At 32.2% G+C, this 72,089-nt stretch overlaps 2 protein-coding genes across 6 annotated transcripts in view; both read right to left on the bottom strand.

Annotated features, from left to right (window-relative positions):
- The window catches only part of LOC127700372 (repressor of RNA polymerase III transcription MAF1 homolog), a 16,289-nt gene extending 8,692 nt beyond the window's left edge, over positions 1–7,597 (bottom strand). For both annotated transcript variants that reach the window (XM_052203818.1, XM_052203819.1), the window contains exons 1-5: positions 6,982–7,597; positions 4,758–4,895; positions 3,620–3,785; positions 3,140–3,264; positions 92–211 (exon numbers count right to left, since the gene is read on the bottom strand). In XM_052203818.1, the coding sequence (XP_052059778.1) occupies positions 92–211; positions 3,140–3,264; positions 3,620–3,785; positions 4,758–4,895; positions 6,982–7,064 (632 nt within the window). In that variant the 5' untranslated portion in view covers positions 7,065–7,597. The remainder of the gene's footprint in view (positions 1–91; positions 212–3,139; positions 3,265–3,619; positions 3,786–4,757; positions 4,896–6,981) is intronic.
- A 10,812-nt stretch (positions 7,598–18,409) lies between these two features.
- Positions 18,410–64,803, bottom strand: LOC127700363 (small conductance calcium-activated potassium channel protein 2-like). 4 transcript variants are annotated; one of them, XM_052203803.1, is made up of 3 exons: positions 64,701–64,803; positions 42,680–42,757; positions 18,410–21,152 (listed from the first exon to the last, which is right to left on the bottom strand). In XM_052203803.1, the coding sequence occupies exons 2-3, from the start codon at positions 42,698–42,700 to the stop codon at positions 19,734–19,736; spliced, it is 1,440 nt and encodes a 479-aa protein (XP_052059763.1). In that variant the 5' UTR covers positions 42,701–42,757; positions 64,701–64,803; the 3' UTR covers positions 18,410–19,733. The 4 variants fall into 4 exon arrangements, with proteins under 4 accessions (XP_052059763.1, XP_052059759.1, XP_052059762.1 ...); XM_052203799.1 differs by lacking the exon at positions 64,701–64,803 and adding an exon at positions 64,470–64,643; XM_052203802.1 differs by lacking the exon at positions 64,701–64,803 and adding an exon at positions 61,429–61,465.
- Between the last annotated feature and the right edge of the window lie 7,286 nt (positions 64,804–72,089).

Raw genomic sequence — 72,089 nt, 5'->3', positions numbered from 1 at the left:
GAAATGCTGTGATGAAGCATTAACCAGTTAAGATCAGATCTACAAGTATTTATGAATGTATACCTACATTTACAACCAATGGATAACTTACCTTGATGAACGACAGGTAAAGAACACAAGACGTTTCAACTTCTTGTTGTAGAAGAAATAATTGAAGGACCAAATACACCCTGCTTCTCCATATGGATCTGATGCTAAATCTGGATTGTAACTTTGTAAAAGCAAGAAAGAAAAAGAATATGTAATACATAAATGCATAGTGCCTACAATGCAAAGGAAAGAAAATCAGATCAGGGAATGGTGGATTACTCCTATTTAAAGACAAAGTATGGCAACATGCCACAATCACTAAATGTTGTCAAACTTCCAGTTCTGTCTTCTTTAACACTTGAAATCTTTGGATACATTATTCTGGTACCAGAAAGAAATGTTTGAAAAATTGATGTGAAGAGAAGGGTGCAAACATAATTTGAATAAAATGCTCCGCAGGGCGCAGCTTGATACGACCGCAGAGGTCGAACCCTGAACAGTTGGGGCAAGTATGGACACAACATTCAAGCTTGATACAGCTCTTAATTTGGATTGTGATTAAATAGTTGACACAGCATAGGTTTCTGACACAGAATGAATGTGGTCTAAGAACTTAAAAAATTTTAACATTCAAGCTTGATACAGCTCTTAATTTGGATTGTGATTAAATAGTTGACACAGCATAGGTTTCTGACACAGAATGAATGTGGTCTAAGAACTTAAAAAATTTTAAATTGGACATTCACCTATTATGGTCCAATATCCAAAATCTAAATACATGGTTAGATTCAGCATATCAAAGAACCCCAAGAATTCAATTTTTGATGAAATCAAACAAAGTTTAATTTTGGACCCTTTTGATCTCAATGTGGACAAAGTTGATAACGGGGCCCAAAAATCAAAAATCTAAATACATGGTTAGATTCAGCATATCAAAGAACCCAATATATTCAATTTTTGTTGAAATCAAGCAAAGTTTAATTTTGGACCCCGATTTGGACCAACTTGAAAACTGGGCCCATAATCAAAAATCTAAATACATGTTTAGATTCAGCATATCAAAGAACCCTAAAAATTCAATTTTTGTTAAAATCAAACTAAGTTTAATTTTGGACCCTTTGGACCTTTATGTAGACCAATTTGAAAACGGAACCAACAATTAAGAATCTAAATACACGGTTAGATTCGGCATATCAAAGATCCCCAATAATTCAATTATTGATGTAATCAAACAAAGTTAAATTTTGGACCCTTTGGACCTCAATGTGGACCAATTTAAAAACGGGGCCCAAAATCCAAAAACTTAATACACAGTTAGATTCAGCATATTAAAGAACCCCAAGAATTCAAGAATAAAACCCCATTGAAATTGATCAAGAAATAAGCAATTTATACGAAGTATCTTCTTTTGCACAATACTGTGCAATTGAATATTTCTTGCTATTGCGCAATACTGTACAATTGACAATTTCTTGCTATTGCCCAATATTGTGCTATTGGATATTTCTTGCTATTGCGCAATACTGTGCAATTGAAGATTTCTTGCTATTGCGCAATACTGTGCAATTGAAGATTTCTTGCTATTGTGCAATACTGTGCAATTGAAAATTTCTTGCTATTGCACAATACTTATTATATAATAATTTACACATCCTGTTTGGTGTGTATCTCCTACCATATCATTATTATTTGCTTTTAAATATAAATCAGAAATAACCAACTTAAAATGGAAAATTTTAAAAGGAAAAAAAAAGGAAAAAAAGAAAAAAAAAGAAAAAAAAATTCCCTCCCCCCCCAAATTTTTTGAACCCCCTTATGATTCATCACCCCCAAACTCAATCCCAGCCTTCCCTTTGTGGTATGGTACCTTGCAGTACAATTTCAGAGAGATCCATACACTTGAACACAAGTTATTGTCTGGAAACTAGAAAAATGCTTATTTTTGGCCCCTTTTTGGCCCCCAATTCCTAAACGTTTCGGGCAATTACCCCCAAACTCAATTCCAGCTTTCCCTTTGTGATATGGAACCTTGTAGTACAATTTTAGAAATATCCAAACACTTACACACAAGTTATTGTCATGAAACTAGAAAAATGCTTGTTTTTTGCCCCTTTTTTTGGCCCCTAATTCCTAAAATTTTGAGGCAATTACCCCCAAAATCAATTACAGCCTTCCCTTTGTGATATGGAACCTTGTGGTACAATGTCAGAGAGATCCATACACCTACACACAAGTTATTGTCTGGAAGTTACAAAAATGCTTATTTTTGGCCCCTTTTTGGCCCCTAATTCCTTAACTGTTGGTACCATAACCCCCAAAATCAATCCCAACCTTCCTTTTGTGGTATTGAACCTTATGGTAAAATTTCATGGAGATCTATTCACTTAAACTTAAGTTAGAGTGCGAAAACCAATGTGTCTTCGGACGACGCCGGACGACGCCAGACGACGACGCCAACGTCATACCAATATACGACCAAAAAATTTTTAATTTTTGGGGTCGTATAAAAATGGTCCACCAAAGGATTGATTCCCTCAAATAAGCTACATGTATGTAGCTAACTGCAGATAAAATTACCATAACTGGTGTTTATATCACTATCATAATATGGTGATTTTGTTTTGATAACAGTATGACCAGGTAAAATTTTAAAACTTTAAATCATATAAAAATATTGAGGGAACCTATTATTTGTTAGGTTTTATAAATTAGAATGAAAATTTGTACAAGACCATTAACAGGCTTTCTTGTATATTGCTAAAGACCATATTTTACCTTTATTTGTTGTTTGTGCATTGTGTGATGTTGTGTTGCTACATGTATCTCATTGACAAATACATGACATCTCCTTTTATTCATATTCAAGAATATGTTTAAACCTGTAGTGTAACTTTATGATTTTATTGTGATGTGTTTAAAGTTATATATATTAAAGGAGGTTTGTAAGATTTTAGCTAAAATATATAAATTTCAGGAACATTTTTTAAAGTCTAAATAGCCATAAAATATGTAGCCTTTCATTTGGCATATTGGAAGTAACAAAAATGATTTTAGGGGCGCTTTTGGCCCAAATTGGACCTTCTTTTATTTCTTTTATTTCAATGCATACCTGTAAATTTCACAGTCCTGAAGAGAACATTCTTCATCAAATGCTGTCCACAGATTTTGTTTCAAGGCTCCATAAGCTTCACCAAGAGTCGCATACAACTGTGTATCAATGTTGTGAGCTACCCACTGTAATACAATCAACAAAAGATGAGAAATTTTTGTTTTGTAAACTTTTATTTTATCAATTTTGTATTGCATGTACATGTATAGATTGAAAACTTCAAATTCTTTCCAAGCCAGTTCTATATTTTTTTGGCTTGACACTGTTCTACCATAAAAAAAAAAATGAAGCAAATATAGGTCACCATATGACCTTGGCAATGAGCAAAACCCATACAGCATAGCAAGCTATAAAGGGCCCAGGATGATAACTTTATCTGAAATTGTTTTAATATGCTTCTAAAAGTATAATTTCCCTCCAGCCACCTAGTTGCTAAAGTGGTACATGTATATTTTCCTCTAGTGAGTCAAGTGTATTTACCTCAAGGCTTGGCTCTTTACTGAACTCTTCACTCTTGGCATTACTGAAGTCGTAATCAGGATTAAATGAAGCATTCAGAGTTGAGATCAGATAGAATAAAGTCTTTGTTGATATCGTATCACATAAGTAACTCTCACCGTCACTTCCAGTACTCTTACTGTATTGCCTGTAAATATACATGGATATTTAGTGTCAGTTTAAAATAACTTAATGAACAATACAAATATGAGCTGGGTCGGATAGAAATTGACCTTATGCAAGCGCACATATACATGTGCATGTGATTGATTGTGGAACATTCAAATACAAAATATAAGATGCATTTTGGTCTGTTATGTAGGGTTCTTATATCAACTCATTTTTAAAACAGTTACAGACTTTACATAAAGATTTTTTCAACCCGAAATAAGTTAACACATGTATTGACATTCATTTGTATAAGGTCGATTTTTATTCGACGCAGCTCATATAATGATATTTTTACAAGTGAAGCATCACTACATATATTTTGCCATTTGATTGAAATACATATATCGCAAACACAGTACAGAAGAAATTTAAAATGCTGTTAGATATTTTATTTTTGTCTTCATTTGTGAATTAGAATAATTGAGTATGTATCGTGGTATATTTTTTTCAGACTTTCAATAGTACATGGATATGTGTCATTCATAAATCAACAACAAAAAAATCTCAACTTAATGCTCTTTCGAGCACAATTTATTTTGATTAACATGCCTTCTATTCAGTATTCTGTTCCATCTTAACACGCATAGAGCCAGATTTGATGTTTAAAATCATCTGATCTGATGTAATGAAGCAGAAAATTTCTGTCCTGAAGAAGTCCATGTTTTGTGTCCCTACATGTAAATACAGAAGTGACCCAAGTACAACAACCAGTAACATGGTTTGAAATAATTCTATCAATATTCATTCCATTCCTAAGAAAATTGTAGGAGAATTTACACAAACTACCCTATGCATTTTTAAACATGTTTGTAGAAATGGTATAGTCTGTATCTTTTCTATACAAAACCACAAAAATCAATCTAATCAAAAGGTGCACAATTACACATAGTTTGAAGTATTTATGTAATGTTCTGATCCATTCATTAAAATCATATGTAATAATACTCACTTTGAAGGTGATACTGACAGCACAGTTTGAGGTGGTGACAAAGCCTGAAGATCCTCTGGACCAACCCCACCTTCTGCACTGATCAATTTAAACAATCGTTTGTCATTTCCAGCCATCTTACATGAATAGCTCTCAATTCTTAAAAAGAAATATATATATAAATATATACAAAATGAATAACAAAATCACATAATGACATAATGACACAAACATGCATCAGTGAATGCTATCACATTTTGTCAATATGTGGTTTATAAACTACAAGTCTAGCAACATATCTTTTTTTTAAATTAATGATGAATTGATTGTTTTCTGTATGTGTAAGACTAAGCCATTACAAAGTAATTTATTATGTTAAAAGTACTGTATTATTCTATGCATGTACATTGTACCTGTTATCATAAATAGTCTCCCAGCTTATACATGTAAACAGGCTTAATTTTGAAAAAAAAATTTAAACATACTTATATGTGCATGCACATTTATTTATGCACAATATAATGATCATGATAATAACTGCAGTCATAGCAGTAGGGCATAATTCAAAAGAATTTCTAAATTTATTAAAGATAACTGATGAAAACTTAAAAGTCCAACATTTCACCCAATAAAGTTCTTTTTCAAGGGATATATATACAAACATGTACATTTGTAGTGCATGTCATGTAGTGAACAGATAATAGAATAAAAGCATCTGGACTAAATAATTCTTAACTTTTTAGACCCTGAACAATTTAGAGCACGACATACATGTATCATGTGTATTGCAGACACCTGTTGATAACTGCATGTTAATTCTTTTAGACCTTTTAGCCGTTTTAGGCATCTTATAGTTATAAGTGTCATATTGGTTGATGTCTCATTGAGTTATACCTTACATCTTTTTTTCATTCATAAATGATAACTGAATAACTAGGTCTTCAATTAGTCCAGATGCTTTTATTTTATTCCCTGTTCTCTGTATCCCTTTTTTAAACCTTTACGTCTGAACTATTAAGTTGTCGTTTTTCTGTTGTTCTTTTATCATGTTTATCTAAGAATTGAATGTTTAATTTATTTATGTAATTCTACTGGGGTGTAAAAGCATTGACCAAAGAACATTTTGTAAGATCAACGCTTTAACAATCCTATTAAATTACAACAAAGGAGCATTCAATTATTTTAATTACATTTTTATGCTTTAAACTTGATATTACAAGTTAAATCAAGCTTTTCATTTGTTTTCCAATACATTGTTTCCATGGATAGCACCTCCAGTCATATACATTTGTATATAATTATTAATATACATGTACATGTATGTTTAATTTTATTGGGAAATATGTCATGATTTTGGAATGTTTCATAATTGATGTGTGCCAATAAAACTTATACAATTTTATGAAACATATGTTTAATGTAATTATTGTTATGTGTCTTTTATGTTTCAAACAAGATGGTTGTACAATGTACCACTAAGTTCTTTATTTTTGTATTTCTGCCATTACTACATGAGAACATGTACTGTGTACTGTATATCACTTCACAAGAATTAATTATTAAATTACTAAATGTTCATAAATATTACTTCAAATACCCAAGCTACCACAGTAGTTTAATAAAATTTAATAAAATGGCTCTGCCAAAAAAAAAAATTTGTGACACATTGTTTATTTTCAAATGTCTATCACATGTAATGCACATATTGGCTGATATATGTGCATGTATGCTGAATGTTAAACACCCCCTCTAGATAGATATGCTGGTTTGTGCATTTAAATTCATCAGGTCACATTGTTTGAAACAGGTGTTTTCAATCAGATTGAGAACGGAAAAGTTGTCGCACAGATCAAAAGATAAGCGAAAAAAGGTTCAGACAATTTTCAACATCTCTGAAAAATAAATGTTGTATTTACAAAAATATATCATTTTAGGAGTAATGTAATTGCAGACTTAATGACAGTTTGCAGAATTGCAAAATGTTTAATATTTTGGGTAAAACACCCTCACTAACTTGTCGGTCTTGACTAGCAATTATAGAGGTCCTTCATCCTTCACTGTCCTGCTCCAAAAAATATGCTGGTCTTAGGAATGGTAAAACGATAATTCTGACTGATTAAAATTTTCTGACTCTTTTTTCACTTTTCTGCTCAGTGCAACAACTTTTCAATTATCAATCTGTTCGTAACCATAAGATTTTTTGCCTTGGAATTTAGAAGTTTTTGTTTATCTTATTTTAACTCACCTGCCCTCCAATTTATAGCTTCCAAGCTCTTGTGATAGAGCTGAATTTATTTGTTCAAATCTTGAATTCTCTAGCAGCTTCATGTTGGGCTGCTTCTTTCTTAGCTAATGCAATAGCCTCTTAAAAATATCTCAATCTCTTCTTCTCTCAATCAAATGAGCTGTGTTCAATTAAGGGTGACTGTTGATTGACAAATGTCACCTGTCCACTAAATGCAATTAACTTTAATTAGATAATTAGTTCTGTATACTAAGCGATCCACAAGGACGATTTAAGGATTGTTGACAATTACTAGGAGAAATGTTACTACTTTTTCTTCTCGTTGTTTCTACAGTCTGATTATAATAATAAAAATTGTCACTCATATCAACAACAAAACGATAATCAAACATTTTCATCTGAAATTTGATAAGAAATAACAATGAAAATAGAGTCACAATTGGTCTCAGTCCAGAATTATAGAAAGATTTTATACTACACTCGGTAGATAAAAAAGTATAAATGTTGGTTGTCGACTTAAATTTCAATAAATTATGAAATTTCCCTCTATTATTATTATTTCCTTATTTATTTTCATCTGTCCTCTTCTTAAAATAACCTTGACCTCATATAAACATATCCCAGAAGCCTTTTCGTCTATAGTCCGTTTCATACAAAATTGGACATTTCGTACCATTTCCATATGCAATTTCGTACCATTCCATTTTCGAACCAAAATTACCATTTCGTTCCATTGTAATTGTAATGTCATACAAATAACAAAAAATGTTATAATATCCGAGATAAAAGTTAAGATGTCTTATATTTTATACACACAGAAGAAGAAGTATACTTAACAACAAAATTATTTTCATTTACCTGTGTATAATATGACGCAGGTTTCTTCAAAAGTGATGATTTTCTATAAATTGTTTGAAATTTCACAGTGATATCATACTTTAACTTTGTTTAAACCTGTTTATTTACTTTTGACTTTAATTATTTATCCCTTGTAATTTTTTATTAACTGTGTATTTGCATTCAGGTGTCACAGGTCAAATTTATTCGTTCATTGTGTGTTAATTTACGTTTTTTGATTGAGTTAAGCCTTCCAATTGATATTTTATAGTGTGTTTTTCTATGTTGTGATGTTATACTATTGTTTCAGAAAAGGGAGAAGGTTTGGTACCATTAAAACGATTAATCCCGCTGCAAATGTTTGCACCTGTCCTAAGTCAGAAATCTGATTACAGTAGTTGTCGTCTGTTTATGTAGTTCATACGTGTTTCTCGTTTCTCGTTTTTATATAGATTAAACCGTTGGTTTTTCCATTTGAATGGTTTTACACTAGTAATTTTTTGGGGCCCTTTATAGCTTGCTGTTCGGTGTGAGCCAATGCTCCGTGTTGGAGGCCGTACCTTGACCTATAATGGTTTACTTTTATAAATTGTAACTTGGATGGAGAGTTGTCTCATTGGCACTCATACCACATCTTCCTATATCTTTATACTTTAATCATGGAAACGCACCCATTTAACAAGGTTTAGGATTTTTAATAACCGTTATTTTAAGACAAGTTTAACTCTTTTGTTTTATAACATAAGATGAACAAAGCAGATCGGTTTAATCTGGGAATCGTATACATGTACTAACAATATATTATGTCACAGGTTTAATCAAGCAAACTTCAATAGGTTTAATTTAGGCTGTATTTGTGGACAGAGTTTATCCTAGTTTATTTTTCAGCTCTAATAGAATGAGGTTAATTAACTAACAAGTGTCTAATTTGCGATAATCTGCCATTATAATCATTTTCAGTTGGGGTTATTTCAGGGTATACAGTGAAAAATAGGGACACAATCATGAATCTGAATATCAATCAAAACAAAAGACACGAAATTGCATGTTTGCAAACAAATATACACCTTACAACAACAATTTTAACATAATTCTTTTTTTTTTTTTACCAATTATGGACCCATAAGGGGCATAAGACCATACATATACAGGAAAAAACGAATATCGATTAGAAAACATACATACAATATAAATAGACAATTATAAAACCTACTTCACAGAAGTTTAGACTGTAACAGTGTCAGAAGCTTCCAATATACAATGCAATTAAAAGAAATCAAATTATCTTTAGCAAATTTTCCAACTTGTTCTAAATCTGATTTTCTTCACTGCTTAATAAATAAATATATTTTTGTTGATTGTCAAGTATTGAATAATTAGGAACTTTTTTGCTACGTGACAAAATCAAAATCAAAAAGAACGGATTTAAATTTATCACATGAAATTATGAAATGTTTTTTATCCTACCAGAGAAGCATTTTCACAAATTCGTTCGTTTCTTGGTATATTTGAATTTAAAACGGCTAAATTCAATTTGAAGGTTATGTGAAGATATACGTAATTTACATAGTGATCTTCTAACAATGTCTAAAATAAAAGAATTTTACCTATGAAAGACAATTTTGATAACCAAAATGTATTTTTTTTAATTCTAAATGATTGAATAGTTTCCCATCAGAAGCATTGATTTTGATTACATACCAGTAATTAGTGTATTTCTCATGTTTCAATTTGCTAGATATATTAGAAAATTGACACTGTCCAAATGTTAAAATTCTTGTTTGATTTAAAAAATAACTTTCAATAACTTTGAAATAAATGAGTACAAAAATGTCATGTATGATTATGTTATATGACTAATAAAAGAACTTGCAAAATGTTAAAATGTGAAATAAAATAGAATTGTATTTAGCATAGTAATATGCTCTTATAAATATAGTTGCTTTAACAAAACTGTATTTGCATTAACTATAGCTTGAAGTCACTGTCGATTTTCCAGATAACATATGCTTATTTTAACAAATTAGTTTCTGACTGTGAATTTATATATTAGATTTGCATTGAGTATATTTCCAAAGTTATATCATAATATTAACCAATAGTATGATGCAATGTATATATTGTCAAAATTTGGACATTATAAACCAAACGGTTACTATGAATACACACGTCGCTATTCCAAAGTGCACGTTTTATTCAGTAAAATTGTTTGCTAAATTATAACGTGATCAGTTTATTTCTGAATACATGCCGTTGCTATAGAATAAATGTTATATATATATATATCATCACGTCAAACAATAATAAAATTATGTTAACATGATAAACGCTCTTTTGCAAACTCATCTGTTGATACATATGGCCACATTACTTGAACAATTTACGCAAGTGTTCAAGGCGCATGTCTTCATTTACATGTATCTGCTTTTAAAATTTGAATAAATTGGTGCTGCTGTGAAGATCATTTTTGTCTATATGGCACGAAATGGTATGCTTTCAGAAAAGGGGTATATTGTGACTTGGATGGAGAGTTGTCTCATTGGCATTCATACCACATCTTCTTATATCTATATATGTAGAAATTACACTTCCAGGGATAAACACAATAATAAGAATTGTGAAAAAGATTAATAAATGTATAGAATGTACGCCAAAAGTGGCGAAAAATGCTGTTTTTTTTTCGTTTTAAAATGCGATTTCTTGAAATTTCGCCGGTCCACAGATTTATGTTTTTGTTGTGAACATTTCCGTTTATAATATGGAAATATAAGGGTAGAAATCTTTTTTTTATTCACCATACGATTCACACTACAACAACAAAAACAAAACAAAAAAATACAATTGGAGATGAAATTTCCTTCGCATATATGAAGCGGCTCAAGAAGTTTAATTTGTTCTCAACTTGAATTAGAATCTAAACAAGGTATATATTTGTTCTATAAAAACATGCAAATGCATATTGTCTCTTTAATTATCTATCGAGAAAATGCATAAGAACATTGTAACTCTGATATTTTTAAAAGATGTAAATCTTTGCTGATAATGAAACGTTTTTAACAAAAAGATACAGAATCTAAATCTCATTCTATACACTAATTGTAAGGATGTTCTTCATAATCCTTAGCATGATACAAAGTTCCCGAAATCTAGGAATAGTATATTAATTATGTTCTAGCCGAAATCTCAAGTTTCAAATACTAAATTTTTAATACGTCAGTCTACACTCATTGTCATTGGAAATTTCAATATAAAAATATAGTGTATGACTATAACGATTTAAGAGTTATATCTGTTCAGATAAAAAGTTAAATGTAAAAATAGATTTCCACAATTTATCATCTATTGAACAATTATTATATAAGGTCGATTTTGCATGCATATGTGCGATCTTTTCGATTAAACCGCATAAGATGTTTATGTCCAAAAATATGGTCCGTTTGAATTTTGCTAGCGACTTAAATTCAAATATGCTTATCTTTGCTGCATATTGAAATATTTTTTCTGGACCTTATCTGATCTATTTTCATACTTAAACGGATAATTGGTATGACTGAGTTAAGAATATAGGAATAGAAAATCGCACAGCAACTATTTTATACACAATGACGCTTTCATCGTGTGCTGTATTTAGATGTAAGTGACAACACTATGACAATTCTGTTTTATCGTTTTTTGTTATCATTATTACTATTTACTAGAGTTTACTTGCGACATTCAGTAGTGTCTATGCGGAGAACGTGCCAAACAAATTTTAAACCATTGAACTACTCGAGATCCAGCAACAAAAGTAACAAAAAAACCAAAATACAAACAAGCATAGTCGTAAAACAAAACAAATCACCACCGAACTACTTATTCTCAATTTTAGATCACCCCCTCAGCTGGATTCCACTGACTCACGACATCAACGCCCCCTGCACTGCGCATAAGATCACTCGACCAATTAGAAATGTCCATACTTTGACTTGCAGCTGATTTTTACATTTAAAAATCCAGAAAACCTGATAATCGGTTCATGTAAATATGCAGAAAACCAGATTATCGGTAATATAATTCGACAATCGACAGCGGTCACCTTAATTCAGGAGAGGGGATTCCAGTTTAAATATAGTTTAAATATTCTCAAACGGGCAATACACTAATTACTGCCTGTGTACGGTATGTCTCGACGAGGTTTGCTGCGTTGACTACTTTAGGAGTACTTCAAATTGTCTATCTTTGTACAGTTGTTTCATTTTCTAGCTGTCTAGTTATAAAAGATAATTGCTACTCGAATTTGACTGTAAAAAGTGATCACCTCAGTACAAGACAATTTGGAGAAGTGGCAATAATGCTCATACTTAGCCTAAACGTAAATGCAAATTTGATTTTAATCTTAATTTAAAAGTAACCCTACATGAGCCGATTTTGATCATGCAAAGAAAATAAAGCTTTTAAGAACTCCTTCAAAATTGATCATAATAAAGGGAAATGCATAAAATCAGGAAATATAAACGAATTAGACAAGAATAAAAATGTTATGAAGTCCAAATTACGTCATAATGTTCATGTATTTCATGAAAATAGGCTAAAAATATCATTTTTGCAACCATATATCTGTGTTATAATCACCCGAAACGACACAAATAATTTACATGCGTACTATCGAGTCTTCTTCGGTTGCTCTTTCGTTACTAATTTTCGCACCCCTTTCATCTGCTGATGTACACAGGGCGCAAATGCGCCATTTTTTTTTTTACAAAATCCAATTTTTTATTTGCGCCACAAGGTTAAATTTTATTTGCGTCAAAAAATAAAAACTACATTTGCGCCATTTTACAGGTAACATATACCGGAAAAGTTTACATATTCATTGCTATATCGTGAATCAAAACAACTCAGAATGGGAGATCGAAAAGTATCTGGTGACTTTACTGAAACATCATCAAAGATTATACGCACAGAACTACAAGGTAAATTATCTTTGCGTTCCCAAATACGATTCAACATTGCTTATACAATATGCAAGCACCGACACACATTATACATAACACCCAATAACATTTGAGTATCAATAATGTATACAAGCTGAAGCCCGCCTATCTATTGATTGCAGATGTCAATCATAATTACAATGCTTGAGCAAACATTTATACAAATAAAGCAAGCAAGCCAACCAGACCTTTAAATTGCTAGCATTAGGATAACAGCTTTAACACTATTCTCGTACTTCCTGATCTTTATGTATTTCATATTGTATACTAAGTTTTATTGCTTGTCATTTAAAAAAGGGAAAGTGATTAATTTTCATTTATTTATAAAACTCCAAAACCAGAATTAAGACGTTCGTTACCTTCTAAATCCGGTAGTTAGATGTTCATTACCGATTAAATTGTGTATATTTGTAGCTGTTCAAATCCAGGAATAAGACGTTCATTAAACTGGATTCCGCTTGTATTACGCTACACTCAAATCTTAAATAGTTGATTTGCGATAGCATTTCTTAAATTGTTCAAGAATTAGACGTTTATTATATGTCCAAATAAACTCATCATAGATACTAGCAGGATTAAAATTTTGAACGCCAGACGCGCTTTTCGTCTACACAAGACGTTTTAGTTACGGTCAAATCTAACAGTTTAGGAGGCCCAAAAAAGTACGAAGTTGAAGAGCAAAATTCCGAAAGCTTTTGCCAAATACAGTAAGAAAATCTATTTATTGGGTAGACTATTCTTAGTATTTCGAAAAATTCAAAGTTTAGTAAACATTTAATTCATAATTATGACCATACCAATGATAATTCATGTCAACACAAAAATTCTGACTACTGGGCTGGTGATACCCTCGGGGAGGAAACCTCCACCAGCAGTGGCATTGACCCATTGGTTGTAAATAAACTCATTATAAATACCAGGATTAAAATTTTGTTCGCCAGCAAATCTAGAAATAAGACGTTCATTACCTATTTAATTCCAGGAATAAAACCTTCATTACCTGTCCAAATCAGGAATTAGACGTTCATTGCCTTTCAAATCCAGAAATTAAACGTTCAATACCTGTTAAAATCCAGGAAACAGAAGTTCATTACCTGTTCAAAACCGGAAACCAGAGTCCATTACCCGTCAAAATTCAGGAAACAGATGTTAATTGCTCGTCAAAATCCATGAATCAGATGTTCATTACCCGTCAAAATCCATGAATCAGATGTTCATTACCAGTCAAAATCCATGAATCAGATATTCATTACTAGTCAAAATCCATGAATCAGATGTTCATTACCCGTCAAAATCCATGAATCAGATGTTCATTACCCGTCAAAATTCAGGAAACAGATGTTCCATTCCCTTCAAAAAATTAGGAATCGGATGCACATTACCCTTCAAAAGCCAGGTCTTAGTAATCAAAAGTCAGGTATCAGACGTGCATTATCTGTGCATTATCCGTCAAAAGTCAGCAATAAGATGTTCATTACCGACTCAAATATATGACCTTCCAACTGTTTTGATATGAGTGCCACTGATTAGCCTTGTGTAGACGATAAGCGTAATTGGCGTACCAAATTGTAGGTCTGGTATCACTTTGATGAGTTTTTTTAAGTTAACCACTGGGTCGACGCCACTACTGATGCTCCAAAGGTATCACCAGTCCAGTTGTCAGCCCTTTGTGTTGATATTACATATCGTTGATATGTTCATTCGTAAATTAACTGTTTATAAAATGTTGCATTTTTTTTCTACCCTCAGGCATTAATTGACTTGAGTGTGTTTTTTAGCACAACTTTTCGGAATTTTCAGTTTTTAATGCTCTTCAATTTTGTATTAGATTTGGCCTTCCAACTTTTGAATCGAGCTCAAAATGATCAATCTTATGTAGACGAAACGCGCATGTACTCTTAGTATGCCAAATTATATGCCTAGTATCTTCGATAAGTTATTTTTAAAGCAAGGATTCGAATATACATTTACGACCAAAAGACAGAAACCAGACGTACATAAATCAGGCCGTTGATTTTCTCGTTTGAATTGTTTTATATTTGTCATTTCGGGGCCTTTTATAGCTGACTATGCGGTATGAGTTTTACTCACTATTGAAGGCCGTACGGTGACCTATAGTTGTTAATGTCTGTGTCATTTGGTCTCTGGTGGAGAGTTGTCTCGTTGGCAATCATACAACATCTTCTTATTTTTATGTATACTAGTATTACTCGTCCAAAAGCCAGGAATCAGACGTTCATTAACCGTACAAATTCATGAATCAGACTTTCATCACCTGCTCAAAGTAAGAATATACATTCTTTAATCGTCCAATGCCAGTAATTAGACTTACATTGCCCGTCTTAAGTAAGAAATGAGGCGTACATTACCAGCTTAAAGTCAGGTATCAGACATACATTACCCGTTTAAGTCAGGAATCAGACGTCCATTTGCTGCCAAAAGTAAGGAATCAGACGTGAAATTCCTGCCTAAAGTAAAGAGTCAGACGTACATTACCCGTTAAAGTCAGGAAATCAGACGTACATACCCGTCTAAAGTCAGGAATCAAAACTTCATTTCTGACAAAATTTAGGAATCAGACGTAACTTTACCGTCCGAAGTCAGGACAAAGACTACATTCCCGTCTAAAGTCAGGAATCATACGTTCACTTCTCATGAATCAGATATAAATGTACCGTCTGAATTCAGTAATCAGACGTACATTTTTCGTCTCAAGTCAGTAATCAGAAGTAAATTTTCCGTTTAAGGTCAGAAATCAAACGCAAACTTCCCGTCTTTAGTCCATTATCAGTGTACTAGTATATTACCTGTCTAAGGTCATAAATCTGACGTTAATTTTCTTCTAAGGTTATGCATCAGTCTACATTCAGGAATTTGTCGATTTTATGCATGCATTCTTGATTTATAGGTGTACAAATGTAAAATTTTTTTTTCAACATTTCTTATGTAAATATATTCCTCGAAACCCTGAAGATGAAATTTCTTCTAATTGTACGTCCTAAAAAAATAACAGATTTGAACTCAACCCTAATAGAAATTTTAGGATGTCCTTCTTTTCTAAATTTTACTAGCATTTTATAGTATTTGGCGAATATAAATGTTATGTCGAGTTCAAAGTCAAAATGAGTAAATGTTAGTCGTGTTATTTGCGTTGGTAGATCCTTCTTCGTATAAATGTAAATGTTAGGCATTTTGGAGGCGTCTCTGTCACTTGTAAATGTTAATGTAGTTGCTTAGTGGCATACTCCGCATTAGATAAATGTTATTTCTCCATACCTCATAATTCTTTTGTTTTGTGTTTACAGTTTTATTCTCATGTTATTGAACTTGAAATAAGGATCGTAACTATGTTGGTAGCTTTACAAATTAAGAACACGAAACACTTATTTTGCAAGACCTTTAAATTTTTCACACACATGGAATCTTTATTTAAAGTAACAATTAAATCACTGTAGGGTTGGACGCCCGCAAACATGTTTAATCCCGCAACATTCTGTATGTGCCTATCCCAAATATCCCAAATGAGGAGTCTGTAATTTAGTGGTTGTCGTTTGTTGCTGTATATCATTTTTTTTTTCGTTTGTTTATTTATGAGGATTATTGTAGCACATATCAACAACTTTTAACTAAATTAAAATTACCAAGTTGAAAAATCAGAAGAATTAGAATGTTAGAAATAGAGGTTTATAAAAATGTTAATAAAATGTCCACTGTATTTACATGATCTTATTGATATGAAAAGCTGTGCTTACTCTTTCAGAAATGACAATATACTAGTAGCTGATCTTCCCGGGCTAAGGAAAACTACCCATGGGCTGCACATTCAGATATGCAGGAGTCAAACTCTGGAACGAGCTGCCGAAAAAGACGAGGGAAGAAATGCCTTTGGGTCAGTTTAAAAGTTTGGTTGGTAATTGGGAGGCCAGTTCGTGTTCCTCGTGCAGACCTTAGTGAGGTGTAGAACTATTCTTTATCTCATATACTCTGGCTTTTATATTCTTGTTTGCATACCTTTTAATTCTGTTGTAAATGCTTAAAATTCTTTAAGTGCATAATAGCTACTGCATGAATGTCAGTTTGTCTGCATTTTATGTTTGCTTTTATATGCTTTCATTTGCATATTATTTGCTACAATTTGCTGTGATTTGATACCATTTTCATGCTATGTATGATGTGCTTTATGTTTTATGTGTTTTATGTCACGTGTTTATGATATGTATGTCGGTTAAAAGCTCTATAGAGCTTATGTTGTATAGTTATATGAACAATCGACTTTAAATTAATCTTGTATGCTTTATGCTTATGCTATGCTTATGTTTTTTGTATCTAAATCATGCCGTTGGTTTTCTCGTTTGAATTATTTCACATTTTGTAACATCTGGGCCTTTTATACCTTGCTATGTATGCGGTATGAGTATATAAGTTGACCTTCTGTAGATTTGGATATTCTGTATAATCACAAGTATTTATACACCCTTGACTTTCATTTTGTTTCGGGTTTTGGGCGTTCCTGGTGAAGGTAAATCCAGAAAAAGCGTTCGGACGGATAAAATTGATAATGTGTTGTTTTCATTTACTGTTAAGATGCATATGTCTCAAGGAAAGGTAACTTCGAAGTTAGAAAAATCTTCTTTATGAAAAGGCAACATTTATCATTTTAAGATTAAATTCAAAAGATTTTGAATAAATATGTGTCATTAAAAACGGACATAATCTTGGGGGAAAATTAATATATAAATTGATTTTTTGGGGTAATTGTCTCGTCGAAGAAATTTCTATTTCATGACCCGAATGACTTATGTATGAAATATTTTTTCAGTTGACACCAATGAGACAAAGACTCAATGCCACAAGTTTATAGAAATATAGACATTAATCTATGTAAAAGCTACGCATACTCTGCTTCTATACGTCCCTTTTCAATGTTATTCACGTTTACCCTGTCGACGCAACCAGGTCTTTTGGATTTGATGCCATTCCATCAATTGTGATCACTTGGTTTGTGTAATAAAATGGATTTACGAGGTACAAAAATCGCTAAACTACTGTTGTCTTTCTTTTTGCACACATTGTGGGATTTTCTATTTTGTTTTATGTGCTGTGTGCAAACCGGTTTCATTTTGATTTTGCTGGTATCATAAGAAAAAATATTGTCATCGTGATATGTGAATGTTTGTTATTTCGTCCTATGTTTATTTACCCTATTTTCATCACGAGTTGGTTGACCATTATGGAATAACCGTTTCACAGATGATATCGGATATGTTCCTTATGTCGTAACTTCAATACCCTTCCTTTTCACGAATGTGACTTACCAAATTAGACTATTTACCGGATTTGTAATAACATAAGCAACACGACGGGTGCCACATGTGGAGCAGGATCTGCTTACCCTTCTGGAGCACCTGAGATCACCCCCAGTTTTTGGTGGGGTTCGTGTTCCTTAGTCTTTGCTTTTCTATGTTGTGTCATCTGTACTATTATTTGTCTGTTTGTCTTTTTATTTTTGGCCATGGCGTTGTCAGTTTGTTTTCGATCTATGAGTTTGACTGTCCCTCTGGTATCATTCGTCCCTCTTTTCTGGTGCACTTGACAACACTTTACAAATAACAAACAAAAAAGGAATATTATATTTAATTTCAACAGTAACAATAACGTATCCATTGTAATATTACCGTGAAAGTGATTTGTTCTGTATTTACAACAATTTTCTAAACTTCTAATTTATATACAAATGATCTGAATTTTTTTCTTTATAATCAAATAAATCTGTAACGCTATCGAGCCTGATCTTTATGCCATTTTTCACTTTTACTGGAAATGTAAATTACCGTATGCGGGTTTAATTTGAACTTTACAACTCTGGATTGCTAACACTGAAATTGAAAACATCAGAGTAAAAGCCTGAATAGAAAAGAAACTAAAAATGTCGAAACCATGTCCACAGCGTACTAATAAGACAACAAGCGCCAGTTTCTAAGTTTTTCTACCATAATTAATTTCATTTGTGCTTGCAGTTACAAAAATAGTGGAATGGTAGAGGTTACTCAAAATTTGCATAAAATAATAACTAATTTTGTCATAAAAGGTATGCATAATTTAATTGAGAAGAAACTTTTTTGTTCACTACTTTATGAACATTAACAGACCTAATATAGGCTGAAGTCCCACTGAGATTGTGTGCGTAAGTCGATAAGCCACCAACTATTTATCTGGATACTTCCATTATAGAACTAAAATTGGTACGACGAACTGGAAATGTACAAAGTGAACATATATTCAAATCGTGTTCATATATATTACTACTGTTAGTATTCTACGGAATGAATAAGGGATTTACATAGAACGTTTACTTATTTGAACTTTCCATTAAACAAACTAAGGTGAGGTTGGAATATTTGGTTAATAATATGTAACCGTTTAAGTAACATGAAAAACTTGGATTTCGTTTATGAGATATGCGATCACAAGAATATCCAAACACAATTCATGAGATGATTTCATGATATGCGACTATAATTGATGACACACATGACAGGAAGTGACAATCACAGTTATGCCCGTCAGCAAACTAACATCTTGTTCATTACCGCCAATAATCCTGAAACCACTGCTTGATCCGGTTTTTCCTGGGAATAATATATTGGTAGTCAGTATACTGTTCCTAGGGTTATTCTCTCTGCGTACAAGGTTAACCCTTGTCCTACATGTTATACAAAACTGACAAGATTAACATTCTTATTATTGGGAATAATTTGATGTGCGTTTCATTTTCATTAGAAAATCTTTCTGTAAATCATATGGAGACAAACCATTGATTGCAGTGCACGCATAATACATGTATTATAATCACATTAACGACACTTTTCAGACGAACAGATGTCAATGTTGTATTATTGAAGTTTGCCAAATAATGTTCAAGGGTCTAATAGATTGGACTTATCATCTTAAATTTGTTCGGAGTAAATTGCGAATTTCATAAAGTTGTTTTTGTATATTGGCGGATGAAGCTTCTAAATTTTCAAGCCTTTTATTGACGCAGTCCTGATTGTCTTTAATTACTTCAACCATATCACATACTTCTGTCACTCCTTTGGCAATTTCTACAGTACCAACGACATTATCGCGCAATCTGTACTTTTCGTCACTGGACTTATTCATTGTGCGAATAGCGGAAATCAATTTCCTGCGATGACGAATTACATCGGTGCTGGTATGCCTATAGCCCAGTTTGCGAAGCCGCCATATCAACATTGACTGCTTAACGACATCAGCTGCAGCATTACGACGAATTTTGTCCATGTGGATCTGCTGGACAAATGTATGTACGTATTTCTCGGAACGTGTTTGTTCAAGTTTCTTCGCCAATACGGCAACGCACAGAGCCATTATACCGACGCCCATCATTCCGGTTGTAATTGCAAATACACGACCACAAACGCTATAAGGAACAATATCACCATAACCTAATGTAAGAAAGGTAACTGCTATTAACCATACAGCGCTAAGATAGCTACCTGCAGGAGATTTTACAGTAGAATTTTCGAAGGAATAATATTCACATATCCTTACGCCCCAGCTATTAACGATTAGCGTTGTTACTAATATACCGGTCAGAATGGTCCCGGGCATGGTTGACATCAAAGCTTTAAATACAAATTTTGCATTTATATTGACCTTACTTAGTGTCCCTAAACTTTGCACAGTAGTATCCCTGAATAGATCACTGTGTACAACCAGAAATCTACCTAAAATGTAAATACGTAGAAACATAAGTACCGATAACATTGCATTAATTGGTACTTGATGTGTTTCATAAAGAAATGTATCTGGATTTAATACTAGCATTGGCGTAGTGAAATTTCCATATGGAATCGGATGTATAGAACAGATAATGATTTCTAGCAATGTTTTGACAACAATTTTGGAATTAATGACTAACTTCCAGTTGTCAAGACCTGTTGTCACCAGCTGTAGTCTTATGCCAATCAAATTGTACATAATGATTGAAATAACCAGAAAACATGTTGTTATAGTCGTAACTATCCGTAAAACGGTAGATGCTGCAGTATCGTATATTATAACATCTCCTAAAACTAGCTCGTAATGGAACACGTTACATATTATTCCTACAAGACTAAGAACAAACGATACATCGACTACTTTTGATCTGTGGCTTATCAATTCTTTTCTGTGACGAAGTCTAAATCCTAAATTATTCTTTTCATCCATGATATTGAGACTATTCATAGATTGGACATCAACTAGTTCATCTGTACTGACGTAACGTGTGTACTGAAAATCTGACTTAACCAGTGGTATTCCAGCATTTTCCATTATGGTGCAAACTTTGGACAATTTCTGAAATTAAAACGAAATTCATTAAAAATCCTTTTAAAATTATTCATTCTGAAGTCTTCTGTTTCATATGTTCTCGCTACTATTACATATTTCTTGCCACCCGGAAAGGGAAGTTTATATGTGTACGTGCGCCTTATTTTCTTTAAAAGTTGACAGCTATTTTTTTTTATTTCACTTGGGTTCAATGCCATACATTGTCACTAACTTGCATTCATTTATGGTCATGTAAAATCTCATGTCAGAGTTGTCGACATTTCGGCTTATAGCGGAAGACCTTAAGGGCATACGAAACAGTTTTGATCCCACGGTGATTTTGTTTACGAAAATTTGCATACAAGATTTTTTTCACCTAGTCAATTCAAATATGTTATGAAAATATATCTTCATGCGCTACTTTTAGAGATAAATGGGGACGGAATTTTAGACATTTACTCAAAACGTCGGTTTCTTGGACATTTCTGTCCTTTGAATAGACATACCTAACTTTTCTTGTTTTAAAAGATTTACATAAGCGGATCTTTGTAAAAATATATGGAAAATCTTCTTTACATAAGTATGCTTTAAATTTGAGTAACAATTTTTTTTGAAATAATTCATTTTCATGAAAGTTACATGATTTCAGAAAAACAACCGGCATTTTTTGCTGTATATTTATCTAACTTTAAAAAATTTCATCGGTGATTTTTTTCATAAAAATTGGTACAATTAATCTTCATGCATAATCAAATCAAATGTCATTATAAAAATGAGGGGTCTATGTTTTCAATCTAATCATTAAAATCAGTCGAAAAATGCATTTCCCCCCGAAATGTCACAGTTTGACGTCGCGAAAATAGCAATTTACGTTAGCAACGGCATTACCTCCACTGTAACTGTATCGTATAAGCAACTGTCACATCGAGAAATGAAAGAAAGGCATGTTCTGATTTTATTTTAAGTTTATGTGATGCTTATACGCACACAGGTTTGAAAGTAAATCTTTAAAAAAAATATATTACATGTAATATTTTGCAAATTATTAATAAGATGTGGAATATATGAATGTATTCTATTTGAAATCCCATGTTTTGACTGTTACTTTCCATTAGATATAATGATTTAACTGTACCGAAACTAAGAATATGACTCCTTCAATCAAAGTTGACATAAGGTGTTGTTTATGTCCGTTTGGTTTCAACCTCCAATTATATGTTTGGGTATTTGCTTTCCAATTGTTGGTCTACTGAAAACCTGGAGAAAGATATTTGAGATCACATATGTCGTACATTAGAATCGGTGTCACGCGTTTAAATTTTGCAAGATTCGATAGTTGTGGAAATATAAAAAAATTCTAGAAGACATCAATTTGGCAAGTAAATATGAAAATGACAGAAAAACAACATGGCAATATGAAACAAAACGAAGGAATGAACAACAGCAAAAGAGAGGCAATAGATACCAAAAGGGACATTCAAACTCAACTGTTTTATACGTTAAAGGTTGAACAAAGTAAGGTTCGTTTTTATTCAATACTTTACATGTATATGAAAGTACCTTCGTAAAGGTAATTATATGACGAGCTATATAAAAAAAAAGATACATACCAATTGTACGTTTACACAACTAGTGATTCTGTATTAAGAGAGAATGTACGGTTAGGTTAGCTTGTGGTGTCCTTGAATTTGAAAATCTCAAATTATCATTAATGTATCAACCACCCTTCAGATGATAACAACAAATTTGTTTGCCATTGCCAGGTTTTGACAATGATGAACACGTTTTCACCTTTTCTAACTCATTTTCATTAGGAATCCGATCTAAAAGATTTTTGATTGTTTCGACATTTTGGCCATAGCAAATCAATTCAAAAGATCGGTCCATATTTTTACTGAAATTGCCAAACTTTGATGCAGAAATGTATTGTATATATGGGACATTTCATTATAATGATTAAAATGGTAAGGTTTCATAAAATGGTATAAACCATTTTTATTGGTTAAAGAATCATAAAAACCAAAAGAATCTATAAGGGGAGAGCACTCAGGTTATACAGTCTTATAAAACAATGAACAGTTAAGTTGTCTATTCTGTTATGGAACACGAAAGCAAATTTTGTTACCTTATTTTCTATTTTCTAAAAGCATTTTATATGAACTATCTATTCATATCTTTATTCAATATTTTATCACTTAGATTTCTTTTTTGTTATGTTGTTACATGATAATAGTTATGTTTTATCAAAGTTGTTGTCAATATTGAATTTTTTCAACCACGATGCACAGCATTTTGGTGAACCTTTATCACTTGGATTTCTTTTTTGTTATTTTGATACATGATAATAGTTATGTTTTATCAAAGTTGTTGTCAATATTGAATTTTTTCAACCACGATGTACAGAATGTTGGTGAACCTTTATCACTTAGATTTCTTTTTTGTTATTTTGTTACATGACAATAGTTATGTTTTATCAAAGTTGTTGTCAATATTGAGTTTTTTCAACAACGATGCACAACATTTTGGTGAACGTACTTTATATACATTCAGAGTATAACAAATGTTTGATGCTTTTGAGATAAATTTGATATTAACACATCATTGATTGATTCAGATCATATACATTGGAGAAAGATTTATATAGTTTAAAAATATTAAAGAATTTATTATTTCGTAAATCAAGGGGCTAAACAAAAACACTTATTATACATCATCCTGTAATTATTCACCTGCCAATAACACTTACAATTAAGAAATTCCATCAATTATAGAAAACCCCATTAAATCCCATGAAGATTGATTTGCCGGTTACCATAATAACATTAAAAAAAAACCCTTTATACTATGGTCAGCCATACAAGCGTAGATTGCCATGAAGTTTTAAAGATTTGATTCTAACTTCATTTTGTATTAAAAATATTGATTTTACTAGGTGGAAATTTTAACATTATGACACCAATCTGAAACAGATTCACAGATTCTTCAATATTAAAGTAGAAAGTAAAGAATTAAATTTATTTTGCAATCCATATGGATGATGAGGAATGCATGCGCACAATAGTTCGACAGTAAGCAGAGACACAAAAACGTTCACACCTCAGTTAATCATCGTAGAGATGATGCTAACTGAAAACATAGTGCAAACGATTATACTTATGTCTTGGCGATCTTTACTGACCTAACCACTCAAGAAAAAGTAAAATAACAAAAATACCGAACTCCAAGAAAATTCATACGGAAAGTCCTTTATCAAATGGCAAAATCAAAAGCTGAAACACATCAAACGATTGGAAAATAACTGTCACATTCCCGACTCGGCACTTGCATCTCACCATCTCACCATGTAAAAAATGGTGGATTAAACATGGATTTATAGCTAGCTAAACCTCTCGTGGTTAATGCTCGAATATTTAACGAAGATCGGTTTCATTTGAATACGCCACTATACCGAGTTAGAGCAAATGAGATGAAAGATAGTCAAGAAAAGAGACGCTAATCAAAAATGCACAAGAACACAATCTTACGATTGACGGAACAGGCAGGGAAAACGATCTGTATGTTATGATGTAATAATATTTGATACATGAAATTAACATTCGCTGGGATATCAATCATGACATTTAAAATTCAACTTATCTGAAACTTATGTAATTTCAGTATAAGTAGATAAAAAAATGCAAAAAGACAAATAACATTCAACACAACAATACACAGAAAACGTAAGAATGGGCAACCCGAACTCAACCTAAAGCCAGAGATGTTTCGAGAGTAAGTAGTTGCTGCGCCACTTCTAGCACCCGTCAATAAAAACTGACACGTCCTGTTACTTAATGCAACTAATACTTCAGTGAAAAATCGCATTCGGTGACGCCACAATCAAGAACAAGATGACGGGATTCCTGTGACCAGTGGATCAGCCTGTAGTCATATGTGACACAGAGATCCCATAAAGGTTTACCAAATGATAGATGACGTCCGTAAAACTTTCGAGTGAATGACCCCAACTTTACCAGTTGGAGCCATTGATTCAATAACATCCTTCTATCAAGGAAATCATAAGTTCAGAATAGACAAATTAAAATCTTTAAGTTTAGTTGACCCACGTAGTCAATTTCTAGATGGCTTATCATTTCAATATATAGAAGCAAAATTTTACATGAATATGCTCCTATGAAAAATTTGGTTTCTTTTTGTAAGTTACACTAAAACAAATGTTTTTTTTTTAACTGAAATGTTCTATAAAGGGCATATGATAAAGTTTTGACCCCCCAGTGATTTTTCTACGAAAATTTGCATATAAGCTATTTATCACCTAGTCAATTCTAATTTATAATAAAAAATGCACCCACATGTGCTACTTTCAGAGATAAATGGGTTCGAAATTTTAGACATTAACTCAAAATTTCGGTTTCTCGGATATTTCTATTCATTGGATAGGCATACCTACCGTTTTTGTTTCAAAAGATAAAAGCAAAAAGATTTGAAAAAAAACAACATTTGGAATATCTTATTCACATAAATATATTATAAATTTGTGTAACAATTCTTTGGGAATAGTTCATTTTTATTAACTTTTCACAATTTTAGATAAAAAACGGCATATTTTGTGGTAAATTTCCATCGGTGATTTATTCACAAAAATTGGTACACATAATCTTCATACATAATCAGGCCAAATGTCATTTAAAAATCCATGTACTCCTCTAAGCAAATGATTAAAATGGGTCGAAAAATACATGCTTTCCCAATGTATCACAGTTTGACGTCGAGAAAAAATAACATTTTTACGATAGCGACGTCATTATCTCCCCTGTACCTGTATCGTATGCCCTTGGATATAAACAGATTTGTTACAGCCTTGTCTTCACAGAAAAAAAGTATTTTGTTACTACGTCAATATCATGTCCTTATAATTAACTAAGCAAATAATCTTAAGTTTGTTAGCTTTTATTCAATTTGATTTTATTTAGCGATTGGAAAGTTTTACATTGCAAAAAACATGGAGTTCGATAGAAAACAATATGATCTAAATGGTTTAATATATATCTTGTGTATACAGCTGATTGAATAGTTTTAATTATGAATCCCTAAAAACAACAGTGTTTGTCACCACTACTAATTATTCTAATTTAATACGAATAATCCATTTCCACATCCCTTGTGGTATACATCAGAGTATTTGTTTTTATTCACATGTGGGTGTGTTAGTATTACATAAATGTAATTAGCATGAGATTTATCGAAATATTGGATTTGTTTGTGGAGAAAAATAATTTGGTGCATTGGTAGATTTAGTGTATAAATTTGTTAAATTTTACCATGGACAACGTGCAGATTTTTGTATTATGCCAGTCTCCAACATGATTAAAAAAACTCAAGATCTCTAGCACACATACCAGAACTCAGCCTCCGTTCCATGAACACATTACAAATGTTTTGCTTCACAAATATTCAGATTTATTTACAAGCTTTACATAGAACGACAAGAATGATTTACCTTTTACGCTCTATTTACCAATGATGCATGTCAGTTCAAAATTAATTCTTCTAGTTATTCTTACTGTTTTCTCGGCACAATTGATTAAATGTAACATCTTTGTTGTATGTAATACTTTCCAATATTTTTAGCAATTACACATCAAATACCAGCTTGAATATGACAAGTTTAGAAACCAAATAGATGCATACGTAAAATTAGGAGGTAATGAAGATATTCCGACAAATTTAATGTTGTACATGAGCCATTGATATCTTGCATAAAACTATAGTATTCACAATCATTTGCCATATACACGAGAAAATCTAGTACTGTATTACCTATTATGTCTGTTTGTTTTATTCACGCATCGTTGTCAATATAATGGAATTTGATGCGACTGTCATACAAGTGAGAGGTTTAGCGCTATAAAACCAGGTTCAATCCACCATTTTCTACATAAGAAAATGCCTGTACCAAGTCAGGAATATGACAGTTGTTGTCCATTCGTTTGATGTGTTTGTGCTCTTGATTTTGCCATTTGATTAGGGACTTTCCGTTTCGAATTTTCCTCGGAGTTCAGTATTTTTGTGATTTAACTTTTTACACCGAAGCAAAGCAACTACTTATTATATATATAATAAATAACTATTGATGGGCGATGTCAACGTAATATAAAGCTGCATAAACCTATTATCAGAAAAATTATGCGTCAAACAAAATCTATTTTTTGCTTTATTTACCATAAATAGTAAACATTTCATCTTTTACCACAAGATTTGCTACTAACGCAAAACTCCTAATATGAGATCAAAATCACATGAATGTAATCTTCAACATATTACTTTTGTTTGGTGATATCGAATTTAAAAATTTATATTTCTTTAAAGGCATAGTTTGGAATCAATATTTCGTTCTTTTTATATAAGATACCGTTTCCGAATACCTTAGTGTACCATATAGGTAAATTACTTAGTATTTGTCAAATGTAAATGCATAGAAACTCATAAAAACTACTTGCTCTACGTGTATTTTGTTATAGATGTAAAAAGCTTTTATAAATATTGTATTTTCAATGTTGTAAATACGTTTAATTTTTTAACAAATTTTCTTTCAGCACATATAACAAAATATACTAGGTGCAACAATCATATCCCGTACAAAAAAAAGGTATCTTAGTATATAGATGCTTACTTAGTTAATATAAGTCTAGTTCTGGAATAAAAAAATAACGAATTTTCCTAGGAGTTCAGTATTTTTGTGATTTAACTTTTTACACCGAAGCAAAGCAACTACTTATTATATATATAATAAATAACTATTGATGGGCGATGTCAACGTAATATAAAGCTGCATAAACCTATTATCAGAAAAATTATGCGTCAAACAAAATCTATTTTTTGCTTTATTTACCATAAATAGTAAACATTTCATCTTTTACCACAAGATTTGCTACTAACGCAAAGCTCTTAATATGAGATCAAAATCACATGAATGTAATCTTCAACATATTACTTTTGTTTGGTGATATCGAATTTAAAAATTTATATTTCTTTAAAGGCATAGTTTGGAATCAATATTTCGTTCTTTTTATATAAGATACCGTTTCCGAATACTTTAGTGTACCATATAGGTAAATTACTTAAAATGTAAATGCATAGAAACTCATAAAAACTACTTGCTCTACGTGTATTTTGTTATAGATGTAAAAAGCTTTTATAAATATTGTATTTTCAATGTTGTAAATACGTTTAATTTTTTAACAAATTTACTTTCAGCACATATAACAAAATGTACTAGGTGCAACAATCATATCCCGTACAAAAAAAGGTATCTTAGTATATAGATGCTTACTTAGTTAATATAAGTCTAGTTCTGGAATAAAAAAATAAAATTAAAACTCATCAGATACCAGGCTTATAACTAATATAAAAAAGAAGATGTGGTATAATTGCCAATGAGACAACTCTCCACAAGAGACCAAATGACACAGAAATTAACAACTATAGGTCACCATACAGCCTTCAACAATGAGCAAAGCCCATACCGCACAGTCAGCTATAAAAGGCCCGAAATGACAAAGTAAAACAATTCAAACGAGAAAACAAACGGCCTGATTTATGTACAAAAAATGAACGAAAAACAAATATGTAACACATAAACAAACGACAACCACTGAATTACAGGCTCCTGACTTGGGCCAAATGCGCGTTTCTACAATAGCGCCCAAATCAAAACACTTGAAGACCGATTCAATTGCTAAGTTGAAAAGCAATGAAAATTAAAAAATCTGGAAAGTTGTGCCAAATCTGGCTAAGGACATCTATGTCTGAAATAGTTATCCCATGAGGACGCGGTGTGTCAGTGTAAGATCTAAAGTCCGAGTGGGATAACTATTTTACATCCCAACTTTTCTAGACTATATGAAAAAACATTTATGCTTTATAACATCTAGTTCAGAATGCCATACAATTGTTATAATATACTTTATATATTACTATATAGTATATACCCTTTATGAGCCCCGGATACAACGTTTAAATATGTTAAATTAACAATGAGTTTGTAGGGGTATGAATCGTGGCTTCAAATGCTAAAGGTCTTGAGTTCGATTCCCCGCTTAGAAACTGGAAATTAAGTGGATTTTTGCTATATAATTTTGAAAGTTAGTCTATATTCCGCATAAATATTAGTAAGTTTTATTGTGTGTTCGACATTCCCGCCAAAATGTTACAGAACAAAAGAAAGCATGCAGAACAAAGAAACTCAAGGTAGGGTGATCTATAATAGTTATACACTAAGGGATAGATGTGTCTGGATGATAAGAAACCCCAACGACGCGGGAGTTAGAATCTCCGTTTGTTTTTTTAGATCAATGGTTTAGAATAGAGACATATGACTGGGATCAAAAATTTTACCTTCAAGCAAAGGAGTATTTAAAGGATTTGTTTTTTTATTCAAAATAGATGCTTTTTTCGCTATTTGAATTTCCTAATATCTTAAAACGACTTGTAGTGAACATTATTAGTAATTTATTATGTTCATGGTTTTTAAAAAAAAATCAATTTCTATTGTTGTGAATAACAATGGACTGTGTTTTCGGGATGTAGAAGCAGGGGTTTCCAGAAACCCCGCTCGTCACACCCTGTGGTCAAAATCCATTGTTATTTGTAACAATAGATCTATTCAATTTACACTGGGTTCAGAAATAGAAACTATGAAGTATAACAATATAACTGGGGTGTAAGGTAGGGGTAATACGACTCAGATCACCCCTGTTAGAACAAAGGAGTTGGGATGTAAGGGTAAAAAAAAAAACTTATTAAAGATGAAAAGTCTGTAAAAAATCATCGAAGATACCAGGCTTATAATTTTTATACGCCAGACGTGCGTTTCGTCTATAAAAGGCCAAATTAACTTCGAAGATGAGCATTGAGGACCCTAAATTCAAAAAGGTTTTGCAAAATCAAATCAGAAGAAAATGGAAAGAAAATAATCACATTTATGAGACTTGGTGCAAATATTCACTTCATCTGTGACATGATTCTAAAGTCATATCATCCAGTAGTAACTTTCGATGCCAGGGATATGATCAAGCCAGTTATGTCATACAACATTAGGCGATAAGTTGGATCTATGACAGAGTTAAAAAGTACCCATCTTAACGTTCAACCCATTCATGATGATGACAGAAGGAATTACTTAACTATTTCTGTAAAGCTTCAATATAAACTTACTGGAGGAGATTCTGAGTTTAAAGTATATCTCTGTTCGTGGAATCCCTTCCAGTGTGAACAAGCCCTATAATGAGTTATCAACTGAGATACGTTAACACCATAGGGTGGAGCAAATGACATGGTACAACTCAAGAACGAGTTTAATCTTAGATTATTTGTTTTTACCATAATTTGAAAAAGAGCATAAAGAGACATGAATATTAGTGACAAAAACATTTTCATAAAAAAACACACCTGAAGAGGAAATCAAACATGCTACAACGTGTTTTCCACTATGAAAATAAACAAATAAGTTTTGCAAAATTATCTCGGGTGAAAGATTTAAAAAAAAACATGTACAAAGCTGCTGCACAACACAGATCAATATTTTCAACAGGTTAGTCAGAGTATTCTACACTGTAACATTCAATAATTAGGAAAGTGTTCAAACAAATTCATACTTTAGGTTCTCTGGTTAGTTTATCGTCCACCAGTAAAGCAATGTATTGTAATATAATGTAAAGTCGCACGACAGTAGGCATCACCGCTTCCATTCAATATAATTTTGTACACCAAAACGATGTCATTTGGGAAAAAATATGGTGACGTTTAACAATATAAGGCCTGGATGATTTCAAGTGTACCTATAATTTTACTATTGTAACCAGTGATGCTACTGATCAAACAGAAAATCGCCGTTGGGTTAAAAACAAGTCTTGGCATTTTCCTCTGTATTAAGGCAACCTATGATAATGTTCAGAATGGCTTGTAAAGAGAAGATTTTGCACCTTTTCGAATGCACCTCTGTTTTTTTATAGTACATTTAAAGAATTTTTACCTTTTTAATATTTGTGCTCATGTGTTCCTATCAAAATGTTTAGATTTAAAACAAAGATTTTTTAACAAATAAGACAAATTTATTGATTCCTGCATTTCTTAGCAGCTCCTTTAAGGTTATTTTCTTTACATTATATGTAATTTCAAAATGAAACATAAGAATAATTGCAGTAAATTTGTTTCAAATTTTGGTGTTATAGTTTCTAATGATTTATTTTTCTTAAACATTTACGATGCTGGACAAAACAAAGACAAAAGAAAAGCTTACATTGGCGTTTTGGCCATGTTAAATAAAGTAAAAAAGGAAATAAAAGGACTGATGAACAACATTACATTACATTTCTGCCATCTTCGATAGTCAGATAGATACAGGATTTTCTACTTACTAGTCGTGATATTGATATCCAACGGCGTAAAATATCTAGCAATGCCATATTAATATCCAATAGAAAAAATATCTAACAGCAACATAATTCAACAGCACAACACATGAAGCAGTACCATATTTAATCATCGACGGTTAAAAAAAACTAGTCACGCCATATTGATATAAAGTCGTATTAATTCCATACCGATACTTAACGAAATAAAGTATTCAGTAATGCTGCTTACAATGAAACAATCTGACGTTCCTTTGTAAATAGCATACACTAGCAGTACTCGTCATATAACCTTGACGATTCCTGCTAATTTACAGATAGTTGTTGATCAATTTGATTTTATTTGGTGATAAGACATTTTTATACTAAGAAGACTTCTGATCAATAAAAACAGTATGAACTAGATGCTTAATCTACATTTGCACAAAAAGGTGTTTTAGTTTTTGAATACGTTAGTTCTCAGGAGTCTCTAGAGACAATATAGGTTGTTAACGATAACAATTAATAGACTTTGATATATAACAATCAATTTCCACTTCTTTCATGTAAACAACATTATATTATTTGGTCATACATGATATGGACATTTATGTACTATATATATATACGTTATGGGTTAATAAAATGTTAGGGAGTGGTATAAATAAGATGTCAAATCAAAATAAATGTTTCAAACCGAAAATATATCTTTTGTAATTTAAGTCATTTCTGTCTTGTCATTTGTGCTTCGTGCCAGACTGATGCATCAATCCCTTCACAAATGCTTTTTATAGTTCCTACGTTGTGCTGTAATGTCTTTGTCCCAGATAAGGGGAGGGTTTGAGCGCTTGTACACATATGTTTGACCCCGCTACATTCTTTCTATCAAGTCACGAGTCTTTTATTCAGTAGTTTTGGTTGTTTGCTGTCAGTCATATTTGTTCTTATTTATAACTTTTTGACTGTTCCACATTTTATATACCTTGGCCTTTTATAGCTTTTTTACGGTATTGGTTTTGTTCATTGTTGAAGATCATAAAGTGCCCTATTATTGTGTAAAACCTCATCCCTTTGATTCTCTTTTCTTTTGTCTTTTTTTTATATTTTAAGCGTACTTTTCCACGAAGGATGTAAAACATTTTTAATACCACTACCACTGTCACATGCTTGTTACGTGGAATGACGGCATGAATTTTCTGTTTAAAAAAAAATTTTTGAGGAAAAAGTAAAATGTATATACTAGTATGAAGAAGTAGTTACTGTCCACAATATGAAGCTAACTAAAACATGCCAGATATGTTGCAGCTAAAACTAATTTAACAGTCACAACTACGAAAATACCTTAAATAAAAAAGGATTTGTGGAATGAGACAGCGACAAAACGAAACAAAATTTAATGACAACTCCAAGGCATAAAATGATATAAGCCGTATTTTGCCCAAATTTTCGGAATTTTCGGTTTTCAATTTTCAACTTCGCATTGTATATAAGCCTGACACCTTTGATTTTAGTATGTTTTGTTTTTCATTTAAGTCTACTCACCCCATTCCATTTCGTCTTTATGTTTCAAATTTATTTTACCTCATAGTGATACATATTGGTAATGGATATGTTGAAAATTTAATTCAAAATAAACATTATATTCAAGTCTACGCTTAATGTTTGATCTATTAATTTTCTAATTTATTACTAAATACATTTTTGATTAAAATCTACTGATTTTTTCCCGTGTCGTGTTTATTATTTTTGTTATTTAACAGATATATTTATGTAACTTGAAGTATTAGTTACAATGATGCAAACACAATAATATTTAAATAAATCTTCTACTTCCTTTTTCATTTAAGCACGTTGATTTTCAATTAAATGTTCACTACTATACTTTGTTTTGCAAAACCTTACCTTTATTCTAATACTTCCACAATATTTCAATTCTAAGGGGTTGGAAGCCAAACAGTTTTTTGCCCACGCACAGCCAACAATTAATCTCTATCAAATAATTAAAGCAGAAATCCGAGAAGTGCTACCTAATAAGTTCTCCATATTAACACCAGAACAAAATGATATCCAAACATAAAGGAATAATTGAAAAGGATTATGAAAATATGTATGCATTACAAAACAATATCAAATATAATCATCCTATCAGATGGCGCTGCTTATTATCCGTAGATACCATTTATACATATGTATATATATATATAAAAATGTATTTATTTGTTTTTCCTTTACTGTGGATTCATTATTATTCGTTGGATACCAATTTTCGTGGGTTTCGTGGGTACAAGTGAACCACGAATTCAAATGTTCAACGAATTACAAATTTTCTATAGGCTTTGTATGCAGAGATTGGCAAATCCACGAAATCAAATATCCACGATAATACAAGTTTTCCTCAATCCACGAAAATTGATACCCACGAAAATAAATGAATCCACAGTATTTTTATTGATATATTTTGCTGAACCACTAATAAGATCTACCAGTAATAGTTTGCGCATGATATAGCTATAATTATCACATACCCAAATCGCTGGTAACCTACGTATGGTAATCGTAGATGGTATTTGATACAATTGCACTGATTGAGAAAAAAAGAAGAGACAACATTAATATACCGATGTTCTTAACTTGTAATTCATTTGAAATATATCAAACAATAAAACGACGGAATTGCATGAACTCCAAACAGAGGGAGTTCTGGGCATTCGGTCATAAAACTTTAATCACTACTCGGAGTACAAAATCTGTGCTCGAAACATCAAATCCCATACTTTGATTAGTTGAAATCCGAGTATGATATCAGTACTCGAGACTGTTATGACCGAAAGGCCGTGTACATCGACAGGGTAACGGTGTATAAACCGCAATGCTAATCCATATTTTGGATATAAATGACACTACAGGTGTCAGTACACAATCGGTAATATTTCAGACTAGACGACTATACTAATGTTTTAAGATCTCAGAACGCGAAAATATGTCTAGAAAGGAGATTGTAATAAATAAGGTGAGATATGCTTTATTACCGTTTTCATAACAGTGTGGACGAGACCATTTCTTGACGCACTCAAGTCATCAATTGACTGGGTCAGGTTAGGTGAAGGTTCGTTTGTAACGCCCACTTATCACGTCGTACTTATTATAGACATTTTAACTTATTAGTAAAGGTTATCTTATTAATGTTGTAATAAGATCTTTGAATATTGTTTTCTTTGGCACTCACATCGATTTTGTCATCAACAAATTAAAACATAACTAAATTTGTATTCTTTTCGAATGGTTTTTTGGGATGTATATATACACATCCACGTTTATTTTCTATTTAGAAATTGCTTATCTATACATAACATCATACTTATTTATTATAAGGTTAAATCCTAACTATCTTACTGCCTGTCGTTAGTTTTATTTTGGTATTGCACAAGTCATGTCTTCTTTGACTGTACATGGCGTTAAAACACCAAATCCCTGCCTGGGATGTGTTTTAATTGATTTTAGTCTCTGAAACATGATTTTTTATTATCTATTGTTTTTGGCTTTTAACTAGCTTTCAGTACCTGCGAGTACTCTCAAATCGTACTTTCGTGTTAATTTGACCTGTTGACACTATTTGTAATGTATTTCTGTTATTCAATGATTTCTTATTTTGTGTTTTATTTCGTCTTACCATCCTTTGATAAGTATTTAGTATGACAAAAAAAAATTTACTTCTGTACTCGTACTATGAATAACAAATTTATTTTGTAAACAATGTTTCTGTACTCCTAACAACAAAATTATTATATTTAAATTTACTTGTGTACGTTACTTTATTTAACGCCATTTTGTTCTAAGTTAAAGTTGTCTTTTTGACATTGAAACATCTTTTTTATTTATATTGTGTCATAGATCAAACTTATTCGTTCAGTGTATATTTACTTGTGTTTGTGTATTGTCATTTTGATCGAGTTAAGCCACTTCAATTGGTATTTTATTGTGTGTCTTTTTATGTTGTAATGTTATACCACTGTTTCAAGTTAAGGTGAAGGTTGGCGCCTGTTTAAACGTTTAAACCCGCTACATTTTTATGAACCTGTCCTAAGTCAGGAGCCTGTTGTTCAGTGGTTGTCGTTTGTTGGTGTGGTTCATAAATGTTTCTCATTTTTTATATAGATTAGACCGTTGGTTTTCCTGATTGAATTGTTTTTCACTAGTCTTTTTGGGGCCCTTTATAGCTTGCTGTTCGGTGTGAGCCAAGGCTCCGTGTTGAAGGCCGTACTCTAACCTATAATTATTTCCTTTTTACACATTGTGACTTGGATGGATAGTTGTCTCATTGGCACTCATACCACATCTTCTTATTTATATTTAAACTGTGGGGTCGCCAAAGGTTCTCAACGCCTAAATCAAATAATTCGAAAAACTAGCACAGGAATAAAATTTATGTTTTGATTAATATTGAATACTTAAACATTCTTTACTGATGTGTTTGTTATGTTTTGATAAACATTTTTTTAATAGCTTTAAAAGTTACAATGTATGTGCTGGCTATTATCTTTTTCGGACGTCAAAGCGATTTAACAATTGCGGTTATCTATTTTTTTTCTCACTTAGTATCTTTTAACTTTTATCTTGTCTAAAATTTTATTTAAGAACGAATGAATGATCAAGAATAAAGAGTTGTGCAATTACAAAACATTGACAAAATGTACTTTCGTACGTTCTTTTTAGTTTTTCGTACTTGCAAGATATTGGACAGCAAAAAGCTATTTGGACTAAGCCTTATGAAATTTGAATTTACTTTATGAAATAGGTGAAATGTATAGTTTGGTTTATATAGGAAACTGGAACTTTTCTGCTAACTACTATACTTGTGAAAAACCCTTGGCAGCAGAAACGTATTCATGATTATGCACCGACTATTCTTCCTTTTCTGAGTGTGAGTGTGTGTTATTTTTTTCTCTCATGCACATGCATAACTTGTTTATTCTATTTAAATCCCACCTGGAAGGCCTCTGCCAGATTGTTTCTATTAAATCCCACCTGGAAGGCCTCTGCCAGATTGAGTGAGCGTAAAATCATTGTTATCGATAGCCGATGACAAACAAGTTAAAGGTAAATGATTCAGTATTATTAACAACATAAGTTTAACGGTTGTCCACACTGTTACGGGAATACCTCTAATTGACATCACTAACAAGGTTTACATGTGAAAAGTGGCATAATGGCCTAACATGCTTCCACATAATTTTACATGAAGCAATATTATTTATAAGCAGTTCTTTGGTAGAAATAATTTTCGCTGAATAAATAATAAGTTTATGTGGGATTCCTATTAAAAGACAAGTGTTTTAATTTGGGACACTTATTTTATAGGTTGTCAGTATTTGTATGGTAAAAGAGTGTGTCACTGTGTTCCTGTCCTAACTGATATGTTTTAAATTTCTGATGTGTTACAGTTCATGCAGAGACTTTTGAAAGAAAGAAAAATTCCAACTAACAAAGTTCTTTACATTCAGATATATTGATAAAAAATGCAGAACGTCAATATATCATTTGATTTTTAGATTAAACAATTTATATAAATACAGCTTTCTACGACGTCAAAATGCTATATTCTAACCAAGAATTTGAAACAAAGTTTAATGATCACATAGAGTTTATGACAGTCCAGGTTTTCTAAAACCCCAAATATGCAATTGTGGCTTTCAATTTTGACCACTTCCGTCAAAATTTGCGAACAGTGTAGTTGTCTGAAATTTCACCAACATATATATGTAGTACTTTTGAATACAAAATAAATTGAAGATTATAAGAAAATACAAACTTGAAAGATTTTTTTTTTACTTTATTTTCAGTAAGAAGTTGTGTTGCTACACTTTTTTAGTAGTACATTACATGTTCTATTCGTGTCGATATATAATACTGAACAATTTAACAAAGATATTTTCATATATATGCATTTCTTGTTTTGATGCTTTCTGGTTTTCTTTTCAGATTATATGTTTGTGTCTTTCTAAGTCTATGAGTGCTATGAATCTCAAACTATATACAGTACTAGTATACAAAATGGCATATGACTGAGTTAGGAACTTGACCCCTTAAATCGTCCTTAGCAAATATGAATAAAAGAGAGGCGAAGGATACCAAAGGGACATTCAAACTCACAAGTCGAAAATAAAATGACAACGCCATGGCTAAAAGAAAAAGACAAACAAACAACAGTACATAAAACAGTTACGACAATTGGAACCTATCCGTTATCATCTGTGAAACGGTTATTCATAACGGCCAACCAACTCGTGACGGCCTTCGTAAAAGGAGATGTAGGGTGTGTCATACGACAGCAACCAAAAGACACAAATAAGAATTTAATGAGACATCTAGAGGGCGACATACAGACTATAAAAGTACAAGGTTGACTATTTCTTTTTCTTCGAGAAATGTCAGAATAGCAAGTCATATTTCAAGTTCTCTAGTACCACGTGGTACATGAATTCACTGCGGCTGTTTTTCTGGCTTTGTCAGTGTAATCGGTTTATAGTGATCACGAATAGTGGTAAAATTATCCGTTTTCTTTTATCATACGGATTGAATTTATAAAAAATGTTCCTTACTTGGAACTTAAACCTATTATCGAAAGAATCTTATTTTCTTTCCTGTGATGTTAACGAGTCTCTGAGACACCAGATTTTATATAAAAAATTAATTTTGACATGTAGATAAATATTAAAAGACACGCTATGTCTACTTCATGTGTCAAGATGGTTATTCATTAAAAAATTCGTGGAAATCAGAAACAACATTCATGATTAAGATATTTGACAATGTTCTTACTATATTCAATAAGCGTTATCAATTTAAGGGCATACGATTACAGTTTCGATCCCACGGTAAATGTTTTACGAAAATTTGCATACAAGCTATTTTTCACCTTTTCATTTCAAATATGTAATAAAAAATATACCTTCATGTGCTAAATTTAGAGATAAATGGGGTCGAAATTTCAGACATTTACTTAAAATTTCGGTTTCTTGAACATTTCTATCCGTTAGACAGACACAACTTTTTTGTTTCAAAAGATAAACACATACGGATTTTTGTAAAATGATTTGGAATATCTTCTTTACAAAATTATGCTCTTTATTTGTGCAACAATTCTTTGGAAATAATTCATTTTTATCAAATTTTCATGATTTTAGAAAAAAACGGCATTTTTTGCTGTTTATTTATCTAATTTAAAAAAAAATCATCGGTGATTTCTTCATAAAAATTGGAACAAACTTTTCCCGTTATGTCGCAGTTTGACGTCGCTAAAAATTTACGTTAGCAACGTCATTACCTCCCCTGTAACTGTATCGTATGCCCTTAAATTTAGCTCGATGAAGCAACATGGATGCTGGCAAACATATGTATATACCAACTAAAAGATGTGGAAAGCCAATTCTACATAAAATATGAGAAAAGTGTCGATTTTTCATATATTTGGCAACAAAAAACAGTGACCGAGAAGATCTAGAAAATAATGTACAGACAAAATATGTAAGGAGTGCAGAGCAGAACAGATATATTTCAAAGAAAGAATGAGTCATACGTCATCATCAAAAACACTAAGAAGCGAACAATGAACCTGTAAAATGTGTAGGAATTCCAGATCAAGGTGACAAGAACATATCGTAAAATATGATTAAATGTGGTTGAGCAAAGTATTATGCGTAAGATTGACAAGGGAAAAAACGAACGATTTGTTCTTAAGGTAAACAATGTACGCTCAAACAAGTGGCCAATTAATCAAGAATATTATTATTAAGCGTAGACGGAATGCAGCAAGGTTGGTAAGGCTATTCCAAAGGTATGTTTTGGTACATTCTGAATCTTGTTTTTGTAAATCATAAATAATTACGTAAAAGTTTGATGAAATGCGAGAGTAATTAAATCATATTCCTTTGGAAGGTGGGCTGCAGTAAAACAAATTTGTACGTAATTCAATGACGAAAAAGATAACATCCAGACTGCTTCTGTGTTGTCTGCCAATAATAAATATTTATTTGTATTATTGAATAAACCATATACAATGATAACGTGTTTAGAGCCGACATCAAACTACTGACTTGAACCGTACATCCCTAATAATTGGCTATCATAAAAGGTTTATACTCTCGAGGTCACTTAATTGAATGTGAAATGACTATTTAACGATGAGATATGGTATGGTTTAGTATAGATGGAAATTGTTAACCATTCATTACAGTCAACTGTAATTCGATAGTTTTACAGCAGGGAAGGGTAAATCAATTCATATAAATACAACAACATCCAGGTGAATGACATTTTCAAATTACAGTGAATGACATTGCTAGATTACAGCAATTTACCAGAAGGACACTTAAAATAGCGATGTCAGCATTCATAATTGTCTTTTGCGTCTAATTAACATAACGTTGATTATATTAATTTGTGATTTATTCCCTATGTTAAATTTCTGAAAGATCAGTTAAACATCAAAAGATGAAATTTCTATCTTCAAATTATACTCTTTGAACAGAATGAAAATTAAAAAGGCAAAAGAAATTAGGAGATACCATGGGACATTTAAAAATCATAAACAGAAAACAGGACAGATAACCCAGTACCTAAAAGAGGGGGAAAACAAATACAAACACATTTTCATAACATATTGCACATAAGATTGATCAAGAAGAATCTAACTAAAACTCTTGTGTAACAGATGGGTAAAAATCAACTATTGAAAGATGTGTCTCTATCCCTCAAAGTCATCTATTAAGTTTGAAAGACTATTTTCATGGGAAAAATGGTTATTCAAGTTAATTTTCAAGATAATTTACTGATTTCCGAAGCAACGAACAATCCACAGGATAAAATAACAAGTACCCAACAAAAGTACACAGCAAATAAGAGAGAGAGAGAGAGAGAGAGATGGGGCGGGGGTTTATAATAAAATATCATGTATGCATTTACAGAACAACAATTAATACATGTGGCTAGTATTCTCTGTGCTTGTCAACGATACAGAAGTATTCTGAAGGGACCTTAGTAATATCTTTCACTTAGATGTAATCAAGTAATATCAATCACTGCCACCAATGGGAATAACCAATTCAAAAGAATAATGAGCTGCTGTCTGTCACTTCACCTTGCAATAATTATTTCTACCTGATATTTCCACAAAACTTCGAAAACTTACATAGAATATAAATTACCTTATTACCAGCTTATTTTTTCGTGGAAGAATGTTGATTCTAATCTTTATGTAACAATATTTTTTCATTGACTAGCATAAACCGTCAAATCCACACTATTTTAGCCGCCATATTGAATTGCTAGAATCCACAAATAAATACAATAAAATCGATAAAAAAACAACACCTACCTCGAAAACGCCGCTTTTATAAGATGTATTCGAAATTTGAATCGTACAAGTAATTGAATAACCTTTAATTTGAAAGTTTTCATTTTAATGACGTCATATTTTGCAAGACGTTGATGCTCCATAATCATACGTGAAGTTTCGCGGAATTTTATTTCACCTTAAATTTAGTCATTTTTACAAGCTTTAATGTATTATTTTTTTTTGTAATGCGTCAGATATTTCGTCTTAATGTCATATATCATGGTTAAGGAATACATTGTAACAGTATCGTCATTGTAGAGATGTCGCCGTCAGTATTGGATTTGACGGTCGCAAACATGCGTTTTACTAGCTCCGCTACGCAAATTGACGGCGGCAACTCTTCAACTCTTTAACTATACATATAGTACTAATATTTCTTGACTATGATAGAAATGCTTAAAGGCAACATACAACGAAGTTCAGAATCGTTTTCATGCTCTAAAATTTTCTAGAGTGGGTGGCGCATATTCGCCATGGACACATTTTCGCCGTTTTTGCTATTTTTTCTGTAAATTTCGTGTGCCTTTACCCAATACTTGCCTAAAAAGATGCTAAACGCTGTTTGTAATGTTCGAACTGTTGATATTCCTCTTTACCCCATTTCCAATGTTATTCGCACATATAAAGAAATACGCTGGTGTTTTTGAACGATTTTGGCAATTATGTAAGATTTATATGGCACGCATGCGCAGTCATAAAGTAAATATCTGTTAGAAAAATCGTATAGGAATGATCTCTCAAGCTAATTCATGTAATTGCAAACAATTGTTTTTATAATATACAAGGATAATGAGGATGGTCATATCATACATTGCGGCGAAAATGTGTCCCCCATGGTACAAGAACAACTTGATTTCCTCTTGAGTTTGCGTTCATTTTTAAAACATTTAACCAATGTTTTGAAGAGAATTCCTTTATCAAACATTTTTTTCATATAGTAAACTTTCTGAAACCTACATAAAAAGTTTCAAATATTCGAATGTAGGTCGGATGTAGGTGGAAATGAACGAATTTTGTGGCGAATATGCGCCACCCACTCTATTACCAAGCTTTTTGTCTCGGCGTATACGTGTTAGGGTTGATCCATACAAAAACGTGTCGTCTGTACGGAATTCTGTACTGTTATTATGCCTTTCTTAAATACATAAACTTTAAACAATTCATTCGGTTGAGGGGTACAACTCCCCAGAGAGGGCATCTGTTTGATTGTGCGGGATGTATAAATACGCAGCCGTCTGATTGGTATGGGAATATTAAATCCGATGCCTCATTTAGGGAAAGGACAGTTCTCTATGTGCGTTAAAAAAAACCTTGCAACAACTGTTTGAGGGGTCCATAGTTGACCTGTTGTAAGGAAATTCGTTTGCTTCTATTTAACATGCCCTCATTTTTTAGTTGCAGTCCAAGTTTCTCGTCCATCTTCTTGCAACGGATTTGCTTATTAAATATTTGTAATTAATTTGTTCTCATCCAAAATATGTAAGATATAATGGGCACTAGACGTTAAACAAATAACAATCAATCTGATAAATGTGAGGTCGGGAAAAGAATTAAGAACCATCATATAGTAGCTGTTACTTAGCTTACTGAACGGATACGCCATTGCATTGTGGGAATTTCTTTGAAAGTATACAGGGAAGGTTCTTTAAAACTTGACTAAAGAAAAGAGAGATCGTTATAATATGGTATTACTAACTAAGTGACATTTCTTTTATAGTATAGTATTTCCAATTGTCATAAAAAATGATAAATTTTAGTACGGACGTACTGACCTGGCGGAAGGGAAGGTCCATTATAGTATGGTAAAGTCTTGTATTCTTTCATCCTCGCTGTCTCTCATAAACCATCGTCTGCAAAACAAAACAATAATTCTGACAAATAACATTAGCGAATACATAAATATGATTTTGTCTGAACCAACAGAAAACAGAATAATTGCAATTGGTAATTTTGTTTACTCTTTTCAAACAGAAAGATAAATAAGTAATCCATCAGGAATTATACAGAAATTATTTGGAAGTTTTAAAGTGTTGTAACTTCAAACATCTTATACTTAATTTCAAAAGGTTAATATTTATAATTAATACATTTCAAATGAGTTTTTGTCTGTCGGGAATATAATATATTTGTTTTTGTTTCTTTTTTTGTGGGTGGGTAAGGATGTGGGGTAATTGTAAGTTTTTCAACTTCTATTATCATCATGTTTTGTAATTGGAATGCTCTAAAATATTCAAGGAAATAGTATACATGTACAACAGTATGGAAAATTTCTATTATTTATATCTAAACTTATTAAGGCGGTTTACACTAAATGCTTTTTTGGAAATAAAAAAAGAACTGTCAAAACTCTCACAAGTATTAGAATTTATTCACACGGTAATCGTCAAAAATATGTCCTTACAAAGATCAGGAGTTGTTGTATGATTGCCAATGAGACAACTATCCACTAGAGTCCAAATGACTTTAATATAAGCCACTATATATATATAGGTCATAATGCAGCCTTCAACAATAAACAAAACCCACACCGTATAGTCGGCTATAAAAGGCCAAGACATGATGACAAAATGTGAAACAATCTAAACGAGGAAACCAACGGCTTTATTTATGACAAAACAATAAACGAACATTAACTGTGGAAGACAAACGAACATTAACTGTGACAGACAAACGAACATTAACCGTGACAGACAAACGAACATGAACTGTGGCAGACAAACGAACATTAACTGTGGCAGACAAACGGACATTAACTGTGGCAGACAAACGAACATTAACTGTGGCAGACAACAGCCAACGACAACCTTGTTTTCTTTAAAAATCAAATTAAAATGATATTTCTCAAAAATGGGACAAATAATTATCATTGCCGGGATAATGCACAACAGCATTACAACCATAGTTCAAACAGAAATTAAAGCGAAAAAAAATTGGATACCTAAAACGTAATAATTTCTTCCGGCATATTATGTTTTAGGCTGCATAGTCAAACCCTATACAATGTATGTGTTTGATCCTCGGTATATTTACACATGTAAAACATGTTGTTTGCATTGTATTCTTGGCTGAGATTCTATGTTATATAACTCCAAATAAATAGGCAACGAACCAAGAAAGAAATGTTAAGTAAGCATGGTGATAGAGCAATACAGCATGGCAAAGATTGAAACTGGAACAGCTAAAATATGTTATACATCACTCTGCAAATACTATATAGAAATACAATGGTATATTGTCATTCAGAATGACAGTTACAACACAATAATCATTAACAAGACCTGAACTCAATATGCAATCATAGTTTGATGTTTTATGAAATAAAAAAGTAATTAATTAGTATATATATTATTAGTATATGGGAATATATGATTTATCGTATAACGGAGTTGGGTTTTTCCATATATTCAGTTGAATGGGAATAATTTTTAAAAATTTTCATAATCATCTTTTTGTATGCTCTATCAATTGTAAGCAATAGAAATGAAAGATTTACCATGAAGTAAATCAAATACCACAAATCGATGAAAGACAGACAACAACGTAACCAAAAGAAGAATGACAAGGCAAACAACGGTTTACAAACATAGAGATTTAACAACACGAACCCAACCAGTAAATGGCAGTGAACTAGGGTGCTCCAGGACGGTTAGCAAGCAAATATGAAAAAAAACGTATATTTGATTGCTACCAATTTTAGCGATCACGATGCGCGTTTCAACAGTCATCGCCTAGAAGTGAAGCGCATTTTACCGGATCATCCTGGCATGGCAACCATTTTTTCTATATCATTTTATTTTATTGATATAGATATATTCATATATCAATGAAATACATATATATATATATTATTAAATATCATTTAACGTCATTTGATGAATTTAGGAGTATCTACTAACAGGAATTGATACATTAACGGTATATGTACTTAGAATATAGAAACATTCAACAGTGCATTTTTCGTTTTTTTCGTTTAATTTCCAGATGACATATAAAACCAACTACCCTTTATTTCATATCCAATAATTATATTGCTGGTACAAATTATCGGTTCTCTCTAATGTATTTCATTAGTTGTTTAGTAAGTGCAATTTAGTTAGTAAGCAATATGTAGCAGTTATTTATTCAGTGCGATCTAGTTAGTGAGCATAACATAGCACGTTTTGCTATAATGTACGATTGATAATGATTTTTTTCTGCACTGGGTGAATCCATACGTACTTACGGTCATACTGTATTAATTGCCAACAAGAATTAACTAATTAGGGTTTCTCATATGGTATGCATAACTCTACGTAGAAGAATGTCCTTCACAGTAAATCCTTAATTCCTATACCAAAAATTCCATGTACGACATAACCGCTCTTCAAAATTTTAAGATTTATATAAATCTACACAGTAAAGTGTTACCTTACAACAATATATCATATGTTACAAGATACACATTTTTTATCATATAAGTTATGCTAGCATTTTTCAAAGCCTTCCATCGTCCTTTTATGAAAAACGAAATACATTATCCTTAAAAAAATCCTTATTTGTTAAATTAATAAAAGTGAGAAATTGGGGCATAATGATTGTCAATGAGACAACTCTCAACCAAAGATCAAACGACTAAAAAGTAAGCAATTTAAAAATGTCATCGTACGGCCTTTAACAATGCTCAAAATCCATACCACATAGCAAGCTATAAAAGCCCCTGACATGATATATTGAAACAATTCAAACAAGAAAACTAACGGCCTGATATTTGTACAAAACAATAAGCACAAAGCAAATCATGTAATATACAGCAGCAAACGACAACCACTGAATTGAAGGCTCAATCCTGACTTTAAAATACCAAACGACAACCACTGAATTACATGCAGACTCGATCCTGACTTTAAAATACCAAACGACAACCACTGAATTACAGGCTCGATCCTGACTTTAAAATACCAAACGACAACCACTGAATTACAGGCTCGATCCTGACTTTAAAATAAAAAAATTACACGTTCTCTTTCTTCACGGTTGGTGCAATGTAGATAAAAATAAGTGAATAATTCCTTCAATATTACATGTATGGTATTTTTTAATGTGAAATTATTGGTATACTATATTAATTTCAATTTTTGTATATTTTAGGTACTGCAGAAAGCAAAAACTGGTGAGAGTTATTTATGTGGATTTTGGTGTATATATTTATATGGATTTGTTTGCATGACACATTTCTACAATAATATTCTGTAACCCTAAAAGCTGCACTTCTCGTGGTACGCTCAAATTTCTCCGGATATGTGCAAAGCAGAAAACTTCATACTTAATATTAAAAAAATTGAAACCAAAACGAGTATTAACAGAACATATTCAACAGAAACCTTATTACAAACAGGTTGTCATATCCTAATTTTTACAGTGAAGTTGTTTATAAAGCCCGTAAATTTAGATACGATTCATGTAAACTTATTGATCCTTTGAATACATTTATTCTTAAAGGTTATCAACTTTTAAAACACTATAATAGTAAGACCTTTGAATATAAATGTCTTTATCGGTATTAACATTGATTTCAATTTAGAAATAAATTTTGAAAAGAATTACATATTTATTGCTAGATAGATATGGACACTTATGGGCCTACATCCTGTGTATACTTATACATTGGCTTTTCACAACATCATGCTCATAAATTGGCTTTTCACAAGATCATGCTTATAAATTGGCTTTTCACAAGATCAGACCGTTTATGACGTCTTTACACTAAATCCAATGAATGTATATGGCTGATATTTTAATCTTGGAAATCATGATTCATTCAGTAGTTGAAATTGCATGCTTTGAACTAGCTTCCAGTAACTGTGAGTTCTCTTATATTGCTATTTTATGGTTTGTTTTTGGCATTTTGTTACGGGTTTATTTTATTATAGGGGGGCTTCGTGCCGAACTGATGAGTCAAGTCCTTTCCAACTAAATCTTTCCATTTTTTCTTATTTTGTCCTGTTAGAACAATGTCTTAGTTTATGGGAGGGTTAACAGCTCACAAACATGCTTTCACCACCACCTTTTGTATGTGACTGTGTCAAGTCAGAAGCATGTAATTCAGTGGTTGTTGTTGGTTGATGCATGTCTATGATATTTTCACTAAGTGAATGATTGTATTAGTACCCATGCATATACCACATAATTTTATTCATTTATCATAAAAAAGAACAATGTCCAGTCAAAAGCACGTATTAACTCTATTTATTCATAATTTAGGGTCACATAATGATATTTAATGAGTTAAAGGGTTAGTTCTTAATTGTGAGTTATTGTAACATTATTATTGCTGCTGATCAGTTGTAACCTCCGCTCTTTTGTTTAACATTTTGGCAAACTTTCCTGTTCGAAATGACAGTTAGTGTTTTGCATTATATTATCTCACACTGAGAAAAAGTATTTCTGTGCAAAAATAACCTCCCAAGAAGGCAAGCAAATTACTTTCAAATGCAATTTCAATGTCTTTAAGCTTCAGTTTGGGGTGTTTTTAAAAAAGAAAAACTTTGTTGCCGTTCAAGGACATAAAATTTACATTAAAAACCTATCAAGATAAGGCCAATGAATCGCAGATATCAATGGAACAATCGAAGATTTCAATAGTTATCGGTCTATGCAATTAACTGGAAGGAATTTATATCTGAGAAGTACAAATAATTGATACAAAATTTAAAGTAAAACGATTACAAAATAATTAATTATTAAAATGTCCAGTTGGGATAATCACTACTTGAAAGTTACTGACTTGAGAATAGAAGAAAAATTTCAATCAGACGTGCTCGGCTCTCTGATGGAAAAAAATACTGAAAGAGTGAGTCCATGGAATATCGACATTTGTTACATCTCTTACCGTTATTTGATGAATTCATTAAGGTAATACATTTCCTATTATCCACATCAGAATTCATTGAAAGTCTAGTTCTATTTCCCCACAATTTCCACATCTAACCTTGGGATGTTGCATTGTGTCAGTACTTAGCTTCAGTACTTAGTGTTAGTGAGGATCAACAAGGGGGAACCAATGTTAGGGAGTTATACATCTTACAATTAAAACTAACATTACTCTTACGTAACTTAGGCATTCCATCAATATTTAAAATGATAAATTAATGACAAAAACGTGTATTTATAAGATAAAAGACATTATAAGATGTAATCATACTTTAAAGTTTCTGTTTAGATCCTCGGTATATTAACAAGACATAATGAGGACTGACTATGATTATCCTATATTTATATGTAAGGCTCGTAATGTTTGTCTAACTGCCTCCCCCACGTTAGATATGTATAATGACATTCGTTAGCACCCCCAATGGATTGGTACCAAAGTAATTACCTATGCTGTGAAAACTGCATCACTTAATTACATTGGCAATTAGACAAAATTAGTGTAATTTGTTGACAGAAATCTCATATTCAGTTGTAGATATTACAAGGAATTTATAATTTAATTCATTGTAAATCTCTGTGGAACGGACTTGCTTAACGTCAGAAAAATTGAGCATTCATTAATTATGGTGTTCCGTATCTCTAGGTAATACCAGCTTACCGCAAATATTTACAGAAAGAAGGATCCCCGTGTATTGAGCATTTAAAATTATTGATTGTGTTGCTTAAAAAGTCACATACTTAGCACACAATAAAATCACTGTAGAAAACTTCGTCGATTTTTTTTCAATAAGGTTAATTTCGTCTTAAAAAAAAATATAATTTTAGATTTACACAATCCCGTGTTTCCTTACTAAAACATTATTTTTTTTTCGAAATATCTTATCTAATTAACATATCATTGCAATATCTAGAGGAATGTTTCGACCAAGGTGTATACGGTCATCATATAACCACTGATTAATTAAAGACATAGCCAGCTACTTGTGCACGTGTACTTTTTTAGAACTGTAAATTTGAAATACTGAAAACGTACCTAAATAATGTAGTAGTTTTACAATACTTCGAAATTACTGTACTATTTCAGTACCATAGTTTCACAGTACTTGATTTGTACTTCAAGTTATACGTAACAGTTTGATACTTTTAATGTGTAGTGCATATTTCGTACCAGTCCAGTCCTTCTAAATAATTACACTTTCATTAAAATTGCATATCAAATTATAGTAAAAAAGAAGTATATTGTACTTTTATAGTACTACACTACGGAGGTACACAACTGCTACTTCAAATTTGTATTACAAATCTATACAGTACTTTAAACTATGGTAATAAAATAGTACAATAGTTTGAAAGTATTACATCACCACTACATTTTTATGTATATTTTCAGTACTATAAAATTATAGTACTAAATAAAATGCTCCGCTGGGCGCAGCTTGGAACGACCGCAGAGGTCGAACCCTGAACAGTTGGGGCAAGTATGGATACAACATTCAATCTTGATACAGCTCTGAATTTGAATTGTGATTAAATATTTGACACAGCATAGGTTTCTGACACAGAATGAATGTGGTCTAAGAACTTAAATTTTTTTTAATTTACCTATTATGGTCCAATATCCAAAATCTAAATACATAAACGGTTAGATTCAGCATATCAAAGAACCCCAAGAATTCAATTTTTGTTAAAATCAAACTAACTAAAATTTAATTTTGAACCCTTTGGACCTTAATGTAGACCAATTTGAAAATGGTACCAAAAATTAAGAATCTAAATACACGGTTAGATTCAGCATATCAAAGAACCCCAATATTTCAATTTTTGATGAAACCAAACCATATCATTATTATTTGCTTTTATATATAAATAAAAAATAAATAACTTAAAATGGAAAATTCTAAAGAAAAAAAAAAAGAAAATAAGGAAAAAAAAAATCCCCCCCCCCAATTTTTTGAACCCCCTTATGATTCATCACCCCCAAACTCAATCCCAGCCTTCCCTTTGTGGTATGGTACCTTGCAGTACAATTTCAGAGAGATCCATACACTTGAACACAAGTTATTGTCTGGAAACTGTAAAAATGCTTCTTTTTGGCCCCAAATTCCTAAACGTTTAGGGCAATTACCCCCCAACTCAAACCCAGCTTTCCCTTTGTGATATGAAACCTTGTAGTACAATTTCATAAAGATCCATACACTTACACACAAGTTATTGTCCTGAAACTAGAAAAATGCTTGTTTTTTGCCCCTTTTTGGCCCCTAATTTCTAAAATTTTGAGGCAATTAACCCCAAAATCAATCCCAGCCTTTCCTTTGTGTTATGGTTCCTTGCAGTACAATTTCAGAGAGATCCATACACTCGAAAACAAGTTATTGTCTGGAAACTAGAAAAATGCTTATTTTTGGCCCCTTTTTGACCCCTTATTCTTACACGTTTTGTGCAATTACTCCCAAACTCAATTCCAGCCTTCCCTTTGTGATATGGAACCTTGTAGTACAATTTCAGAAAGATCCATACACTTACACACAAGCTATTGTCATGAAACTAGAAAAATGCTTGTTTTTTGCCCCCTAATTCCTAAAATTTTGAGGCAATTACCCCCAAAATCAATCCCAGCATTCCCTTTGTGATATGGAACCTTGTGGTACAATGTCAGAGCGATCCATACACTTACACACAAGTTATTGTCTGGAAGTTACAAAAATGCTTATTTTTGGCCCCTAATTCCTTAACTGTTGGTACCATAACCCCTAAAATCAATCCCAACCTTCCTTTTGTGGTATTGAACGTTATAGTAAAATTTCATAGAGATCCATTCACTTAAACTAAAGTTATTGTGCGAAAACCAATGTGTCTTCGGACGACGCCGACGCCGGACGATGACGACGACGCCAACGTCATACCAATATACGACCGCAAACATTTTTTGCGGTCGTATAAAAAGTACACTTGCAAAAGGTTATTTTATTTTAGAAATAAATTTTACAAACTTTTTTTGTAAAGTTCACGTAAAATTCATGTGAAAAATTTTAGCGTGAGATTCATTTAAATCTCAATTCACGTGAAATTAATATGAAAATTTTCACGTGAGTTTCATGTATAAGTTCGTTTGAGGTGAATTTCACGTGAAATTTTTCACGCGAATTTCATGTGAGATTCATGTGAAATTCACGTGAGCAAATTTTGCATTTGTATTCGATGTAATTCTAAATGTCTCCCCTGTAGTTTTCAGTTGACAAAATGTTGTAAAATTTGTAAAATTCTTATATTATCCTCCAAATACATAGTAGATGTTCCTCAGCTAGTTTCGAGTTTTATTTTGGGTTCATTACTCTCGCACTTACCTACATTCCCGATATTTGGATCCAAGCACGACTATTAACTAGAAATAACTGTTCGAAATGCGCAAATATTGCATCAAATTGATTCCGTTGTCTTATAATTAGCTATTACAAATAGATCACCATTCCATGATATATAAATAAGTCGTATCACAGGATGATACTAAAGATTTATACAACAACTATATCGTTCAGTTGGTTAAACCAAACACTTAGTACAAAATCAATGATGAAAGTTGTTCTTTAGATAAGAAATATTGATAATCGCTTTAAGAAAATATGCCTGCTTGATTCAATTGATTGTGAAAATTATGTGAATTCTTAAACACATCTTTCAGATAAAAAAGTACGTCTTTGCATTCCATTTCGGTTCATAACCTTGAAACCCAAGGACAAATCCTCTCTAGAACTACACAATTTTGAAAGACTTTGATTTAGTTAGCAACGACTATAGTAACGGGTCCCTTTGGACATAAGGCTCATAAAGTATTCATACATCCTTGACTTTCAATTATTTTTTGTTTTAAGCGTTCCGGGTGAAAGTAAACCCAGAAAAACAACACTTCGGACGCACTGCATTGCAGCTTTATATTCCCACAACGAGAACTGTTCAACGTTAACGTAAACACAGCGAGAACGTTTTAGCATAGTGTTCATATTGTTTGACTATTATCTTATGAAATATACGTAGCATCAAAAAGTTAATTAAGGCTTTCACTTCTTTCAATGTGACTGTGATCAGAGTCCTTCATTTGGTAAACAATATATTTGAGCTAAAACAGTCATCACTTATAATCACTTTCAAGATATTTGTAAGCTTACAAATATTGAAATAAGTGCTATATGAGTGCCAATGAGACAACTTTCCACCAAATATCAAATGATATATGAGACTGTTACTCTTTGCTTTCGAAGCATTCGTTACATTCCAGAGTACTATGTAAACTATCCTAGCGTAGCAAAAATGTAAGGATTACTATCATTGGGTAATATAAAGTTACTAAAAAATGCATCTTTATTCGGGTCAAAGTTAAAGTATTTTAAACTATAGTAATTATTAATATAATGTTCCATTTTAGAGTTGTTTTATTTCTTTCTATGATCTTAAGAGACTGTATTTTGTTTATGTTTACCTCTTGTTTCACATGTGTATGTGACAGAGTATTTTTAAGTAAAGCATTAGTGTATTGTATTATTATTATTAGTTAATGGAAATTACTTTGGCAGACCAACTAATGCAACCATTTAGGAACTCGACTCCCTGGTTAATATTGAGTTGCTAAAAGCAGTTGGCACATGTAACCATCCGTTGCTCAATGAACCAATTAAACAGCTGTTAATTGAACTTACAATGGACAAAATTTATGGTAAATGTTCACAAACATGCGTCACAAAAAAACTTGAACTCAATTACTTCCTTGTGAGCAACAATAAAATAATCTAAATATAATTATTCCGAATGCTTTATTAATCATCTTAGTTATGCAACATACCAAAAATAACTTTACATATGTTTTTAAATTATAGACATTCTTGATAGGAATACCAACTGCACAGTTCAAACAGAAGGTACGTTTTGATTTCAGCTGTCTATTTACTTTTTACACCGCTGCTAAAAACATTCATTATTTTTTTTCTGAATGAAATTGTTTGTTCTAATGCGTCCGTTTTGTTGTTGTCTGTTTTTTCAAATGTCAGTGCAAAAGTTTTTTTTTCTGTTTTAATGTCAATGTTAGGGTTTGTCCAGACAGTTTCAATCTAAATTGTCAAGGTATAGTATATTTCAATACAGCAAACAATATTATTAATTTAAGGTGGCTGGGGTGTCTTCTTCATCTTGGATTTTGAAGTAGCAGATGACAATTGGTCTAGATCTTTAATGAAATGTGCAAATTTTGAGAGTATTATGTAATTCATGTGTAAGACTTTTCATGTTAATATAGAAAATAATGTGTTTTATCATATTTACGGCTGTATTTAAAAAAAAACACAATATTTTTGTTTGATTCATTTTTTAAAAAACTTTCCAACATAAGGGGAGATAACTCAGATAGTAGGGGAGATAACTCAGATGAAGTAATTTTTATAATAGAAAGTGTTGTGAATTTACCTATTTTAATATGTAGCAAGAAAACAAGTCCGGTGACCTCATTTTTCTTTTTCATATCTGAAAGCATGTTATAAGAGCTATCTTCTTACATTTTATCTTAAAATTCTATGGTATAGTTTTCTTTTTTTCACACAAAATTGGATTTTCCATGCATAATCTATACAAAATCTGACAATATTGCACCTGTAGCGTGAAAAAAAGTCCAGTGACCCATAATATTTTGGAAAAAAGCATGATAAAAACTACATTTTGACAAATTATTAAAAAATTGTATGGATTTTAATTAAGACCCCTATCCACCTTCAGCATAAAACAGGATTTTGCTTTAACTACTTAACTGAATATTGATATTATTACTTTACAGTAAACAAAAACACTTTTATATTAAAAGCTTAATTTCCTATCTAAATTTCAAGGATTATCTTTTTTTGTAAATAGTTGATCATGCTAAAGATTTTTAAAAAATTCGGAACAATTTTCAAAAGTCCAAGAAAATTGACGAAAATATGATGGAAAATGCATCTCTTTCATGGCTAACCTTTTATCTTTTAAAAGGTGATGAACCAAAACTGTTTTTCGAGATTCTTATGTACTTCATAAATACTTAATTCGTGAGATTTTAAATAAAAAGAAGGCATTGATATGTAAACCATTAAAAGCATATTTCATATACTAGTATATAATTTTGGGAATATTAGCATTAAATTTAAAGGAATATATAAGTTGCTGAAAATAGCAGAACACTATAACAGAATATATGACATTCAGAGAAAAACTAAAATAATCTTACGAATATTTTTACATCACTATAAAGATACTTTTATAGATACAAATAGTAAATCAGTATTGATCAAAATGACATGATTATTAATAATATTTTAAGGGAAACACAACATTTCCATGAATGTATCAAAGAAAGCAATATAAATACGCGCAGATGGAATTTATAAACATTCAAAGTAATGGACTTCAGATATGAAATAATCATAAAACAATATATAAAACATACAACACGAGGGGTACGTCATGTAAACGATAAACGCGTAGAATAATTGTTTATTTAGTCAGAAATTATGTCGATTGATGAAAGCAATGATTAAGGAAAATAGCAAGAACAGCATAAATCTCTTAGATCAATGTATTATTCAAATAAACATGTTCAACACTTGTATTTTACTGATCTGTTTAATTCAATAACATGGAAATACACATTGGTAGCATAACTGTAGATATATATATAACTTGATACAATTGAAATGAAAAAAAATAAATCGCTTAAAAATACAAGCAATTGCTGAAAAGGAATATTGGACAATTATTTTAATACTTTTTTTTTAAATGAAAGAAAGAAAAATTTGAAATAATGTGAAAATGAAGTTAAGACCAATATATAATTTTTTTATCCCGGGGGGAGTCTTTACTATGTACTTATATAGAATTTGGTTAAGCTAGTCAACATTTGTTATTTACTAATGTATCTCTAATATAAATACATGTGCTACCAATTCTTAATCGGAATTTGTTAACACATTAATTCTATCGACATTTGTTCAATTATCTGATTTGTACATAGTTGTTACATTTGTATTACAGCTTTCCGATTGCGAACGTTCCATTTCTAACGTGAGGATACCCAAATTGCACAAATTTTGACAGTTTTTTCACCTTCGTTTACTTATGATCCAGACAAAAGTTTCCATTCTGTGCTTATTTGGAAGATGTATCTTTATTTACTATATAGTTCCACCAATTTAATTTTGAATCTATATTCAATCATAGAAAAATAAGTTTGAACCCACCTCCAAACGATCCATGATTTTGTTATGAGGAGAACCCAAATTGCACCCATGCTTAAATTCAAATCCGTAAAAATCGAATAACTGATGTTTTGTTTTATTTCTCCAAATATTTAGATTAATTTGATAATAGTCCATGTTTTCAATTCATTTTCTAAGAAATGGATGCCTGTGACATATTTTAATTTGCTCATTTTTAAAAGTTGAATTTTTGTTGACGTCGCATGACCACGTTTCCGTAGATTTTACTTTTTCTGGTGGATACTTCGTCTGTTGATAAATGCTGTGAACGTTTCGTATATATTTAAATATATTATAAGCTATGTTCAAAGACGAGCACAATGTCAAGTCATAAAAATACAAATTGTTTAGTCTCTAAGAAAACTTGTAAGACTTCCGCTGCTATTTTTGCTAAAAAGGTGCAATTTTGGTACCGTGACGTTAAGTATAAACATTCCAGCAGTGCCTTCATATGGAGCAAACATCTAGCTCCCAGTTGATACAACATTTCAGACGCCTATCATGTTTTTTCTTGACAGATGGTTGCTGCTTACAATGAAGGTATTGCACCAGGGGATTCTAATAGTAATTGATGCATACACAGCAAGAGAGCCTTGCCCTGCCGACGTACCATACGATTCCCCCAGTTTTCGTTTTTACCTTGATTTGTATCTTTTTTATGGATTTATCAAATATGAGTTTCATTATAAATGACTGAATTGGAAGGGAGTGACACCATATTCAAGGACTAAAGTCTAGCTAAAGAGAGGTGAAATATATACCAAAGGGATTTAAAGTATTAGTTAAGCTATAGACGTATTTACACTTGTATGCAAATTTGTCCGCCATTACGTAAAATCACACAGGGTTCCCGTAAACTTTGACATCATAATTCAAAACATTTGACGTCACAATTAAGGATGTTCGCTCCTCTTGTTTTTGAATTTTTGCCAGATATTCGGAATCCTCTGGTTTTATCCATGAAGTGCCATTAAAAATTTTGCCCACTAACCCCTACTTTTCTTTCCATAATTTGATAACGTATAGTTTAAAATGTCATCTTTGAAAATCTTATAAAATCTTTGTTATTTTTTCATTGTTTTTGAAAGAAAAAAGGTGCCAATGTTAAATGTATGAAAAATCTAGAGAGAATTATTTCCCGCCAAATTTTCAATGGCTTATATCTTGAAAACAAGCACATGGACCCTTCATTTTTTTCTGAATATTTAGTTTTTTTATTTATATACTATCAAGTTATAACAGTCTTTTAAAAAGCTTGTTATTTTGAAACAGGGTAGCGAACATCCTTAAAAAGTGATTGATGCCTGACGTCAAAAGGTGATTCGGAGTAGATCTAATGTCATTCGGAGGCAAAATATAGCTAAATACCAAAAGTGTAAATACGTTCATTTTTACGTTATCAAATCCCCATTTATATGAAATACACGACTAGTTTTTGCCCCTACTATGGTTTTACTTTTATTTCTTATATTTTCTGTGTGCCCTATATTTGTTATGCTTTACTCACGTCTTAGCCCTCTGGCTGCCTCTAACTCGATATTGATTCATTCTATGTGCCAGAAAATACGGCAGTTGGACGTCTGTGACGTCAAATGTCAAAGTTCTACGACGTCATTCGATATATAACGTCACGGCCAAATGACGTTATATTCGAGACCCATTGAAGAAAAATATTAATTGCATTCCAATCTTGTAAAACCCCATGTAAATTGTTGGTTAAATGTCTCAGCCTTTTCTATGTCTGTATATGCAACTTCGATTTTTTTTAAGTAATGGTGTAACTCCTTGTTTGTCAGTTATTCAGTTATATTCTGATGTTTTCTTTTGTATATTCTTTCCAGATGTTTCCAAGATGAAGCCGGGTTTTAATAATTTTACAATTTTCCTCTACATATCTGTTGTTTTGATGATCATTGAAATGTTTGTCACTGGTGAAATTTTTAGTGTCCTCCCTCATTTGATTGTAGTCCCCCTTTGAGTAATGATAGTACATTCTTTCATGTCTAAATTTCCTCGGCGCCGTACATTTCAGTGTGCCCATAACTATGTCACATTCGCTACAATTCTATCTGGTGTATGAATCTCGGTGAACTGATTAGGTAACGTTGTTATTATTAGATCATTAATGTTGTTTTCTCTGGTTGGAAATAGCACTAGCTGTTCGGTACTTTTTTCGTTAATTATATCGATAAGCGATTGTTAATCGCTATCGCAGAGACAGGAATTCGATCATATGGCAAAATCATAGGTACTTTATTCATATGATATGCACCACGTGACTTTGGCCCTTTTGATTAAATTACTTCCCTTAGTTGTAGATTGAAAATATAAATCAAATCAAATTTGCGGATTATCCAGTCCTTTTCCGTCTTGGATCTAAAACTAAGGTGTCTTTGAAAACTTCCTTTGGCGGTTATTTACAAAAATGTTGTGTAATTCTAAGGAAAAATGCTTAAAATTTGACTTTTTACGAAATGGGATGGATGAAATCATCATGTTTTCAAAAGAATTTGGCCGAAAACTTCAGAAAGCAGGTAAGATAAAAGTTATTAAACCTGAAAATTCAACCTACAAAGTGTTTCCCTATATGCGGACGAATCATGAACAATATCTTCTTGTATCTTTTATTTTATTTCTATTTTGAATCTTGATTTTTTCATTTTTTTGTTATTTTATATAGCAATTATACTACAGTTACGCTTCCGATTTTCAAACTAAAAAAGGCCGAAAGTTTTACAAAGTATACAATGTTCATTTGTACACGGTCAGAAGCCAAAATACATGTACAATTCACCTATATGCGGACAAATTGTTGATTCGACATAGGAACTGGCATATTGGCATTTATATTTTAGGGGCATGTATAATCCTATTGTAATGGCTGTCGTCATGATAATCAAAAGGCAATATGACCGCTATGCAAATTAGCAAAGTACCCCAAATTTTGCCATATGTGCTTCGTGGAGCATGGATCGCCAGCTTGTTTTTCAGCTGGATGGTCAGATGGTCTATACCAGCTTTCTATGTAGTGATGTTTCCTTGTACGTGTAGATTCCGATCCAGTTTCCATTTCTTAAATATGGTGCTGATCCGAGGTAAGTTTTAACTAGCACAATTGTGCGTCCTCCATTTCCATTTCCATTTCTGTCATTGCAACGAATGCATTGAGATATAAGCTCGTTTGACATGGTGTTTGAGTCAATTTTAGTTTCTTGTAGAGCGACTATATTTGACAGGGTTTTCATTTGATAAGTATTTAAAATAAGCCTGCAACTAGATCTCCTCTTTTTATTTTCATCCCATTGATGTTTTTGAAACCATCTTGATATTATTAAAGTTTCTATAGTGGTTTTTTACAACGGTTTCTCTCATTTGCAGTTGTTTTGTCTTCGGCAGGTATTTGGTACGGGTTCAATTTTGAATTCCAGATGAGGTGCTTGAAAGGATGATGTTGATAGGTTGGTTTTGTCACAGGTTGGACAAATCCAAGCTCAGTTGGTTGCGTGTGTGACTTTATATTTATCGTCTGCTACTGTTGCACATGAAGTATGTATCCAGGTTTTGCATTTGTATCATTCGATGGCATGATCTTAGCTAAGCATGTTGCTTGAACATATTCTGCATGGTGCTACGCATTTTGAGTAAAACCATTTATCATCACAATTTTGAAGTTTGTTATATGACTCGCTACATAAATGTGTACATCGTTTAGGGATTAATAGGTCGTCTTATTTTACAAGTTTTTGACATATGAAACAGCTGTTTTGACTTTGTTTCAAACTTTTGAGAAAACAATCAAAGAGAGCTTTTGTATCGTATGTCCTTAATGCTTTTATTAGAACTTTTAGACTGCACTGTTTATTGTTTACGTATTCCATAGTTGTGGTCCATATTTAATGCTACGACTTTCGGCCTCGTTTACTTGTATCCGTTATTACAATTTTCCTGTCAGTAATGATTTTTAGAAACGGAAAAACAACTAAATATTTCTCAACTTCGCGAACATTTTTTATTTGTAACTTCGATTACTCTTAAATCGGTACTTTGTATCTTTTTCCTTTTTGAAGCCTATAGGGACCTTTAAAATCAATAATAAGCAAATTTCTTGTTTTTATTTTTGCAAGATTTAATGGCCTAACAAAATAATTCACATAATTTTGAATACTCTTTATGTGTACCATGACCAAGCACTTCAACGTATGGTAAGAACTCTTTCAGATATGAGGCAGTATGATTTTGGAACTAACTGCCAAATAGGCCAGAAATATGGTCTCATTACACCCGCCTAAGAATTAGTTGGTGTTGTGGCACACATATTTTGCAGTGCCTGTTACTATAAAAACAAGCCTAAATGATATTGTTTTTTTTTATTGTTTGATCTGTTTTACTTTTTTACTACACGCTTATTGGCTATATATCTGGTTATGTGCTTATATTGATATTTTCTGCTTATGTTGTGTATTATTGGTATGATTTTGCCTAAAGGCTTTTGTTTCTAAACACAATTTATGTGCTAATATGACATTTTATGTGTTCTTGGTCATTGTGCCGTTTTATTGGATGCTTAAGTGTGCTTTATTTCTTTACGATAATGTTAGAATATTTTATTTGATGCTTATATGTATACCATGTTTGTTGAAATATCAAACCAACACACTCGACAATTATACTGTCGATAAAAAATACAGAATATGGTGATTCTCAGAGAAGGATTTAGGTGGTGATCCGTCTTATGGAGCTACATATGTATGTATATGATTAATGTATAAACTCCTACAAGTCCCACTCATAACGTTGCCTTGATGGCTCCCTTTTCAAAACCCTGTATTCGCACCTATATCTTTTTGATTAACATATATACCCTAGCTTCTAGTTAAGTATAATATTCCATTCAATTTCGCCGTTTCTGAATCTAATGCATTCTGGGTAATATTTTTAAAAGTGTACACCAAAACGTCGTGATTGGTTAAAGAAGTCCTAAACAATGGAAATTCAACCAATGACGTGACGTTATTTTCATTTTGGGTTCAAACAACAAAATTACCCATAGCCTCCTTTAGATTCTGAAACGGTCAATTCAACAATAATGTACGGGCTTGGTAACATTTTAAAGTAAGCCATGCGCTACATGTAACAAAAACGAAGACATTTCGGTAATTACTAGATAGTATGGTAAGTATGATCTACTATAGAAAACGTAACTTGTAATTATTACTTAATGTGAACATAATTGTTATAACAATAATTATAAACCAACAACTACCTGAGTTAATTCCTGACATTTCTATTTCTGGATATCAACATGCATTTACATAACATTTTCTGATAAGATTTTTGTGATTTGCTATTCTTGAATTTAAGCGACTTGCAATATTGCTGACACTTAGTTATTTCTCAGAGATATCGCACTTAACATCGGTGTTGTAAAGTCATTATATAAATAAGAAATACCCTTTAATTTTGTGAGATAATCCCAGATCTTCATTTCTCTTTCACAGAAAAACATAAACAGGATTGACAAATATATAGATACTAACTTGACTTAATTTAATTTTTTTCTTGGGAAGGCAGGAAAACAGAGAGAAGATGGAAAAAATGATACCCTTTCTCTTTTTTCGTTGAACTTGGATAGAACGTTTGAGCTAGCAATAAACACCAAGCACATCCACTCTCATATTGTACATCAGCCTGAATATCGATAACCGGCATGGATGAAGGTATTTACATACTATATAAGTAAATTAATTTTGTTGGATCAAAGCTGTTTACCATGTTTATTCGCACCTGTTACCATAACTCCAGTGACATTAACCGTATTCGCGACACACGTCTAGAGTTAAGAGGGAAAAATGGCGTGCATATCACAAAGTTAACCTAGTAATCCACGTGAAGGTGGTTTAGTCAGATTTTTAAATATTCAATTTGGCATCAATATACAGGTAGGAGGTTGTTGATGGGGGTTTACAGAATAGAGAATAATGGGCTAACCATATAAAGAATAGAGAAAAATGGACTAAAATAAAAAGTAGACAATAATGAGGTGCTAAAATATAAAGAGACAAAAAGTATAAAGAGTAGAGAAAATTGTCTAGGAAAATTAAAGAATACAGAAATGAAGGACCCCCCTCCCCCCACCCAATCCAGACCTTCATGTAGTACAAATTCTCCTGTTGTTGGTTTTTTTTCGGGGAGGATGTCTCATTGACAATTATATAATTTGAAATAGGCATACCTGTGTAACAAGTCTTATATGATCTACACATTGAAACAATTGTAAGATAGTTTTGCAATATATAAATCTCGGATAAATATGATAAGAATGATAGGGAAAAAGCAGTACGTACCGTTTCTTATTTGATCTAATTCATGTTCGTTTCTTCTTGTACTTGAAAGGAAATAATATATAGTCTAGTACTCTATCAAAAGTGCAGTAAATATAGGGAAATTACTCTACCATACTACAAATAATACTAAACATTCGAGAAATGCTTTCTTAGAATTAAATATGTGTCGGTGTTAATCACCAAAGCGTGCCATTAAATAACGCATATTTGTTATTTTTCGTTTTAAGAATTAAGAAAAGGCAATGTAATTATGGAAACAAATCACAGAAGTTCTAAACGACTTTGCTTTGTAGTTTTGTTTTTCAGATCAGAAAAAATTGAAAAACGCTTAAAAATTATGCTACATACATTATTCCTGTCTGATTCAATGTGAAGCAGTAATTAATGAGAACATGAAGATAAATCGACAGAGACAAAGATTTATCAATAACTCGCAATGATTAGTCGAACCAAATGAACTAACACAAAAAATCCATTTGGACTATATGCCTTCACAAGTTTTGATCACAGCATAGAATTGACTTTACTAAATTGCAAAACTTGTGTTTAATCCATTTGTCTTTTTTAACAATAAAATGTTGAGTTGCATTCGATAGGTGCACTCCCCTCCCCATCCACTTTTCTTCGTCAGATACAAAACGTATAGGAATAGACAAATGAAGACAACAAAAAAGAAAAACAAGTTGGTATACGGTGACCTATAATAGTTGTTAATTTCTGTGTCATTTGGTCTCTTGTGGAGAGTTCTCTCATTGGCAATCATACCACATCTTCTTATTTCTATATATCCAAGGTTAAGTGGTACAGTTATCGAAAAAATTGTATAATTGCTCTTTTTTTTTTACTCAATAGTTTATTTCCTGTTATGTATTTATCATATTTAAAATGATAAACTTGTTTAGATATTCTATTAGATTATATTCCAATTTCCCTTAAATGATGCATGTTGACATTTTGTTATTAACAATCAGTAAATATTACTATTAAAAGGTCGGACCATTAAATCGTCCGTATTGATACATTAGTATATCATAAACTAATGTCAAGGAGAAGGACTAATTCCATCTAATCACCTTAACGTTTGTCTATAGGGATTACAGAAAACCACAGGCCTTGTTTTATTTTCTTGTAGCACTCAGAAATAGGGCGATAAGAATCGTTTCACTTTGTGAATTCTGAACATAATTTTGTATCAATTATTAACTTGGTAAATTGATATTTACAATGAAATGGAAGTACTCAAGTTTATTTTATAAGCATGTTTCACAACATTTCATTACCTTAACAGAAACAAAGCAAGCAAGTCTTAGAGACATTAAATCTACATTTTCCCCCCTCTTTAGCCTATGGTCACTCATCTGGAAAATGTAAATGTGACAATCAAGACTATTTGCAGAATACGTTTCTGTAGAGGTTACGAAAATTTTTAAAAAAGCGAGAAAAAATATGTTATCAACCAAAATTAAGAAAGACAGTTGATTTGCCTAGACCGAGCAAATGGCATAATCAAACACAAGAGGTACAGCACCAAAATAAAAGAGGAATACTTAACACTGTTCAAACGCACGGTGATGAACAAACACACTCCTCAAACGCACGGTGAAGAACAAAAACACTGCTCTAACGCACGGTGATGAACAAAAACACTGCTCAAACAAAACACTCCTCAGATGCACGGTGATGAACAAAAACACTGCTCTAACGCACGGTGATGAACAAAAACACTGCTAAAACGCACGATGATGAACAAAAACACTGCTAAAACGCACGGTGATGAACAAAAACACTACTGTAACGCACGGTGGTGAACAAAAAAATAAATAAATAAGAGTAAAGGCGGACTACAAAATTTCATGTCAGCCTTCAGGTATGGTAGATTTATTCTAGGGCAATTCTAAAATTGCAAAGACAAAAATCATTATGCTGTATATGTTTTGTTATCAATAAGTATAAATATAAATCGGATATCAGTTACGAACTTTGTGTTCACAGTTCTACACAGTAATATAAAAAGCAGGGCTTCAAATTCGATATGATGCTTTTAAAAAGAAAACTAAAACTTGTTTTGCAGGAATTGTGAACACTAATAATTCACAATTTTATTGTAATTTTCCATATAAAGTAAGACACCTCCTTTCTAATTTTTTATTTATCTAAGTTCCACATCCCACAAAATTCCCTAAAACTTGTAATCGCACAAAAATTTGTATACAAAGTAGCAATATTTAACAACATATTCCTTCACTGAAATGTAAATGTGTCTCAAAGATTGCAACCTAAGTATTGACAGAAATGCAGTCCTTATATTAATTGCTTGACTAATATCTACACAAATAGCATTGATGCTATATTGTTCAGTAAGCTGGATAAATAATCAAGACTATTTGTCCGGCCAGAACTTACAACTATAAAGAGTTAATGTTAGGTCGATTTGAGCTGAAGAAATAATATATATCGGGCGGTTTAGTGCTTGACATATGGTATAGACATTTCTCTATTGTTGAAGACCGTATTTTGACCTTTCGACCTCTTTTCTTGTTTTATTGTGTTGTTCAAAGTTGTAGTCTCATTGCCGTACATAAATAAATGTAAAGCAGTAACGTCCGTATGTTCCATTGGTCCTCCATACCAAATCAAAATAAAAATGTAAATTATTTAATGACTATATTTAATTAACCCGACATGTAATTTTCTAATTCTATCCGTTTGGGTGTCCGGACAAATAGCCACTAAAAAAAGAAAGTAATGAAATTCTTTTATCATCGTTTGATGATAGAGCTAGTTATGTACATAGAATAAACGTTCGTTCTGGACATTTCAATAACTGATATCTAAGATACTTTAAAAACTGAAAAGGAATCACCTGAAAACAAAAGGGTTCGAGAATATGTTTGCCTTTTCAGTTGTTCTTTTCTCTTTTTCTTATCATTTAACTTTAAGTTAACATTGCACAATATGGTCTAATAATACATGTTAAAAGAAATATTTTTAATTATAAAGCTACATTGTATTTCTGAATTCTACGTATGAAATGGTCTTACCTATGTAATAATGACATCCAATAAGTTTCTGACATATTATTCCAATTTTACACCTGGCGCGGTGTCAGACGAGAGGCGATTCTCTGACAGATCTAATATAGTCAAAAGAACTCTACTAATAATTACTATGACAGACAACTGCAATTACATCGCACGAGCTATACAACAGCAGACGATCACAGCGCGCGCTGTTATTTGATTGGTTAATTAACTATGATATATTTTATTTACCATCGATTTCTGATATACGAGATGGTTAACTATATCCTTCACCACGAAGATCCTTTGTGGAGAATCCTAGACGTGATATATGAATAGAGCTGCTTCAAATCAACTAATAAGATCTAATTTGTTTTCCTCACTTCTAAACATTCGAAATTATCTCCAAGGAAAAGCTATTTAATTAATTTCATGCTGTTACAATTTCTTTCAACCAAATCTTGTAAATAATAAAAAAAAATTAAATCTGAACGTGATTTATTCGGATTTACTGAATGTGTAGATGAAATGTCAATGTAGCATGGAGTACGATAAACTGTAACAGATGTTAGATATCATTCAATTTATAACATTTCTTATAAGATTATAATTTTTTGTGACAAAATCATTTAAATATTTTTCTCCCACACAAACATGTATATAGTCAATATAGGATGCGTATTAGAGAAATAGCTAAATTTACAATACAACATGCAACATTTTCGTTTCTTTTAAATCAATTGTGATAAATAATTTACATTGACGAAATTTAAGCTTTACAGCATGAAAAAACTCGGCCAATTGATGAAGACAATTTCAGACATGATGTTTCCGGACTATAGATAGATATAAGAAGATGTGGTATGAGTGCCAATGAGACAACTATAGATGCCTGTTTGTGGTAATTAAATGACTTCAAAATATAAAACCCACAGTGGTTCACAACTGACCGACTATGGCAGGTCTATTCAATGAAAGGTATTTCTGAATATCATACAAAACAATTCATTACGGACAAGTATGCATAGGTTCGCATTTGGAGTCCAACATGTGATTTTAAAACAGATGGTAATGACTACGGCAACATCAAAAGCATTCAAACTTCTAATAACAGAGGACCCAGTGCAGAATAAAGGTGAATACATTCACTTACAATCACACCAATATTTACAGAGGATCAGTTTTTTTTATCAGTGGTCACAGTGTTCGAAACCCAAAAGCATCAAATATTTTCTAAATACTAAGCATTTTCTAACCTAGGAATAGATTACCTTGGCTATATTTGGCAAAACCTTTCGGAATTTTGGGTCCTCAATGCTCTTCAACTTCTTACTTTATTTGGCCTGTTTCAGTTTTTGATTCGAGCATCACTGATGAGTCTATTTTTTGTAGACGAAACGCGCGTCTGGAGTAAAAAAATTAATCATGGTATCTATGATGAGTTTATTGAAGAGCCATTATTCCATGAAAGAGAACAAAAAGGAAAGTATTATACACCTTTCTAATGTAACTTCAACCAACATTTTACACACTATTGACACACCACATTCAATTGCAAAGTTTGGGGCATCAGTGTTAGTGCTTAAAGTAGTTGTTTGATATATATCTGAAGAGATCGATTTAGCCTACCTCCATTAAGTTCAGGATCCAAAACTTTCCGAAGTGAGTAAATCGCTGGTCTCTTCATGGGTTTCATTCCAACTACTTTAGTTTGGATCTTCTTCCGATTTAAATATATGTTAATAAAAAAATAAAGAGATGGGCAACGAATGCCAATGAGACCGCCGTCCATTAAACACCAAAGGACACGAGTATATATATATGAACAATTTACAGGTTACCGTACAACCTTCAACAATGAGCAAAACCCATACCGTTTAGAAAGATACAAAAAGACACAGGAATAGCAAACTTTGAAATAATACAAAATAAAAAAGCAACGACCTGATTTATACTACAAAAATAAAGGAAAAACATTTACCAACGACTACCACTGGATAACAGGCGCTACCACTGGATAACAGGCGCTACCACTTGATAACAGGCGCTACCACTGGATAACAGGCACTACCACTGGATAACAGGCGCTACCACTGGATAACAGGCGCTACCACTGGATAACAGGCGCTACCACTGGATAACAGGCGCTACCACTGGATAACAGGCACTACCACTGGATAACAGGCGCTACCACTGGATAACAGGCACTACCACTGGATAACAGGCGCTACCACTGGATAACAGGCGCTACCACTGGATAACAGGCGCGTAAACAATGTTGCGGGGTTAATGTTTTGTATATTCTGATGATAAAGCAAATTTCAATTACACAATGCTTTATGTTTAGAACATAACAACATCATTGGAAGCCATATAAATGAGTTACCTTTTATAATAACATCTGTATGCCAACAATGTCCAAACTTCACACTTAAGTAAAACAAGTTTATATTGCATAAAACATAAGCTCAAGATGGTCAAGTTGAGTAAAACATGATATTGTATACTCGCGCACAAAAATCGTTTTAAAAACCGGGAAATGAATCTACTAAGACGGTAGTTTATCAGAAAAATGCAAGGCGATTCTAATGGTCAATAAAACAAACACGTCAAGGAAAGACAGAGTGTCAAAAGAAAAAGACGAGAAAAAAAGAACAATCCACAAAACCCTACGAAGAAAATAAAGACCTTGCAATTCGAACACCACTATATACCGAGAGTAGACTCCGGTGATCTGGAAGGGTAAGTAGATTTCTGCTCCACTAGTGGCACCCACCACTATATACCGAGTTTAGACTCCGGTCATCTGAAAGGGTAAGTAGATTTCTCCTCGAACCGTGGCACCCTCCACTATATATATACCGAGAGTAGACGCCGGCGATCTGGAAGGGTCAGTAGATTTCTGCTCCACTAGTGGCACCCACCACTATATACCGAGAGTAGACGCCGGTGATCTTGAAGGGTAAGTAGATTTCTCTCCAACAGTGGCACCCACCACTATATATTGAGAGTAGACGCCGGTGATCTGGAAGGGTACTAAGTAGATTTCTGCTCCACTAGTGGCACCCTCCACTATATACCGAGAATAGACGCCGGTGATCTGGAAGGGTCAGTAGATTTCTGCTCCACTAGTGGCACTCACCACTATATACCGAGAGTAGACGACGGTGATCTGGAAGGGTAAGGAGATTTCTGCTCCACTAGTGGCACCCACCACTATATATAGAGAGTAGACGCCGTTGATCTGGAAGGGTAAGGAATTTCTGCTCCACTAGTGGCACCCGCCACTATATACCGAGAGTAGACGCCAATGATCTGGAAGGGTAAGTAGATTTCTGCTCCACTAGTTGCACCCACCACTATATATAGAGAGTAGACGCCGGTGATCTGGAAGGGTAAGTATATTTCTGCTCCACTTGTGACACCCTCCGTTTTGCTAATGCCAATTGAAAATTCGACGATGATATAAACAAGGAAATATAGAAGGAATTCTGGCTACGACAAATTAAAAATATCCGTGGGTGTCTGTGATTCACATAGTCCATAACTTAACGGTCAAACAATTCCTGGGCGCTTTTGTAAGATTTTCGTAGTGAAAAGTACGAATGTATATCACTTTATAAAAAAAGCATTAAACTCGACCACAAAGAATAACATAGTTATCAAAGACGTCGAAAGGATAATCACAGGCACAAACAGAAGATTAATTGAAGTCTTCGCACTAAAGTACACGGTAAACGAAATCTCAGATCTTTTTAACATGTCTGGGAAGAATAAAAGTACCAGTGTACTTATAACACAATTCTGGAATTGTTTTGGTCATAATGTCAACTATTATCAAAGATTTTTCTATCACAAACATTGCAAAACCAGAATTATTTACATACATATGTAAATAAAAGGAGATGCAGGATACAAAATCATTGTTATAACAACCGAACCAAACACACATATATTTATCAATTATGGACTTTTGAGGAGGTCAATACGTTATATATGGACCTGTTCAGATTATATTGACCGAGGACGAAGTCCTAGTGTTAATATAATCTAACAGGTCCATATATAACGTATTGACTGAGTGAAAGTCCTTAATTTATATATTACATATGTAAATAATGTATTAGGAAAATGGCGTTCAATGTTCTTTCTGTGTATTTTTAAATTGTATTTTGCAAGAATTTTAACATGTTATTGAAAATATCAATATTCTTTGAACAACTTCATAGCTTGTTGCGTTAGCTTTCTTGTATTCTTAGCTTCTGCGTTTAACATAAAAATTCTTGTGATAAACTTGCAAATTTTCTTTTCATCTGCTGCGGCGCTTCATCCGTGGTTGTTATGTGTGACGTCATGACGTCATTAATCTAAATTTAGCAAGATTTTTCATATTGACCGTCAATATACATATAAATAGAAACATAGCGTCAATATACTTAAAAATAGAAACAAGGCTTCAGATACATAAAATAACCTTTCAAACAATCGTAATATCCAATGAAAACAGGAGAATGCTACACCATATGTAATATATATATATACTAGAACACTCCCGCGACATCGCGGGTCCGTGACTGAATTAAAGTACCTATGACTTATTTTTAGCCTGGATTTTTAGTGTTCGTATAGTCATCTGGTAAAGTCATGCTGATTGTTAGATGCACAGTTTTCTCTGCTTTTAAAATCTTTCTGTTTGAACCCGTCCTGGTTCTCTTACTTCAATAATCTTACTATAAACTATTTTTTTTTTTTTTTTTTACTAATTAACCAAAATTACTTGTGGTATTGTGGTGGAAAGAAAACAGACTTGTTAAATATTGTACTATAGTTTAACATAGACTTAAACAACCACTGGAAGAATTCCAGGTTCTCCTGATAGATGAGGGATTTACATAAGGCAACGGGTAACGGAAACTACATGTGACATATACTATTGGTATCAGTATCGTATTAACGTTGAATTTATTTGATTCGTCGTTTTTACGTCATGCCGGCTAACAAATTGGACCTCGTTATTTTAGTAATATAGATAGCAAAAAGACATCTGTTACATGTATTTACGAGTTATTTTAAGGAACGAAAGAGCCGCTGTATATAACTATTTTTTTTTAATTAACGCGGAATAAATTGTACAATTTTATATTTCAAATAAACCAAATATTTTTCAAATGAAAAGCGAAAATATTATACCGAATAAGTGAGATATTTCAAAATTGTTGTACATGTGTATAAACAAAACAATAAAACGAAGTTCACGGATACAATTATTGCGACAACGAATATTATTTCATCAATAAATGCATACAGTCTTTGACATATACAATTATCTGCACAAATTTATCTCATGCACCAAATGCGCTTTTCGAAACTTTTTCATCAATGGTGATCGAATCCTAATACTGTAAACAAGAAGATATGAAACATTAAAGACCAATTACTCCTTAATGAGACAAAAAACAAAGGACCTAAAATAAGCCAAGACACACGTGACACCTGAAGTATCAATATCAAAGTAGTATCCATGTAACATCAAAAGCACTGGTTACCGAACTTGTATTACCCTCGGGGACTCAGCAGTGATATCGACCCAGTATTGGTATGTTTAATTCGCATTGGCCCATTGGTGATATATTAGCCCCGCGAATGTCTACTGTACCAGCAGTGACATTCTCCAAGTGGTGATATGTTACACTATCGGACTTACAGTCAACCAGCAGTAATATCAACCCAATGGTGGTATGTGAGCCTCGTGGATCCACGGAACAACAGCAGTGTCATCGACCCAATGGGTGTATGGTTGTATGTTACCCTCGCGGACTTAATTCATTGGCATTGACATCCGTCAAGCTGTGGCAATACACAATTACAAGATACCGAAAGAATTTGATTCACCATATGCGTATTTCAGAACTTTATTTAAGATCAGTGATGCTCGAAATCAAAGATTGAAAAGTCTAATATCAAGCGCCAAAGAGAGAGAAAAAAAATCAAAAACCAAAAACGACACACAAAAAAACGGGAGATGCTAAAAACAAACAAAATAAACCCCGAAGAACATGTGATACGGGAGGATTTAATAACACTTTCATCATCTTGCAAACTAAATCCTAACTGACACAACTATCAATATTAAAGTTATACCATGACAGTACAAAAGCACAGGATACAGATCTTTGATATCCTCTTGAACTTACAGTCCACAAGCAGAGGCTAGAACATCAACAGATCCCCAAAAAAGAGAAGAATTCATCGTTTGATAGAAGTCGTAAATTGCCAATTTAATGACCCAAAATCCAAATATAATCAGAGAAAATAATCCAGTTTTGTAGCAAACCTAACAGAGGAAAAATCCATGACGGAAAGTAATCCATTTCTGTATTCAAACTGTCAAAACACCAAAATACAAGCTGTGTTCTGCCAATAAACTAAAATTTATCATTAATATTCACGTTTTATTGTCAAAGCCTTTTATTTTTGATGAGCTTTGATATTAAACAGAAAAGAACACGGATAACAAAAATTGATGAAAAATAACAATTTCTTCGATAAAATGTCAGTTATTTATAATTGGAGTTAATGAAGTAAACAGAATGGTCTTTATGAGACTGAATGGTAATGACAAACTGTTTATCAGTATGGCACAATGGCTAATAAACGTTACTCGCAGCAAAATATTATAATACCGCGGTATAATCACCATCAATGTGAAAGAACCAGTTCTGAAGCGCTAAGTGTGAACTAACGGCCATTTGCCTTGAACATTAAAAGCTCATCGATGTAGGTGATATAGTATTGAATTTTAAATGGAGATATTTATTAGATCTGAAAACATATTGGCATTAATTTCCAATCAAAATGTGAAGGATAACATAGCTAATTTACACCACGATGTCATTAAATGTTATTTGATGTCTGCAATTACCATGCTTTTCCATAATATAAAGTCAAATTGCTGAAAGACCCATCTCTTCAATTATTGATATCTATCCTTTTTAACAATTATGCCTTGGTACCCAATGTGATGGGTTTATTAAATACTTGTAAAATCAAGTGACGAGTACATACATGTTTGTATTTTTAGTTGTTTTCGAGATTAAATACGTCCTTTCAATCCTAATGTTAGCAAAGACTCGTGGCCTGATGCGATAAGCACCCAAATGCCTAAGTTTGTTTCAGATATTAAAAAAAAAATAAGCGCTATTTTTAGCTTAAATCTGAGATCGAAATAGTATAAGTTTAATTAGTTCGCATGAAAACAAGCAAATTGTTTTCCTCGTTTTAAGAAAAGAATATTGAACAATTTTTATCCAATTTAATTGATTGATTATTCTTTGTTTCTGAATTTCACATTGCATGCAAATAAAAAAAAGTCAATTTCTGCAAATTTGGTCAACCACGATGATGAACGTAAACTAAGACTGGAAAAGAAGTTATGTAAGATAGAGGAAGACATTATCCTTGCAACAGACCACCTGCTGAAGAAAAGAGAGCGAAGAGCATCAATCCCACACAAGGCATCTGATTTTAACGTCTCCATACCGTCAGTACGTGGCTGCGTATGTATACATCCCGCACTGCTTAACGGAACTCCCTCAATAGCATGGGGTTAACTTCTGGATGGGATAATTCTAGATGACCATA

The sequence above is a fragment of the Mytilus californianus genome, unplaced genomic scaffold, assembly GCF_021869535.1.
Source record: "Mytilus californianus isolate M0D057914Y unplaced genomic scaffold, xbMytCali1.0.p SCAF_5, whole genome shotgun sequence".
Lineage (NCBI taxonomy): Eukaryota > Metazoa > Mollusca > Bivalvia > Mytilida > Mytilidae > Mytilus > Mytilus californianus.
The sequence above is the reverse complement of the archived record's forward strand: the minus strand, read 5'-3'. Positions and strand labels throughout refer to the sequence as shown.

Bases quoted from the DNA above. Each gene is read 5' to 3' on its own strand.
- LOC127700363 (XM_052203803.1), bottom strand. From the start codon at position 42,700: ATGGACCTTCCCTTCCGCCAG. The intron at 21,153-42,679 runs GTCAGTACGTCC...TTTTAATTTCAG, and splicing joins TGGACCTTCCCTTCCGCCAG to AAATTGTCCAAAGTTTGCAC.